This window comes from Ambystoma mexicanum, chromosome 7q, assembly GCF_040938575.1.
Source record: "Ambystoma mexicanum isolate Mex_15411 chromosome 7q, UKY_AmexF1_1, whole genome shotgun sequence".
Classification (NCBI taxonomy): domain Eukaryota; kingdom Metazoa; phylum Chordata; class Amphibia; order Caudata; family Ambystomatidae; genus Ambystoma; species Ambystoma mexicanum.
Genome location: NC_090941.1, coordinates 150,102,474 through 150,174,562, shown reverse-complemented (window position 1 = coordinate 150,174,562; position 72,089 = coordinate 150,102,474).

Genomic DNA, 72,089 nt, shown 5'->3' with positions numbered 1-72,089 from the left:
CTAAAAACCAGCTAGTCCGGCATGATAATTCTGTCTTAATACAACAAATACATTTAGGTGTGCTCCTATACCCCAACTTGCTTTTCAATTTATGGAGTGATCCTTTGACCCCTGATCCAGGAACCGCCATCTTTCAAAGGTTTTTCCAACATCAGAAGGGGCTTCAACTGGGCTGACAGGAACACAGCACAACACCACCAGAGGCACTCATTCAAGGTGTCTTGGCTGACTTCAGAGGTAAGGGAACCTACAAGAACCACACAGTGTCGAATTACAGACTGATCCCATGACCTGTGGCCCTTGAACTACCATGTTTAAAGGGTCTTTCCATCCTCCAAGGGGCTTCAACTAGGCTGAGAGGAGGACCTAGCTCAGCACACCGCCACCATACTTTCAGTAAACAAAGTGCAACCTTAAAATACAATCAGAGAGTACGAGGCCATACACAAGCAAAGCACAGCTTCTAAACAATGAGCTCAGCACAACACCACTGAATGCACTCATTCCAACTGCCAAGGGTTGCCTGCAGAGGTCAGGGGACTGACATGAACCACCCAGAGTCAATCTCCAGACTGCTCCTGTGGCCCCTGATGCAGGAACTACCATCTTTATAGGGTATTGCCATCCTCAGATGGGGCTTCAACTGGACTGAGGGGAAAACCGAGCTCAGCACACCACCAGCAGTCACACTCATTCCAGCGGCCTGGAGCTGCCCGCGGAGGTCAGGCAGCCAACAATAACTATGCAGGGTCAATCTATCGACTGATCCCATGACTTCTGACCAAAGAACTGCCTTCTTTGAAGGGTCTTTCCATCCTCTGAAGGGACCTCAACTGTGCTGAGAGGAACACCAAGCTCAGAACACCACCACAAGACACACTCATTCCAGCGGTCTGGAGCTGCCCCCAGAGGTCAGGCGGCCAACAATAACTATGCAGGGTCAATCTATCGACTGATCCCATGACTTCTGACCAAAGAACTGCCTTCTTTGAAGGGTCTTTCACTCCTCTGAAGGGACCTCAACTGTGCTGAGAGGAACACCAAGCTCAGAACACCACCAAAAGACGCACTCATTCCAGCTGCATGGGGCTCCTGGTAACCTTTGAGAAACCTATTTAAGGTCGTGCTGCTCTGGGGTGGCACGTTAAAGGCCAAAGGTAGGGTTGCCCCGCGAAACACCTTAGGGGTGCCAGTTTATAGCCTGAAGCTCCCCTTGTCGTCCTCCATCCAACTCCTTACCAGCATTCTGTCAGCCTGCAGCTGCTTCTTTCATTGTCACAAGTGGCCTGACTCCCTGTTTCCTGATTATGTCTGTCTCCTGCTGAAGTATGTCTGGATTACTTTGGGAATTTAAGCACTTTCCTTGTGGCATCCACTGGCCTGGGTGTCCAGAGCAAATGGCTGACAGAGCAAAGGATTCTTGCGATTATCTTTTTTCTTTTTCATTTGTAGTTCTCTGTTAGGCTCTGTTTGCCTCTGGTTGCCACTTTCTCTGTTCAAAATTTGATTAAAAGAGCATCTGCTTGCCAATTGATTTTTATTGTCATATCCTATTGTTATACCGCGCAGACCATTGTGAAGTGCTTAGGTGCTAAGTGCTGTATAACTAAAAACAAATAAAAATGCAAACGACGGAAACCGATCATTTAAGAAGAAAGAAAACAAAGCGGCCTGCAAGAACCACAAAGCACACCAGTTTCAACTGTGGTGGTATGATCTGATATGATAGGTTATTGGACCCGAGGATGAACCTGTGGTGCTCCACGTTGCCCCTGAGCTATCCTCCCGAGACGAATTGGTAACATCATTTAAGAAGGCAGATGCATTGCAAAGGCTCTAAGCCAACCTCTCTCAGAAGTAGTCTTGCCGCACCCCCTCAACCAAGTGATATAAATGCGAAATATTCAATGCACACATTTTTCAGTTGAGAGAAATCATTGGAAAGAAATTCACCTCCAATATATATTTGTACAAGGGTACAGACAGCATGTTTGGAAAAGGAAATAATGGTTTATTTGGGGGCGATCCGGTGTTTAATATTTTTGCCTCAAATAGCTGCTAAGTCTTACAGCCTATTTCAGTAAAGATAAGAGTGACTTTTCACAAATCCTCCCGAACTGTTGACGTCTCGTGTTTTGAATGAGAACAGGCCTGCGGGAGTCATTAACACGTTCGCCCTGTTCCAGCTTAGCAGTGAAGGGTGTGCGAGGAAGTGGCAGACTAAAAAGCACTGCTAGCCACATTCTCAACGAAGACATTACACCTGTGACTAATGAGTAGGTTTTTAGAAATAATCCGTATGCTAAATGCAAAGCCCCCAGTTTCAGGTCAGTTTACTGTTGTCTATTTCCATCTGTAGTTTTCCATGTTTACTTAACTAGCCCAGATGTGAACAATAACAGCATTATGTCCCAGCTCTTGTGATTGATCACTAACAGGAGACGCCCAGTCCCAGCTTTCCCTGTAGATCAACCAGTTATTCCATGCACCCGGAGGATTGTCTCTGGAGGATAGCTCAGGTGCAACGCACTCGCCTTGGAAGCAAGACCACACGGAGCAACACAGGTTCGATCCCCGGGTCTGCGCTTAGAAACCTCTGGGCATCAAGCACGTTATAAATAACCAATCATCATCATCACCCAGAATAAAATGTATGGCCCTTGGGGAGGCGGCCCAGTAATGAGCTTTGCTAGTCCCCAAACTTCCCGCTAAAAGACACTGCAAATGCTAAACTAGCCCAGTCACTGTTGCAGCCAGTCCCTGCATGTGCATTGACTTTCATGGCCTTCCCAACACTCCCAATAACAGATAGGGACTGCCCCATATTTCACCGTATCTGGCCTGCTTCTGCATGCTCAGTGACAGATATGGCTAGTTCCATTATCCATCATGCCCAGTAAAAGGGTGTAGCCAGTCCCAACATGCATAGTGTTAGACAAAGCCTATCTCTGTGTTCCCAGTAACAGGTGGGGTAAGTCCCAAAATGCCCAGTGATGGATTGGATTACTCGACATATGCTCAATATGAAGCATGGCTAGCCTAAGCATGCACAGCGATAGGCATGGCCAGTGCTTGCATGGAAGGAGGCATGTGGTAAGGTAAGTGGTGTTTTATAGCACTCTTCTGCCAATACTGTTGGCCTCGCTGCGCATGGCTCTGTAAAAACAGCGGGTGCGTGTGGTTAGTGGTATAGAAGGGAAGTCGGATGCTGAAGCCTGTGCTGTTGATAAGTGCAGGTCAGAAGTGCATGTTAACTGTGTGCCGGTAAGGAAACTCTGGGTTCTGGAGTGGAGGGGCGGATACGCGGGGATCCGTTAGCCGTGTGGGCAACCCACTGATTGAGGAAAATGTAATTGATGCAAAGAATCCGGTGGGGGTTTTCATTGCAAATGGACAGGGTAGGGATCTGTTTAGTGCACTACACCATGTTGGTCACATGATGGGGGTGGGCGTGCAAGGTGTTTGGTTGCAAGATTTAGTAGTGAGGAGTTATTGAGGTGTGAGTCAAGTCAGAAGAGGGGGTAGGAGTCAGAGTTCAACTACTTCCTCGTGTATTGGTTGATAAGTCCTTCCTTGGATTCAGGGGTGGATATCTGGCGTCTCACGGGGGAGGAGAATGACAACAAATTGTGATACTCAATGATTTTTCACTCGTTCAAGTGACAGGATGCAGGTAGATTACATTTCAAGTAGGATTTTGATTTGCCATCCACAGAGCTTATTCTATTAAGATAATGCTTTGCCAGTTATAGCACCTAATCCACCTTCTGGTGTGAGCAGATGAGGTGGGATTATGCAACCCATAGTGGGAGGTGCAGGCATCAGTTTGGCCATCAGTGTAGTATGATTTGACAGGAGGGCGCCATGTCCAAGTAGGAGGCATCACTCAAGGGATGGCTACTTTCGTGTTGATTAAGTCGTGGTTCATTGGCCGCTGTATCTCCAATTTGTTTCGTCGAAGAGCCATGTCATGGGCTGTTTTCTGAATGTTAGGTGGTTCTCTTCCAAGTGGAAGTGCCTAGGAAGGGTGTTCAAGAGTTTCGTAGCCAATAGATAGAATTAGGTCACCCCATCTTGTTTCCTGTTGAAAGCAGGAATTGGGTCAAGTGAAGCGTTACTGGACCTTAGTGTCCTGGATTGGGTTGAAAGCTGTATCTTCTTTATGAAGGAAGCTGCAACCTTCCCAAATAAGCATGATGGGTGATGCAAAGGTTTTTAAAATTCTTGAAGGGGAGCCAGTCTGCGTAGTGATGGGGTGATGTGTTCCGACCTTTTCCTCCTCAGAGGTCCTCTTGCTGCTGCATTTTGGACTCTGTAGTTTTTCCATGAGGTATTCTGGGAGTCTGTGTTAGAGTTTATTTTTTCGCCATGGGTGAACGATACATAAGCTATGATGAGTCAAAATGAGTTAGAAAAAGCAATTCCTGACAATGGCTTAAACTGTGGTTCCAGTGCAAAGGTGCTGTTCACTGTGGTTCTGAGGTTCCTTAGCATGGAGGCTGGTGCTCAGCACGGGCACAACTTATCAGGTCAAGGGGCTTGAGGTCCTGTTTGAAGGGGCTGGGCTGGTTAGCAGCAGTTCTATTTTGGCAGAGTTGAGTTTTAGACTGTTTGATGTCATCAAGTGGGTAAATATGTGCGAGGCATACTTTAATGTGTGGTGACTTCTTTGATGATCTGTTGTTGAGTTTTGTATATTATTTGTGTGTCATCTGTGTAGTTGCAGCAGGTAATGCTAGCCTGATTGATGAAGTCCAGCAAGGGTATCAGGAAGATGTTGAAAAGATTGATTGATTAATTGATTGATTGATATTTTATTTCTATCGTGCTCGTACACAAGTGTTTCAGAACGCGAAAACAACAGTGTGGATCTTGGGGTATTCCACATGTCAGTGGGCTTGACTGGGATTTGTAGGGGACTGTGAATGTGGTTTCAGAAAGAGGTGTTTCAGTGTAGTTTTGTTCCTTTGTATTCCAATGTCTTCCCGGCTCCTTAGACAAATATCTTGGCTGATAGTGTCAATAGAAGCCGAGATGTCTAGTAGGATGTGTGTGCTCTCTGAATTTTCGTTTGTGCTTTTTAGTGTGTCACGGATTGTGAATAGACATGATTTGGACCACCTGAAGATTTAAATTCCTGCTGTACCATTGAGTTGACTGTATACGCATTTTCCAGTACTTTCCCAGTGAAAGGACTGTTTGAGATGTGGCACTCAACATCTTTACATCTTTCAACAGTTGAGAATGCTGCCCCCCAGCTTTATACCAATGATGTCTCAAAAGGCATATAATCGATAAAAGCCGGCAAGAGCACAGGCGCTGATTTACTGTGTTTTCATCACATTCCAGGTTATTTGGGTTACCCTTTTGACAATGGTATTTAATGTATATGTAAAGGCAATGTCGCTATCCAGAATCTTAGAAAAGAGTGACATTCCTTTGTACAAGAAAGGCGATTAAAAAAAATCAGGAAAACTATAGACCAATATTGTTAATTGATAATTTAGTCAAAATCTTTAGGAAGATTGTCTTTGAGGGCTTTAAAATTGGTCCGACATCAATAACATATTGATCATGACACAGTTCGGCTTTAGAACTGTTCTGGGCACGGACTTGCAGTCTTTGAACCTGTGTCTCATTGCAGATGGATCCATGTACGCAAATAAAACGAATCTTATTGTTGCGTTCATGGATTTAGCGGCAGCTGTTGACTCTGTGATTGTGTTTGCCTCTGGAGAGCACTGTCTAACATGTCGGCTCCTAACGCTTTATTCTGTATTATTGTAAGTTTACATGACAGTGCTAGTCAGATTTGATTCTGCAGGTAGATAAATCAATCCTATTCCTTTCAGGGTAGGGAGGGGGGGGGGCTGAGACAATGCCCTGTCTGCTCCTATTTCTGGAGATGCAGCAGAAGTGCCGCACTCGAAGGGGGTTAAAATCCCTCTCCTCTCGTTTGTGGAAGAGAATGATCTTTTGGCATGATCTCCGATCTCCCTCCTACAGGTAAGAGACACCTGTGCAGCCTACATGAAAGACAGGGGTATGACAGTTCACCCAACTCAATCTGCAGTCCTGGTATTTGGGTGGAGGGTAACATATAAAGTGAGAAAACTTAAGGTTCAAGTCATACCAGTAAACAGAGTGAAATCATTTGAATATTTTGGAGTCCAGTTTACAGAGAATTTGTCCAACTCTGCTCATGTAATGAAACAGGCAATAGGCTGTATCTTTTCATTTGCAGCCAAGTTCAAATACCAGCCATTAAACAGTATGCTTTGCGTATATGAAGCCAAAGGTAGATCCGCAGCCCTGTACGTAGCCGTGGTTCTGATCTGACTAAGGGGTGCGCAGATGCAGTGTAGCGGGTGCAGGAATGGTTTACGGGGATTCGCATGGTGATTTTCTGAGTCAGTGGTCTGCATTGTGCTTTGGATATTTTGAAGAACAATTCTTACAATAATAAACGTCTCATTAACGAATATTGATGAAAGCCATTTGTGGCAGCTTACAGGTAAGCATGTTGATGCCACCTACTCTTCAAGGGCTTGATATCAGCTCACAAAATGGAGAACAACCGTTGCAAGAAAGGTTCTTACACAAATGTTGAATAATAGAGGGGAACAAACCCTGTTAATTTTTTAAAACTGCACGTCCCCTTTAATAACGACAGATGGGGTGGGAGGTTGTCATAAGAAAGGCATGACTTGCAGATTGTAATTAACAGATACATCCAAGGAATCAAAAAGCAAAGGAGAATACATAAGCAGGATAACTGGGCAAAAAGCACACTCAGAAACTAGGAATAGGAAAAACAAGGAGTGTCAAAATCACAGTTTGTACTTTGGTTATTGACATTGTATGATGTATGGTGTATGTGTAGCTTGCTTCTCATGTTGACACGGTCTCAGCGCTGCTTACTGCACCTTTTTATGTTTGTGTTCTGTCAGCGCTTTATACAAATTCTATAGAATAGAATACATAATGTGTGTGTTTATATGCCGGGTATGCCAGCATGTGCATATTCCTCTTGGCATCTATGGACAGAGGTCACAGAAAGCACCCACTGAATCCTGGTGGGGTACAGAAAGCCACCTGTACTCCCCCACCCCCTGAGAGCACAGGAAACAATGTATACCTCTGAGGGGTCACATGAAGCATACTGTGTATCCCTGGGGAACACAGGAATACCATTTCAACAGAAACTAGCACGGCGGCCCCAACTCTGCCAAAGAAATCATGGGGCCCCATTACGACTTTGGAGGTAGCCATGGCGCCATTAGCGTGTCTGGGTCCGGGTAGGCGGAGTGGGGACTTACCGGGGCATTCCGACCTAGGTGGACCCGCTAAGTCCCCATTCTAAATGCCATTCCCCATTCCCATTTGAGCCCCCTTAGGGCTCCATGGGAAGGCGCTAATAACGGGCCGGCTAATTGCAAGCCCGTTATTAGCTCCAAGGTCCCTTAACGGGTTCCCGCTAAGGGACCTCGGAATTGGGTGGTAAGGGATACCCGGCACCGGTCTCCTTAACGGTGCCCGGTATCCCTTACCGCCCACCCCGTAATGAGGCCCATGGTATAAGTTGCGGGGAGGACAGTTAAGCAAAGTTGTTCTGAACACCTACGTGTTCTTGCCGCGAGTTGGATGCACAGACAATTATGTTGTAAAATGGTTTACCAAATGGCACGACTTTTCATAGCCGCGCAGGCTTTATTGTGGGACGGCAGTATGGTAATGAGGCAGGTGTTATGTCCCTTTCTCTCATCCTCATGGTGACGGAACAATCCACGTGGGGAGCGTGGGTGGAGGTGGAGATTAAGGGTAGGGCAAGGCTATAGGGGAGGCACTCTAGAAAAGGGAAAGAAGGTTGCATTGTTATGCGACGGCAGGAAGGAAGAAATAAAGAATCCTACTTTTATGGACTGGCACCTCTCAGAGTTGCTCTCTTCTATAAATTATGCATATCTATGTCTGGTGCCTTTGTGGAACATTTGTGTGATAGAGGAAGAAGCCAGCATGCGTTTTAGAAGCGAGGCCACACAGTGGTTATCCTGCCATGAAGCATTGCTCGAACTACAAAAAAGACAGATTTTAAATTAAGAATTGAAAACATAAATACATTTCCTAATGGATGAAATTATCACAGGCGAACTTAAAACGGATTTAATGATGCACAGAGAAGGTCGACATTTACGTTTTGAAATGTATCAGTGGAAATGAACAATGGTCGACATTTAACGAAATGATAACATGGAAACTCGTCTACGGGGCCGGTGAAAGCTGAAAGGAGTTGACATCTGGGCGGCATATTGCTGACTAGCACAATACAGAATAATGCTTGGCAGAGAGAGCGGAATAGCTGATCTACATGGCAGATTACACGCAGGAGACATGCGTTGTGAACCAGACGTGTAGCTGAATTGAAAGTTAATCTGATGGGACGATGAGAGACAGGGAATGTCTCGAATGGGACAAAAAAAAATCTGTAGGTTTAAGAGAATTCCCAGAAACATGCAAACTGAGCCATTTTACCTGATACAACATGAGGCCATGTCACACAAACTTTGCACGAGTTCAAGTGTAATTCAGCAAAATATGAGTAATGCGGCACAAAAGCCTATTAGTCCAATGCATTGTTGCCTCAGGTCAAAGTCGGCCTTGGTGCTAGTCACACCGCATGAGCGCACCTCCTTCCTGGTGAGAGCCGATTCACCAGATGACTCAGCCATCCAGCAGTCTAGCGATGACTTGCGCTACTCAGCGCCTTTAAGTGCAGCATTGAAACCTCGCTGCAACATGCACACAAGCTCAAATGTCCATGAATTCACATAGTTGGAATGCTCCAACACGACTCAAGGCTCCTCTGGTCTACTTTTAAGACAGTATGATTCTCGCCAGGGAAATGTATATTCCCGAGATGCTAGCGCCTCTCCCGTAAGCTTGATACCACGCAGAAGACCCTCTTTCAGAGTCGTATCCTTATGACCCCGAAGAAGGCAGCCTCCACTGCCTGCCGAAACATCCTTGGACCAGCACCCCTTTTGCAGTCCATTCTATGCCACCAGAAAGTAATGTTCCGACGTTGACCTTGGATTGGTCTTTACGCACCCACTGTGACCATGCACTGGTCACTCCTGCATCCAGAACAATTTCCTTGAACTGTTTGAGAGTCAACAATGCAGCGCATAATAGTCAGAAATATACACCCTTTTGATCTGACCACATTAGGCTCTAATTCTGTGGGTTGCTCATTTTGTTACAAGTTCATGTAAGATAGTGCCTGGTTTTGCATTCTCTTGTATACCATGTATATGCAACACAGAGGTTGCTCTGCTCTATATGTATATTTATTTGTTTGTTGATTGTCCTAGAGAGCACTCAATAATGCAATGTGTGTCTTTCTCAGGTTATATGCTTTATCAATGACTGTTAACGATTTTGTTTGTCAGGAGTGTTCTGAAAATACAATAAATACATAGCGGCCACTAAGCCAACCGCTTTTCTGTCTTAACACATTTGAAATGGTCCTTATATGTGTCCTTACTGTTTGCTACTTATTCAATGTGGCACCACCCTGCCAATTGATTTGAACTTTCTGGGCTGAGGCAGGGCTCATTCATTCTGTAGGGTAATTTGGTTACAGCCACTCTTCATTGGAAACAATTCACACTGGAATCATAAGTGTGCCAACATTGTACACAGGAAGACCAGCCCCCCTTTGTTCTTTTGCCTTGGTGCTAACACCATTCCATATTAGCACTAAAGAAACACATAATTGAAAACTATCTTTTGCACTAGGGCAGTTTTGTTCCTGGTGCCAATAAAGTGCACAATTGTGCATGTACTTGTGAGGAAATGTTCCCCAGTACTGTCCCATGCATCCAATTCATTGGGCATTGAATCACATCTTACCAAAATCTTCCTCCCAAAAGACGATAGTGCAACATATTGAAACCTAACATTAATAGAAAACACTGTTATAAATGAAATGCAAAAACAAGAAAAGCAAAATGTGACTCCCTGCAAAAGTGACCATTGGGTTGTGCAAACATGTTTAAATTTTCCCTGTGTGCACCTGGCCCTACTTGTGGGATGTTTTCAGTGCCACTGTATCTTGGTGTTGCTGTTGGCTGTGGGGGATCCGGGGCTTCATGGGGTCTTCAGGGCACTTGGCTTGTTGGCTCGTGCTCATGGCTCTGTGCCAAGGGCTCCTCATGGACAATACTTGAAACACTGTGGTCCAGCCCAGGCTGGGCATAGTTGTGAATTTTTGAAGCCTGTTTCCGGACTCCTGGCTCTGTGACTAGCATCCTCTTGTTTATTGAGTATTTTTTAATATTTCCACTATCACAGTTGTGCTATTCTTGTTAGGGGTGGCTTGTTTTTTTGTCTTGCAGTTTTCATCATCGTGCTTGACTTGCAGCTTGACTATTTTCATGGACCACCAATTCAATTTTCGTTCATACTGGTGATCATTGTTATCTTTTTCTCTCTGTGTTTCTCCCTGTGTCTTTGTGTTTATTCTGCTATTTATAGTCACCTTTACAATTTTCGAACTCTTATGGCCAGATTCATGGCATATTTTTCATGGTGCAAAGTACTTTTCACTGGTGTAAAGTGACTTTGCACTGCCAACGAACACCGTGATTCATGGAACGGTGCAAAGTGTCTTTTTAACGTGCAAAGCCTGTGGGTGTCCCCCTATTTGTTGCGCTCAATTGCTTCCCAGCTATGTCTGTGTTTTGTGATTCCTGTAAACACATGCATGCATGCATGCATAGATGTGTAATTACAACAGAACACCTGTATCATAGCATATTACACAGAGTGTTCCATCTTCATTGCTTTAGAATAACAGTGTGTCTCTTGTGCTATGCAAACAATGAATAATACAATGCAGTACTCAGTCCCAACACCAGGCACCCTGAGAAAACCATGCTCGGGCCATAAATAGTAAACCCGTTTCCCTCAGCCCACGTAGGTACTTTTGACAAACCTATGTTCAAATAACAATGTCAGTTGTGGGAACCGAAAAGATAGTGGGCCTCATTAGGACCCTGGCGGTAGCCGTGCCCTTCTTAAGGGCATGGCTGCCTCCGGTAATAATTTTATTCCGGGGCCCAGAAAAGGGCAATAACCGGGTCATGCCAACATTGGCGGACTCGTTTATTGCCCTTTTCTGGGCTCTGGAAAAAAAAAATATTCCCCATTACCATTCGAGCCCCCTAGGGCTCATTGGGAATGGGGAGGATGCTAACAACGGGCCCGTTAATGACGGGCCCGTTGTTAGCATCCTGGACTGCTAGCGGGACCCGCTAAAGACGCCTGGTCCCTTAGTGGGTCCCGCAGTAGTCCTCATAATAGGGCAGCCCGTAATGAACAGTGCCGGTCCCGTACAGGCACTGTTCATTACGTGGCCGCCTGCCTCCTAATGAGGCCAAATGAGTTCAACGTTGCATCCAGAGGCTAGACTAAAATGAAGCCAGATTGCAACTGGCAAAGGACAACATGGAGAATCAAGTTCATGCCCACGGTGAGCTCTGGAACGGTTGGAACCGTTGGGACCGCCCAACTTTATCGCGTGCGAAAGCTTGTAGAGCATGCCACAATTCCCTAAGGCTACTCAAAGAACTGTAGCTGGAGGGCGGAGAGGTAAATGATCTCTGAGGGGAGGGAGTAGGAGAGAAGGAAGTAGGGACCAGGGACTCTAATATATCCAGAGAGCTCAAAATGTAGGAGAATATAGCCCAAACAAAAAGCCATAGAAGTGGAGAAAAACACAAGAGCGTGGTTATTTCCCTTGGCCCCCGCCCATGCCCTAAACTTACCCATTTCATCTACCAATGCTTTTACGCTGGTGGAAGGGGGCACATTGCTGATAGCTCTGAAGAGTTCCAAAGAGTCCTACAAAGGCAAAGATCTGATGACACCCTAATGCTCACCAAATGTGCGCTGAGGACAGCAGAAATCTTAAACTTTAGGCCTGGCATTCGCGGTTTCATGTGATAATGGGATAATTGACTGTGGTACTACATTTTCTCTTAGATCTTATTGCTGGACACTCTAATTTACTAAGTATAATGGATAAAAGGGGGTATCTGCGAGTCGGACAACACTGAAGTATAATGGGTGAAAAAAAGGTTCAGGTTGCCAAATAGGGGGCTGATCTTTTTCAGTTCAAGCTACGCAGCTCTGCAACTCACTGCCCTCTGTTCTGCATGGGAATTAAGATCTCTTAAACTTCAGACACAAATTGAAGACATTTTTGTTTTCACCTTGAACAGGTGGCTTAATTTCTTGGTCTGGTCTGCCTTGTACCCACTGTTTTCAGCACTGTGATATCTCTTAGGAGGTGAATGTTTGCGCTGAACAAGTGTTGTACTATACCGTACCAAAAAGCTTTGAAATAATTATAACTACTGGTAATTGCTTTTGCAGCAATCCATTCCATCGTTTTGCAGCTTGCGGTTTAATTGTGTATGTGCTATGGTGCCACCCTACAAGGAAAATAGAAAAATCTTCCTTTGACTTTCTAATGCCCCCAATTTAAACATTTAATAGGCAAATGCCGGAAAAAAGAGTGTCAATGAAAAATAAGAATGAAGAAAGTTGACAAGGAATATCTTAGAACTTCTCTCTGTTTCTTACATAATCAACTGTGGGAGGCAGATAACAGATCAGGGGGCATTTTGCAAATCATTCTAACGTTCTGTCCCCTTGCTGTGTTGAAGGAAGAACAGCATCATTATAAGTTTGCCCGATATCCTGGAATTTCCAGGATATTACAGGTGCCGGCAACAATAGGTAAATTCCCATTCCATTGAGTCTGCAGGACTCCATGGGGGGATTGCTGGTATTGCCGGTAATACCGGCTTTTTGTTGCCAGCATATAGGCTCTACTTCACTCACACTATGAGGGAATCCTGCAGGAGGGGCACATTGCCCTGTCTGCCCCAGGACCAATTCCTGCCCTCTCATCCTTGGAACATGCAGTCACAGCAGGAGACATAAATATGTAGCTCACCTTACTTTTTGAAAAAAATAATACGTATCATTTACCATACTGAGGAGCTAAGCTCACTGCGATATCTTTTTTCATCTCTAACCCATAAATCAAGTGCTGGCCGATAAGACCCGTTACGACCCCCATCCCCCATTCCCCCACTGGAATGCATCAATATGTGTTGGATAGTGCATACAACATGACAGCGCTGTTCATTCCGCTCCTCCCTTAAACATTTATTTTCTTTCTATCACTCCACCTCATGAGTTACAAGTGTAAAGTAGAAATCCATGGAACTCTGTTCTAGTGAGTTCCTGCATCGAAATTTGCCAGCTCCACTTCCAAAAACGTTTGGAAAAAATATGTAACATCTTGGTCTGTGTACTATTGATACCATCTTGTTATTATATTCACTCATTCCTTCACTCACTCACTCACTCACTCACTCACTCACTCACTCACTCACTCACTCACTCATTGTTTTCACATTTCCAGTTTTAGTCGCATGTGTTACAATAATAATGCGTTTAGACGCAATGATCCCGGTGTCAGTTTCCCATCTGCCGGTCAATCGTTTTTCATAAGTGACGGTGCTATTGCCCATAGCGACAAGTGCCCCTAGGGGCAATATGTGGAAATGCTCATATGTGTCAGTCCAAGTAGGCGCGTCCAAGTAGGCGCGCTTCTTCTGGTATTCCCATGAATCGTAAGTTAAAATGGCTGGATCCCACATTCTTATTGATGACGTTACTCTGAAGTCACATTTTAAAGTGCCTGTCAATGGAAGTACCTGCTTTGCCCATTGCAGCATGTGCCTTTATTTATTATCATCAGATGTTATTGTCAGTAATCTTCCCAACTTCCTAAGGGTATGTTACTGTATCAGGACCCAGGTAGATCAGGCATCGTCTAGCGAGGCATCAGCAAGACCCAAGTTCTACAGAGAGTTATATACATTAATTAGGGCGTGCCAGTTGCTTTTCCTAGTTTTGAGAATTGTTCCCTATCCAAAGGTGAGTGACAGAACGATGTTTATGTTTAGGTTTTTGGCCATTTGTATAGCGCAAAAACCCAGCCTTTGGTATTGGGCAGTAGGCATTGCATCTGGGCACAAATGAAATAAAATGTGCAGGAATCTGAATATGTATGACTGGAATGGACAAAAAAATAAACTAAGCAAATAGATAAGTGTTCACATTTTGTTGAAACATTAAATGGGAATTTAGAGAATGTAGGTGAGCTAGAAGTTCCTTCCAGGGCCGAGGAACTATCATGGAAAAATGCGGATCTTCTCTAGCAATACAACACAAGAGGTGTACTTGCGCTGAGCAAAGCGAGCGCGCTGGATGATGCAGTTGAATACATCCTTCAGAGAATTTTGTCTGACAGGGTGGTGTGGCAATCCAGAAGAAGGACTCAGACCAGAGGATATAGGTTTCACGTAACTTTATTCAACTTAAACGTTGAACCCTCTCACTAACCCTATTACCATAGGGGTGTTCCCTACCTATCAAATTACACTAAGGTGCTTGTCAATAATGAACAAAAAAATAGTCCTGCATCCAAACCTATTCACTGAACTGGCCCTACCCCTTAGACAAATGTAAAACAATATCTAGGCAGAGTGTCCTAGCTTCAGGTGTCCCAGGAATTTCCCCTGGTTCTGGATTCGGCAAATCCACAGTTCTCCTTATTTCACAGTTCTTGGCAGTCTATCAAAGTTCCTCAAGTAAATTCACCAAAAAAGTCTTAATTTACAGCAAAAACAAAATGTCCAACTTTCTTTAGATGGAGGGACATTTCCCTAATGCCTCTCCACCACTTGTGCTGGTCTCTCCCCACTTGGTTTAGATATTGGATGCCTCAGTGTTCTCCTTGTATCTGTTCTTCGCTTTGCTTATAGGACTCCTCAGGTTTCCTAGGGTTTCACAGTCCCAATAACTCACTTAGTTCTCTGCGGTACCAGTAACCCCACTCTTCTTGTGCCTCTCTTAGCTCTTGTGGGTTTCTGTGACCCTTCTGGAGGATTATTCTAGTTGGGTTTCGGGGACTTCGTAACCCTTCTGCATTCTCTCATTCAGTCTCTCTCTCTGGGCCTCTCTGACCTTGGTATGTAAGTGATTTCAATCCAGCACTCCAACTAAGTCAATGCCTAGTATGGGATGCCCAATGGAAACCCTTATTTATATATTTTTACATCAAAAGTTCTTTTAATTCTGGATGATGTACCCTTATATAACGTCCCTCTCTTTGAATTCCCCTGGTCTCACTGAACCAAGAAATAGGTTTGTTTTGCAAATTAAAAGATTTATTTGAAGAATTGAACAATATATATATATTATCACACTTTTATAAATATGGATAATATCAGAATATCACATTATGAATATGAACAATGATCAGCAATGAGTAATATTACAATATGAGCAATCTCTTTAATCAATTAGGAGTAGGAATAGGAAGAATAATGTAGCAGAGAATACTTTGTATGGGTTCAAGAAATTGCAATGATAGGAAAAATGCAACACAGAAATAAGACTTGATATGACTTCAATCAAAGACAAGGTGATCACTCTTTCCCCCTGTCACTACTCACTCCCCCCACTATGCAATATGAAGAGATGAATGAGGGCACACAGGTATCAGGAATAACAATCAACAATTGCAGTTTCAATCCCGATTCCCCCGAGCAAGCTTAGCGAGAACAGTAATGATTTTAAAACAGGTCAATTGCTTTTTGATGTGGTTTGAATTGGATGGGAAAAATGCTAAAATGATTTTAATTCGCTAAATGAGATTCAGAACTAGTGAGAGTTGCTTTGGATTGGTTCAGGTCAACACTAGCAATGATTGTTGAATGGTCAGCAGATGCAAAACGAAATTCAGAAGTTGAAATCAAGAAATAGCAGTTTTTACATGTGGTGAAATTTAGCCAAATGCAAATTCGCTGCAACTTTTCCGCGTGCGAGAAACGCGATTACGGAAAAACTATAAGGAATTGGAATGTCGTCTTGGGTTAGTTTGAAAGCTGAGGATGTTGCCCAAATGCCTATTTAGATCAGGCTTCAAGATCCGCTTCGGGGTAAAGGATGAAGTGGAGGAAGCCCCACCTCGTGCACACACAGTTCTTGCACGGTTGGTCAAAGCACGCTGAATACTTCCACCAGGGTCCAGATTTCCTCTAGAACACCACATGGCCAATGGAATATTGTCAAGCAAGACTAGTGCGAAACAGCCATAGTTAAGTAATAACACCTAGGCCAAAATGAGGAGTATTTGCTACCTTGGGAATCATCAATGGATCCAGACACACCCTATTGGTACTCATATTGGTGTCACACATTCAGTGAAAGTGTCCTTTTCAGGTAAAAGGCACAGCAACATCCTAGCTGAAGAGTGGCTGTGAACTGTTGAGTGTTATCATCCCTTCTTGCTTTGTAATTGTTCACTTCTTTTACCTTAAAAAAATCATTAAGCTAATTTGTCATGGTAAATTTATCTAAAGAATATGTACTGCCCCCATATTCTAACAACAGAACTGCCCAGTCCCAGAAAGGCACAGGAAGCAATGGTTGCTTTGGGAGGCATCCAAGCAATGCTCAAACAGGAAGTATGCAGAGGCTCCCTCTCAAAAATCGATCTGTCACCCATACATTAATTTATAATCAGTGTAATCAGTATAATCAGTATAATCAGCTCAGGCAAGTTCCAGGAAGAACTGACACTGGTGGTGGGACTCAAGACTTGGGACACAACATAACACTCATTCAACCAGATTATCTCACCTACTCATGGCATCACAAGCACAAAACAGGAGCAGATTTCTGCACCATTCTGACATCACCCTCAAAGGAACGCAACGTACAATTGGCTGAAGAACACATTACTTGTACAATTGTGTCTCAGCTGACTTCCTTTGTATCTCAGAGCTGAACGTATCTGTCAATCCCAACCTATGTATTAAGTTCATTAGCTGTCTAGCTCATACAGACATTGGCACGTGTGAAAGATTGCATTACTGGAAATATGTTTTTGGTGAAAGTACAATGTGGTATTTCAGTTAACAAGCCACATATACCACTGGACCACCTAGTAGTTATCCCTGGAGTTTACCTTCATTTCCGGCCAAAGAGCAAAGCACTATGGGTATGCAGTCACTAAGTGTGAATCCTTGCATTTTTTTCTGCAGATGTTATTAATTCCATTGCCTTATCGGGAAGTACTATTTCATACACACCATTATCTGTCCAATACCAACAGCTCTCCAGAATGTAAGAACCAGATTTTTATTTTATGTTCAATTACAGTTTGTGATCTGTACAATTGCAAAAGAGGACATGCTTAAAAAGGCAGAAAAGTGTCTTAGTATAATCTGTATCAAAGCAAGTGAGCTATCATATTCACAAGTATTCGACAGGAACAACTATAAGTACAACAGCGACAGAGGTGTCACAAGTAATAGTTTGAGAGATTGCTCAGTGAGGTTGGAGCCTCAACGTCTGACTGGATAACAACTCCTTGTGAATTCCTTGAACTTTTGTGGTGAGGTTCATCTTGGACCCAGATACTGCCAGAGTGAAGCCACCATGAGAGTTCCTTCTCATATTTGGGGTGGTTATTAGATTGATGTTAGCATATCTCAAGTTACGTCTAGGTCTGTATTTATTCACTGGATCCTGCGCAGTTAGGTATGAAGTTGGAACAGACTTTGTGGACAGTACGTATTGTCTTCAGGCATATTCCCTGTTCCACAGGGTGCTATCATAGGGCCCTAAGTACATGCGTCGATGTGTCGCGTCAGACACAATTCTGACGGCCTTATTTATTATAATTGCAATTTGTGAATGAAGTGTTCACTGAGGGCCGTTTTGGTAGAGTTGCAATAATCCGGTCTGCCGAGGATTAAGGGTCTGAGGACCTCATTTCCTTGTGGCAGCAGGAAGGAAAGCATGATTCTCCCAGCTGCATGTAATTGGAAATGAGCCTTCTGAGTGACCATAATAATCTGAGAGATGCAGCAGCGTTGACTGTCAAAAAGGATTCCCAAGTTGTTGGGTTTTGGGGAGGGTGAAGGCGGTGTACCCCAATATCTGGCCATCATAAAGGTCGGGCTCCAGAGGCGTAGCCGGGACTGTCTAACAAGTGAGGCCAGAAGCTAATGTAGTTGGGCCTGCCACAGTGACATGAACAACTGTAAATGCCCACACAATGCTACTGAGTGGGCATTTGCAGATTCTGGGCAGACCTTGCCCTCTCAGGCCCTACCCTGTCTACGCCTCTGTTGGGCTCTAGGACCAGTTGATCCAAAAGCTCCGTTTTTTCAGCATTGAGGCAGAAATGACTATTATATGTATTGAGGCAACATTAACCTACTTATGTAATGAAAACGCAACTGCAGTACAGCTGGCTATAATTTCCATGAAGTAATCTAAGCCTGGTGTTTGCTTCCACGCACAGATATGCTGTCAAAGGGGGAGGGCAATTGAGCTACAGTTGTGCGGAATGACAATGAGAAATCTAGTTTATAAGATTCTGAGATGCCATGTGTGACAAGTCCCAGCTTTCTCCCGGCTTTGCATTTAATGAGTAGATTCTGTTCTGGGAAATTGAAATTCATAATAATAGAACTATTACTGATGTGAATATAAATGAAGCACCTTTAAAAATAAAGAGTTATTCTATACCTAATACAGATTGGACAAGTTCAAAGTAAAAGCCCAGATACTCCTGGTTTCAATTGTTTTTATCAAATCTAGTAAATCTTTAAATAGGAGAAAAAATACCTCCATGAACTTATATGCAAGTCCAAATGTTGGACTCCTCCGTGATTTACACAGAAAAAAAACAACACAATACTTCTCATGATGTAAAGGATGTACCTTAAAAAACCTGAAATGGCCCAATGGATGTGTAGCTCTATCAGCATAGTATATCTCACAAGGACAACTTATTTCCCTTATTATTTACTAGTGTAAAAGACTCTGTACACGGGCCAAAGTGCAGGTTTACATTAACACAGTTGGACCACTACATATCCTAAGGCAACAGCTCCCTCTAGCGACAACAACAGGCAAAGCTACTGCATTGGACAAGCATACAGGGACAAACACAGAACTGGCCTTTTATTATATTGTTATATTTCATTTGTGATGTGTAAATGCCCCCCAATGTGGAACAGGGGATTATTTAACGTGCTGAAATCATTGCCCATGGATGGTGCATGTATATGTGGTGACCGGGTGGGGATCTAGGAGGCTGGTGTGCTGCATTAGCACAAAAGAAAATAACATTTATCTTCCACCCCTATCTCGTTAATGAGAACAACCTGCAGAATGTCTCACTGTAACCTCAACTGAAACTTATAGTTCCGTTTTTTTGTATTTTAACTGTGGACCTTAAAGGTCCTGCATCCAACATGCTCCTGGCTAAAAAGCAATAATGGATGATGGTGAACATCAAGGAATGTAGCCACTTAACATTTTCCTTTTAACAATGTTCAAATTTAAGTTTGCATTTCTCTGTTTTCACAACATCACACATCACAATTTTTCCTGTGTTCCACTATGGGGCAATTCCCCTTTTCTATCACTTTCCTTTTTCCAATGTATTGGGTGCCAGTATATCTAACAGCTAGGCATGTTCTTAGCATGGCTGAGGACGAGGTGAAAGAGACAGGTCCTCTTATTCTAGTGTGACACACCAGCATTCCTACCGTTCCACCAGAACCCCCAGGTCTACTATCCATGAATCCACAAAACCAAATCCAACACTATGGCCCTCATTATTAGTTTCTCAGTATCCCACTGGTAACGGCACATGATGTCCCAGAATTTCCAGGATAGTACAGATACAGGCAATGACAGTCATTCCCCAAGGGACTCCATGGGGGGAATTTCCGGTATTACGGGCACTGGTAATACTGGTGCCAGTAATACAGGCCTTTTTTTGCCAGTGAGGTCTGAGTGACATCCAGCTGCTGGTTGCAGGTAAATCAGGTAAGCCCACTGGCAAACTCGTACTTTGGGGGTGCACGAAAAGTGCCAGTCACGAAATTACCACCAATTTCTTTCCCACACCGCCAAACTTAGAATGAGACCCTGGCCAGAATGAAACATAGATGCTAAAACTAAAAACAAGGGGATGTCAGCATTTGTCCAGCATGGACAATCACACTGGGTACATTTGCAAAATGGTTTACATCCTGCCAGTCACTCCGTTTTGCTATAATGTATCAAATGAAATGGAATGGGACTGACAGAGCAATTATTCTTAATGCCTCCTGCTTGTGATGCATGTTCACAGGCTGGGAATAAACTTGCTATACTCCTGCATGTTTGGACTACTTCAATTTAGCAAATGTTTAACAGATGGTTACGACGTGATTTAAGGACGCCTCTAACGCTTTGCTGCTTTATCTCTCCTCTCATTGCTTAAGTAAAAGTGCATGATGTGGTTGTTTAACAAGAAACGTTGACACACGAAGGCCATGGGCCGCAGTTAGAAGACGCTCCAATCAAAGCGTTTAATGAACAGCAACACACCCATCTTTTCAATGGGAAAGGACTGACAGGAAGACACGGTCAACTGGTGTTCATTAAAGGAAGTTCCACGAAGAAGTAGCCAAGGGTAAGTTGAGGGCTAAAACGCACTAATGTATAAGAGAAAGGCATGTACTAGGGAAGTCATGCCATGGTAAAACCTGTTCTACTGACTTTTAAAAAAAAATCTACTAATACACAACATGGAAATCGCCAGTGGCTTCAAAGCATCAGTGGATCAAAACAACTGTCCACTCCTGTGACACAGCAGCAGCATTCATGACACTGCTACCCATTCAAACTAGTACCACGATTCCTCCTCTTAGTCTTCAAGGATACAAGGGAAAGGGAGGACGAGTGGGTAGTATTGCCATTACATTTGACTATATATTCCTTCTCTTTCACATCTATTTCCCTAAAGGCCTGAAGCGGAAGTAGAGGACTGTGTTCTGCAACAAAAAGTGTGCGCGTCTTTCACGACGTCCCATTGACAATTACAGGCTTGAGAGAAATAGTTTCGGTCGGCCTGCTGTGGGACAGCATCACCCACATAAACCCCCACCACAGTGTTAGATGCCGATTTTTAAATTGTTTTTTTATTTGGAGGGCTGTAAAAATGTCCCATAAATATGTGTCCGTAACTGAGCCTAGTGAAGAAACACACCCAAGCAAACCCACCCAAAGGGATTCGGAGTTGCACCCCGTCCATGAACACTTAAAAAACCAAGGGTTTAAATGGTGATTTAACAGCACATTTTATTTCAAAAAGTCGGTAAAAAGCCACACAGGTTACCTACCATCTGTTGGTCAGGGCAATTTATGGAAAAGAAACAATGGATGCCAAGTCCACAACAGTACAAAGGAGCATTTTCCAAAAATGTACATGCTGGCTGAAATATATTTCAGTGTCCTCAAGCAAGAATATTATCCTGTTTTCTTTTCTGAGTAAGCCAATAAGGACACTGCAGGAAAACATGCCCATGCTGGTTGTGCCAATATGTGCCAGTATCCCCACATATGAATAGAACTCTGTTGGCTTTGGGTATAATGGTAGTACAAATGCATGCAGCACTAATAAAACATTTTCATACTGGCTGCACCAGTGTGGGCCAGTATGCCCATGCACACCACTCATGTTGGCTTTTCTCAAAATGCCAGTAAATCATGTCATGCCATTGTAAGAACACATCTCCATACTGGCTACACCAAAGTAGGCCAGTGGTTCCATGTAAGGAAACTCATCATATTGGCTTTGCCCATTATGCCAGTACAATGCCATTCCACTGAAAGAATGTCCATTCTGGCTGAAACAAGAGCAATCTTCTTGTTGGCTTTGCCTATAATGCCAGTAGAACATATCATGCTGCAATAAAAAAAAATGTGTTCCTACTGGCTGTGGCAATGTAGGCCAGTATGCCTGCATTAGAACGTATCATGTTAGCCAGTATGGTGATGGAGGAATACTTGGCTTGCCCATAATGTCAGTAGATAAATCATGCCATTACTGGCAGCACTAATTTAGGCCAGCATGTCCATGTTACAATGCTCTAAAAGCGCTAGCATAGCTTACACAATTTCAGAACATGCAATAATCATGAGATGGGCATTGAGCCAGTGGGCAATTTTCCAGTAAATTGAATGTCACTTACTAAGAGAAATGCTGCTTTTAATTTTACGTATTGTAAAATCCAGATTGTTTTTCAAAATTACAAAAAATGCACAAATTGCACTGTCAAAACCATTATATGAAAATGTTTCTCACACGTATTCATTTTTACTTTTAGTTCTATAATGTGCTACATTGCAAACAAACATCACTTCAACTTGTGGAGAACGCAAATAAGTGATGTTTAATTCACAATAAAGTTCAGAGGTTACATTCCAGAAGATGTGAGGAGAGGAAAAGGATATCAAAGAGGACAAAGGATAGTACAGGGAGAGTTCATTTACAGCTGAGCCTGGAATTTGCATCCCATAGACTGACAGGAGAGGCATTGACAGCTAAAAGGGGCACATAGGGTTTAAGTGAGGGTGAAAGGTAATTGACAGCTAAGCCTTGAGGATACATTCTAGATCCGGAGGGTAAGGGCAGCGAAGAGGACCAAGCGAATTAGACCAAAGGGTCAAGTGTCAATGATAGTTTAGCCTAGGAGCTGCATTCCAGATCCTAACAGGAGTGGGTAAGGGCAGCAGAAGGAAACAGAGGAATAGGGGCAGGGATCAAGGTCTGTCACAGTTTCAGGGTCAGTCACAATTACTTTATTGTGTATATGCTGAAAACTTGAAATGATTGTGCTTTTCATCAGCCGGCAAGCCCTGCTTTGCTTTGAGCACTATTTTCATGCATTGTTAATCCAGCTATTATGATTATTTTGACTGCCCTCGGGTGGTACTGGTGCACGGTATAAATCAACATAACATAACATTACATAACACAATTGGAGCTTGACTTTCTAATGCAATTGTCTGTGTGTCACAACACTATTTAAAAAGTAAGTGTTTCCATATGCACACAAGCACATTTTACCAATTCAAAATGTCCAGTGAAATACTGTGGAAGTTTCCAGATACCCAGTAACCGTTTTTGCTAGTTTCCACATCCCCAGAATTCAAATATTGCCAAGTGTTCACGTGGCCACTTTGCACAAGCCTGTTTGGTATTTTCCGTTCCCAAATGATCAGCAATTGGTATTTCCAGTTTCCACAAGTTCATTAAAAGCGATCACTATTTTCCACATGATCATAATCTATAATTGGCAGTTTTTAAGTGTCTAGTGTGCAGATGCTGCTAGTTTCACGTACCCACTAACACATAGTGCCATTTGCAACATGCCCAATTGCAGGTATTTCCAGTATGGACCGATCTAGTAAAAGGTCTGTTCACAGGCCTTGTCTGTTTTTACATGTCCAATCACAGTTGTTTTCAGTTACTTCTTGTCTAGTTTCATATTCGGACGTTTCCTCGTGCGCTTTAAAAAGTAATACCCATCTATCCAGGCCCAATAATGGTTATTACCAGTTTGCCCCTTCTGCCGATTTTGTCCGTTTGAACACGCTCAATGACATGCATTACGAATTTCTACATTCCTGGTAGTAGAAGTTATGTTCAGTTTCCAAATGCCTGGTATGCGAATATTATTAATGGCTGATATTTAGTGCACACCGTAAACACAATTGTCTCTATGCACTTGGCTAATGGGCACTATAACAACCACTACCAAACTGTGCCCATTATATCAACCTCAGAAGACATAAATGCTACCCATGTCCAACTGTGAGTGAAACATTTTACATGCAACTGTGCAAACGGTGTTATTGTGACTGAGATATCTTATTGACCAATGTCAGTTCCATGGGTGTACACATATTGTCAGTTTCCACAAGCAAGTGACATATTTTGCCAGTTTCCCTGGGCCTAGAATACAAATATGGTTCGCCCTCAAATGTTTGCTGACAATCATATCATGTTATCACATGCCCGCTAACAGATAATGCCCATTAACAGGCTACGCCTATATCAGGTGTTCAGTAACATGCATTGGAGTTTCCAGATTCCCATAAATATGTATTGGCGCATTCACCTGCACAACAATACATATGGCTACTTTGCATGTGTCGGAAACAGGTATGGTTAGTTTCCATGCGCAGAGTGCCAGGCCAGTCCCAGTGCCCTGAAGTCGTGGGCATGTTTACCAGGCATTGGCATGCCCATATTAATCTAACTGCTGGCCCAAGCTTCACATTGTATGATGCTCAAAAATAAACAGATGTTATGCAAGTATCCCCCAGGACAAGATCTAGAGATATTGGACTCACATGTAATAACATCAAAAGAAAATGTTTTGAAGGTGCACACATTGAATGTGATTACTGAAGGAGGGCAAACTATCTCCATGTGAGGATTTGCCATCTGGCAAGGGTGTAGAAGCCCAGTCTTTTTTGATTTTATATTGAATTAATAACATGATGGAGGTAAATGCATCTCTAAAAGGGTAATCTGCTGATCAGATTCCCCTTTCATAAGCTCCATGCCAAAAGCATAGTGTGTACATGTGCCCTGCTGCATCAGTATCCTGATTTACGTTGCCTGCTCTACCAGGGGCACATAACAGATTCAGAGGTCACAGGTGCCCACAAAGCAGCTGAAGTGACAGTGCAGGGGCTGCATTTAAGATATGTTCCCCTGTACCAAAACTAGGATGATTAGAAGTAGCCCATTCTGGCAGTAGGGTAGGCTCTAAATATAAGCCATGCCTGAGTTAGGTGCATAACACTGTTCATAAGCACTGCAGCCACATCCAGTTTGATATCACACATGTGTCAGCTCCTGTGACCCAGTTCAGCTGTGGAAGGTGATGTGTCTTCTAGCCAGACAGGCTGATCCTCCTAAGTGACAGGAAAGGAACCTAATTTGCCATGCCTCTTCTTTGATTTCTTTGTGAGGGTAGGTAACATAATCCCCCAGTGATAGCTACACAACAGGCTGCACGATCCTGGACCCCAGCGTCAAAGGAGCACAACCATTCAAAGTGAGTAACCTCACAACAGGCGCTGAATATCTAAAGGACCTCGATCCTATTGAAAAGGGAAGGGGGTGGGTTTAGTGTAGGTAGGGAAAGCTCTGTATTATTGATTAAGGATTCCACCATTTTGTTTCTATCTTGCTCACTCTTACCTACCTGTCCCCTCCACTTCCTCCAGAGCAAAGCACTTTGAGTGTGATGTCAGAAGGGCAAAATCTACTTCTTTTAAGAACAGAGACTGGACCACTAAGGCAGGGTATCTCTCGCCTAATGAGCTGTGGACTTTTACCTTTAAAAGGGGGGTCTCACACCACTTCTCAGATCCTCCTCTGGACCTCAAACCTTGAAGAAGATGTCATTTGACCTATTTTGGAAGAGTTGAATTTTCAGTGCCCTCCCCCAGTGACGTGGGACTGAGTGTCCAAGACAGAGGCAAGCGCTGTTCCCTACCCATCCCCAAATAGAGGTGAACCTGCCCCTGGAACAAGACGGGTACTCTGCCAGTCCCACTGCTGCTAGAACTTTGACTTGATGGGAGATCCCTGAAAGTGTTCACAAGCACCCCTTCCTGGGAGCCAGAGACAAAGGACCCTGAAAGTGTGCACAAGCACCCCTTCCTGGGAGTCAGAGACAAAGGACTCAACTTGCCTGTGAGACCCCTGAGTGTGACTCACAGCATCCAGAGAGCTAAGACAACCAAGAGTCCTGTGTTTCCTCACATCAAAGTGCTAGAACTGCCATTAAACAGGTTCACTGTATTTCAAGGCACTAGGACACTCCAGAGGTGTTTTTGGCACTCACCAAGTTTTTTGAACTTGAACTGCTTGTTCGAACCTGTACATTTCTGCACCATGATAGCTGAGCATGTCAGTGCTTCAGCACAAGCTAAAAGCACCTTCGTTCCATCTTCCACCACTGAACCGTCACTTGCTCCGACAGCATCTTCACTGCTGATCATGATCACCAGTCGAGCCAATCCTGGTGGATGCTCGAATCCCAGCTATCGGATGCAGCCTTCGGACAGCTCCAACCAAACCAGCACATCCAGTCTCCAGAGTCTCTGCCATCTACTTAACCATCAACCCAACCCTGGTGGCCCTCACAATCTGTACCTCCTCGAGCACTTCATTAAACTGGTCTGGCCTACCTGTGCATCCAGTTAGTTATCAGCTTCTTCAAGCTGACCGTCGAAATGACCATGGTGGCCCTCACAATCGACCATCTCCCCGCATCAACTTTGAACCACAACGAGCTCTGTTCGACCCATGCTCGACACTGCTTAGCTAGGATACTGCAACCACTGCAGTCAAACCCCCACAAACAGCATTGAACAGCTGGGTTTGCCGAGGTCAAACTGAAAAAAGGTACTATTGATTCTGGAATGTTGGTGAACAAGGCAGCAGCTTAAACCAACTGCTCCTGCTCCCTCCCAGCCTATGGATAATAATAATATTGGAAATTGAGAAAAATGAATCCTGCGCTGATATCAAAGAAGAAGATTGAGATCCCTGACAACCCCATCTCCAAAAAAGCTAAACAAGGGGAGAAGATGGGTGAGAGTTCAGAGAATGGTGACATGTATGCACTGCTTCTCCAGATTGCCCAGGATGTGAAGGAAATGAAGTTTACCCTCAGTGAATTGTCCTCTCAAGACGGTCACCTGGAGAATAGAGTCACCAAAGTGGAAGCAGAAAATACAACATTGGCCACGGAGGTTGCAGGGAGTTATAAGGCCTTCATGGAGTTGAGATATGAAGTTTCTGATTTGAAGAGTAGGAACCTGATGTTGGAGGCTGATCAAAGGAACTTGAACTTGCGCTTGCTGGGTGTGAGTGAAGACCCTGCTTTGGACAAAAACCTCGATCACAGAGTCAGAGGAGTACTGGAGGCAACTTTGGGTAACAACATCCTAAAAGAAATGGACATGGATTACTCCTTTAGAGCTGGTAAACTGGTCCAGGCCGGAAAACCAAGACAGATCATCATGGTGATGTCCAGAGTGAGTGCAAAGGAAAGGATTTTAAAGGCTGCGAGAGAAAAAGGAAAACTTCTGCTAAATGGAGATCAATTGGCGATCTATCCAGATTTCCCTAAGGAAATAGTGGAAATGAGGAAGGCGTTCAAAAGTGCAAAAGCTTTGGCACAAGAAAAGGGGATTAAAACTCTGCTGGTGAAACCAGCGACACTGAAGATATTTTTTGGATCAGGTGTCAAAACCACAGAGGATCCAGTTGAAGCTGAAAAGTGGCTGAGGGCTGGGGGCTTAAACTTGGATAATAGTATTGCAGATTGATGTGATGCATGATGTATGAAGCTGTGAAGATGTAAGGTTACTTTTCTTTATTGATTCATTTTTTCCTGAATTTGTTAGATGGGAATTGGTTTGTTTAGGTATCAGAGCGTTATTAATGTTTCAAATATGCTGTAACGGTTTTTCGCTCGAGCGTAGGCTTGATGTGGGCTCGGATAATGGGTGCTTTACTCTACGGCAGTACGCGCTCTATAGATTTTTTATAGGTGATGGTGCTTGTTTTTGTTTGGACGGAGTGCGGGAGGTGTCGTGCTGTCCGGAAATGTCGGCCGTGCGACACCCTTCGGAGTCTTGCCGGCAGTGGTGTGTTGGATTGGTGGATACGTGTGACCGGCCACTGTTGACGCACATTTGAGATGAGGCGTAGTGGCGCGTTCTCCTTTGGGGCCGCAGCACGCGTGTTCCGGGCAATGTGCCTTGCTGCATACTCAGGTGTTTGGGGGGCACAGTGGGTGTAGAGGCTGGGGTGCATGTGTTGTGGCTGAGGGGAGGGGAATGCTCTTTGCACGGCTTTATCCCGGACTGCTGTGGTACGTTGATCACATTGTAATGTGTTTCCATAGCCAGAATTAGATGAAGGAATGCCACGTTTTGCGAGTATGCTGCCCAATGCTAATCCCCTGCATATGTAACAGTTGTTCTTGTCCTGGTTGCACACACCTGACATGCTGAGTGGGGTATATTTGACATGTACTTGTACTGTAATAACGAAGCCAACTGTATGCCATTACCATCACTGCATAAAGAAGGTGAGAGTTGTCACTATTGGGTACCTGGGGTTCCACTGTAGTCTACACCTTTTACTTTGCATGGGTACATTTCCTTTCGTACAGTAACGAAATCAGCTGTGAGAATGTAATAGTGCTGTCATCTAATGTGAACACTGACGAGGCCTATGGTTAAGATATGATTGTGCACCTCTGTCTACTTACCAAATCACAGACAGAATTTTCTATTAGGTTTTTTTTTGCAGTAATGCTTACGTTGGAGAGGGTTTGATTCCATTCTCAAAGCGCAATGAGTGATGTGCCAACACGTTATATCTGGAGTGCCCAGTTATACAGTACATTTGGATTAACACGGTGGGGGTTGCAGTTTTGTGCCATGGAAGTCACATGGGGGAATGTAGTGTCCAGGAAATACCGGAGATTTTGATTTTTATGCTTGGCAAGGTTAGTGGTAAGGCCACCGTGATAGTCATGGATTGGTGTGTGAATGCCATGGAAAAGTTTAATGCTGTATCTGGCTTCTAATCTCATTTGGTAGGGTGCAGGGACACAGGTATTTTGCAACTCTCTGTACACTTGCTCACACTTTCTAGTGATGATTTACGCTCAATTGCTCAGCATGCCCGCAGTAGTTGGGATTTGTGATGTTTACACTGATGGTTGTGACGGTAGGTGGATTAGTGTGATTCGTTGATGGTTATAATAAGAGAATTCAGGTTTTGTCTAGGCATGTGATTGACACATGGTGTGGTATTTAGCATTTTTGAGTAGGGGATGTTGCATCTATTCAGGAATGCTCTTATTTGTGCTTTCATTTGCTGGAGAGTTGTAGGAATTCCTTTAGACCAAATTGTATTTTCAACTTCATTTGAATTTGACCAAATGTGGTCTGTGACACCCTTTATGGGCTTTCTATAGGCTGACCTAAGGGAGGGAGGAGGGTAGTCCCTTTCAGCGTGTAGCTGGAAGGGATGTTCTGGATGGTTGGGTGGTTCAAGCCCAGGAGTGTGTTTTTTTTATTTTTTATTTTATTTCTTTACTTGACTATAGGTTTAGGTAGTATTGTGTCTTGTGAATTAATTGCAAGGATTGGGAAACGGGTTCTAGCAATGTCTTACACTTATCAGAGGAATTTCAGAGTGGTATCTTGGAATGTGAATGGTGCACATTGTGCTGTCAAGAGGAAGGTGATTTTGAGTAAACTAGGGAGATGGGGGTGGATGTCGCGATGCTTCAGGAGACTCATTTGTTAGATGCGGATATAGATAAGTGGAAAAAGGAGTGGGTTGGTGATGTTTATGGTTCATCGTTCACTACTGGTTCTAGGTGTGTGTGTATTCTTTTAAGGAAGAATCTCCAGATCACTGGGGCGAAGTGTGTGAAGGATGGGGATGGAAGGATAGTATGTGTCACTGCACATATTCAGGATGCTCAGTATTGTTTCTGCAATATATATGCTCCGAATGGGGGTGATGGTAGTTTTTTTGTAGCTTTAACGCAAATGTTGCAGAATGTAAATGCGATTAATGTGATTTTGGGAGGGGACTTCAATGTGGTTTTAGAACCTGGACTTGATAAAAGTGTGGGGGGTGTGGACAATGCCAACGCTCTGAAAAGAACAGCATTAAAGAGACTAATTGATGAATGGAACCTCACAGATGTTTGGAGATTGCAAAACCCTTCTACGAGACAATATACTTTCTTCTCTGCAAGGCATAATGCTTATTCGAGAATTGACCTCTTTATGACCTCTGGCCTCTGTACACAATCATTCCAAAGGGGTAACATTGGATCACTACTTGTTTCGGACCATGCTCCAATCTCCATAGACTTGCGATTGACCTTCCCGGTTCCTAGGTCTAACACCTGGCGGATGAATGTCTCCCTCTTGGACAACGATGAAATTGTGGACAAAATTGTTCAAGAAGCGAGATTCTTTATATCTGTGAATTGGACTGGTGAAGTCAGGGTGGAGTTTGTGTGGGAAGCCTTCAAATCATATATGCGAGGATTGTTGATTGGTTTGTCCAGCAAAAAGAAAAAAATGAGAGATGCAGAAGTGAAAAAGCTTATTGTGGACATTCAGGATTTTGAGAGAAATAATATGCAAAACTTTTCAGGTGAGACTATTAAAATATTGAAGCAGAAAAGGAGACGATTGGAAGATTTCTATTCTTCGAAGGCTGAGTGGTTGCTTTTTAGAACCAAAAGCAACTACTATGAAAAAGGAGAAAAATGTGATCGACTTCTGGCACATCGGTTGAGGGTTATGGACAGTGGCAGATCTGTCAATGCAGTGGAAAGACAGGATGGGTTGGTGACTTTTGATCCTGTGGAGATTAATGCAGCATTTCTGTCGTATTATAAAACCCTGTACTTTTCAGAGATAAACTTATCTGAGCGTACAATTGGTCAATTCATTGATGACTGCCATCTGAAGAAAGTGAGTTTGGAATCCTTGGAGTGTATGGAAAGAGATTTGAACATGGAGGATCTCAGGTTGGCTGCTTATGCGCTGAATTCTGGGAAGTGTCCAGGCCCGGATGGGCTACCAGCTGAACTTTTCAAAATTTTCCCAGAAGAGGTGTTTGCTTTGATGCTAGAGATGCTGCGTGCCTCTTTGAGGAATGGGTGCCTTCCAAGTTCAACAAGACATGCTTCAATCTCTGTTTTTCTGAAGGAGGGACGATCACCAGTGAAAACTGGCAGCTGTAGGCCGATCAGTTTATTGAACACGGACAACAAGATTTTCGCCAAGGCGTTAGCTTTGAGGATTGAGAATGCGCTGATGGATATCATAGATGTAGGCCAATCTGGATTTGTAAAAGGCAGACATGTTTCAGAAAATGTGAGAAGATTGTTGCTGACACTGTATGAAAGCAAAGAACACCATAATGATGTGGTGACGTTGTCCTTGGATGCTGAGAAAGCTTTCGACCGTATTGAATGGACATATCTTTTAAGTACATTGAAAGGCTTTGGTTTTGGAGATACCATGATCGGATGGATAAGACTGCTGTATTCCCGGCCGACTGCTTGTGTTCGGACTAATGGCATGGACTCGGGCATTTTTGAACTTGGTAGAGGGACGAGGCAAGGCTGTCCACTGTCGCCAATTCTGTTTGTGATCGCCATGGAATTGCTGGCTGTGAGGATAAGAGAAGAGGATAGAATTGAGGGCGTACGCTTTGGAGCAGCCTCCCAGAAAGTTTGGTTGTATGCGGATGACATGCTGGTGGTGGTTCAGAATGTGGAGAGCTCCATTCCTGTGCTGATGGAGTTGATCGATTTGTTCAACAAGGTTTCTGGATACAAGATCAATTGGACCAAGTCGGAAGCGCTGCCGGCATCAACCACTTGCACTGTTTTGAAGATGCAGGGTTTTCCCTTTAAGTGGTGTCCGAATAAGATGAGATACCTTGGGATTTGGCTAACGAATGATGTCTCGAAAATAATGGATGTCAATATTACACATGTGATTCAATCTTTGGAGGTGGACCTGAAGAGATGGAATGCACTTAAATTGAGTCTCTGGGGGAGAGTGAATGCCATCAAAATGACATCAACACCGCAAATCAACTATGTGCTCAGTGTGCTTCCCCTGGACGTAAAGAAGGGCCATTGGCGGAAAATTGAGAGTTTAATCCAGTCTTTTCTCTGGGAGAACAAACAGCCACGCCTCAGCTTGTGGAATTTGCAGCTGCCCCAAGACTGTGGAGGTTTGGGGGTTCCTGACTTTGAGAATTATCATTTGGCCTTTGGAGCCAGGCATCTGGTTCCATTTATTGAAGATTCGGAGGATGTTTGGACGCTGGCGGAATCAAGTAGTTCTTCTCCGTTGCCGCCTAGGGCCATACTGTCCACGGTGGATGGATCTGGTTATCGCTCATTTCCGCCGACAAGATTCCTGAGAACTTGTTGGAGGGAACTATGGAAGAAAAGTAAGCGTAAGCTATGTGATAATGATTACATCCCTATCTGGTTGAATCCAGGTATTTTGCTGAATGGGAGGCCGCTATTGTGGTTGAACTGGCTCCTGAGTGGTGTACTATGGTTGAGTGATCTGATGGAAGACGGCAAATGGATCAGCTATAGAAGACTTTCACAAATTAAAGATCTCAGAGACTGTACAGTGGGTGAATACAGAAAATTGAGAGGTTTGCTGTGGAACCAGAGAACTGCTGATGGCGGTGGTTGGCAGTTATGGCTACCTGAATATAAGACATTAGGTGGTATGGCGTCCAAAGTATATAGAAATCTGAGCCAACAGTACACGCCAGCAGAGGGGTTGTTAACTAAGTGGTCTGAGGTCCTTGGCTCTGATATGACTGTGGAGAGGTGGAGGTTTCTTTGTAAAAACGTAACTCTGACATCCATTAATCTTGGAGAACAATGCCGCCTAATCAAAATTCTTAATAGAGTGTTTTGGACTCCCCAGAGACTTTATGCGAGAGGGATGATTGACTCAGAGTCCTGTTGGAGGTGTAAGCATGATGTTGGCTCCTTTGAACACTTGATCTGGGACTGTTATGAACTGAGGACATTTTGGAGGAGTGTCACTGAAAAGATTAATGAGGTTCTATTACTGCAAGAGGATTTTGATTATAACACTATCATCTTGGGTGAGGATGATAAAGTGGAAGATCTCACTTATCCACAGAAATGCTGGTTTTTTAGGGCTACAAATTCTGCGAAAAAAATTGTTTTGAGAAAATGGAAATGTGATGAGAGACCGACCTGTTCAGAATGGGTGGAGGACTTGAGGCAAGTGGCCAGAATTGAGAAGGTTATCCTTCGCAGGAACAAAAAGTTGAAATTGTTTGATGATATGTGGGGTGGGTTTTTGGATGACATGTGATATAATAAGTTGGCCTGTTTTGCTTTTTAGATTCTGTGAAGGTTGGGGATGGATATGGGGTGTGGATTCTATGCAATGAGTTCTACGATTACAATGCTGATAAGTTTGTTGCTTGTATGTTTTCTATAAAATTCAATAAACTTAATAATAATAAAAAAAAAAAAGGTACTATTGCACCATAACTGCGCCCTTGCTCCATTTTCGGCACTAAAGACTGGTTAGGACATCTGTCCACATATTACCAAGACATATCCTTTTCCAGGAACATTGTGGTTGTTGAAATTGCGTTTTCCAACCCTGCATTCTCATTCAGAGTGTTGCACTCCTCATTTTCTGCACATTTGCTGTTCTTTTCGCTCAGCTGGGTGTTGGTACAGTTGTTCTATTTAGTTTTCTTTCAGATGGTTGTGTTTAATTAAAGTATATATTTGGAGAACTTTGATTGGACATTCCCGTTTATTTTGAGCTGTGATACTTTGCTGTTTGGAGCATTACTAAATCATATACTCTACTCTCTAATAGCGCCTCGATGCATGTGGGCTGTAGTGGGCTCTACAAATCCAAAAAATTAAATAAATATACAAACCCCTCTTAAGACTGAAGCCTCCCCTCAGCCTGCGTTAAATGAAAAGGTGAAGGAGGTGCCTCATGACTGCGACGGTTTCACCTTTATGATTGGTATCACTGTTGGCACGTAGAAGTGTGGGGGTTTGAGCAGGTGGTTTGTTCACTACTCACTCCGATACTCCTGCAGAGTGGAGGTCATTTCGTCATACACAATTCAATGGATGCACATCTGGAAGAGACTTGCCTTTGAAATAAAGATGCACCAACTCCAGACTTTCAAACATCTGTCCTCCACGTATACAACAATTCTCAAACTTTTGAATTGTGGGCTGTATTAACCCATTTATGCTCTGCCCTGCGGCATCCCTGTGTGCTGATGGTGCCAGAATTATCAAAATGGCCGCAAAACCCCTACACGCACCAAAACCTATGGAAGTCACGCTTTGCAACATGAAAAGATGGCTGCCAAATCTACCATGCATGTTGTCAGTGGTGGAACAGAGAGCGCACTCCTGAAACATGTCACTGGGCTGCCCAACAAGTAAAAATATAGACTGCATGAAAATCAGTGCTTTGCTGAATGAAATCCAGAATGTTGCGTTTAAATCCTTTTTCTTGGTTGCTGAAACTACAGAATGGCAGTCCAAAACACCATAAAACATCCAATATTCTTGCTAGGTGTTACAAGTCACTTAATTCAAGAAATCATTATGAACATACAATGTCATGAAAAGCGGAATTTGTCATCAAAACATTCACAGCAAATGTGCATGCCTGTGAAATCTGTCAAAATCTGGGCTCAGTACCAGCGGCCGCCTGTGGACAGCTGTCAGTAGCTTGCATCAGAAGATTTAAACTTGTGCAACTGAAATCTAATGTCTGAAAACTAAGTGACCTGTTATTGAGAGTAACCTAGGTTGAAACTATTTAAATACCATGGTTTAGAAGCTGGAATAAGTGTTCTAGCTGCTTGTCTGAAAATTGCAAGTTTGTTTTAAACCAAGAAAAAAATGTAACAAAATGACATTGAATTTAAGCTGCCTCAAAGCCACTCAACCAGTATGATAGCTTCCTCCCATGAAGGCCAGGAAATCACAGTTCGGTGATGATTAGATCAGGGGAGGAGAACTTGGGCTGCAGCAGAAGAGGACAATGGACTTCCTCTGGCTGAAAGGATATGCAGAGTGTGAAGAGTCATAAACGGCCTCTCCCAGAAGGAAGGGGGCGGAGATGGCTTCTGAGCTGCCAGAAGGAGAAGGAGGCGGGCACAGACAACCATTTGTTGATTCACAAGGACAAAAAGCACATTTTTAAAAAGACTGATGATTTACTGTGTAAAATTGTGAAAAATATGTTCACCCCAGACTTGTGAACTTAATTTTAGGCTGCACATTTTAAGAGGCGCGAGAACTCTGTGCTAGGTTCTGGGAAGTAACAGTGGAAATTATGGTTTTATACCAAATGTATTTATGTCAAAAGCATGAAACTTCACACGCTTATGCCCATATACAATGCACACATTTGTGGAAATTTTCTCCGAAATTGGACCATTTGGATTTTATGTTCAAAGGGACCAGGGGAGGATTCTCTGACTCATAATCCCACATCATCATGGTGACACCCTGTTTTCTTCTCCAATCAAGGGGGAGAAGAGGTTCTAACCTATAGCCTGCATAGGGGGTGCGCTTAGGATAATTCAGCAAACACACCTCTTTACCATATGCATAAATAGAGAAAGCTGAGGACATAGAAACACACACAGATTCACCCACTATCCTGATCCTGGCGAAGCACCCTGAAACAGAACCATCCATATTCTTTGCTCCAGACTCCAGAAACTTGGCAAGCAGAAAGGCCCATTCCATTAGTTAACCATTTTCAACTAGGCCTTGAATTTCAAAAACCAGAAAGAATCCCACAAAATTTAAGGGGAACAAAGTAAACAGCTGCGCTCTGCTGCAACTGTTTTCCTTGTAAAAGAATTATAACCAGAATCAAAAGACCCAATCCAGTTGTGCCATGCTGTGCTGAGCTGTGACCAGAGAGCCATTGCAGACCCAGTCAGTCATGCTGTGCCGTGCAGACCAGAGCGCCTTGCTGATTGCAGACCCAGTCCAGTCCGGTGTGCCCAGCTGTCTGTCTCTGACCAGAATCCCTGACGGTTCCGTTTGAAACCCATATAGTATCTATGGATAGGACTATGTCACTAGCATATGTACTGTCCATAGCAATCCCCATCTAAATCCATCCTATCTTCAGAACCTGCATTGTTATAAATATTTTTGAATTGCCTGAACTCTCTATATTATCCCTACTATCTCCTTCCGTACTAATATTGTTAAATATCTTTGCGCTCATATATTTCATCTGAAGAAGGCAAGCTCCTCGGCAGGCAGTCGCCCAGATCCAGTAGCGCCCTGGTCCAGTGGCTGTACTTCCGTGTGGTATTTGCTTCTTCATAGTCATCCCCTAGTGTAAAGAAATCCTGTTTGTCTTTTGAAAGCGCATGCCTGTTTTCCCATTCTTGTGCCTATCTCAGAAAAACGACCTCCATTAAAACGTCCATAACTTCCTCAATTTGTACGCTAGAAACGAAATTTCAATTTTGGTTGGTAGCTAACATCCACAGCTTTCCATGGAACTGGATCTCAAATCCGTATACTTTTCCCGCAATCATGATTACCGCGCATGGAAAAGTTTGCCACAAATTTTGTTTTAGGAAATTCTATAACGTGTAAAACAGCTTTTGATTGCATCCAATCTTAATTTTAAGTTTTCACATTGCTTATTAGTGTCAAACCATTGCTAGTGTTTGCCTGTAACGATCTAAAGCGGCTCCCATTAGAATTTAAACAATTTCAGCAATTTAAACCATATTTAGTGTTTTACCCAATCCATTCCGAGATAACTTTAAAACCATTTTGACAGTTTGCCAATCAGTACTGTTTCTCTCTTGTGTTTGCTGGGGGGGCATTGGGATTTACATTTTGTTGAATTCTGCATTCCTGAAACCTGTTCTCTCTCCTCCTATCTCGTTACATTGCTTATTGGGGGTTGAAGGGTGTGCAGGGGGAAATAGTAACCACATTGCTACTTGATTTCGACACTCACAAAAGTATTAATTCTGTGCTGCATTGTTTTTGCTCATTATTACTCTTTGTGATTAAAGAGATTGCTTAGTGTTACCTCACCCCATTGGTTATTATTGTATAAACCAGCCTGATTCCTGGTTCAGTGTAACTGGGAGGGGGAGGGTTCTAAGAGAGATATAAGTGGTACATCGTTCAGAATAAAACAACTTTTAGACACAAATAAATAAATAAATAAATAAGTATTTCAGTTGTGCATTACACGCTAGGCGTTGACTTAGGTGAAGTGCCGGATTAAAATCACTTACAGAATGTTCTTCACCGCAGCTCACCACAGTACATTTCAGTGTAACCCGTTGTTTTATCCTGTTGGTTGAACCCCTACCACCCAAATTAAAAGTTTTTTTTTTTTTTAAAGGAATTACATTGAAGTAAATTACTTTGAAGTCATTCCTGGTGGCAAAACGACATGGAACCCATTTTGGATGCAATAGATTCAAGAGGACAGCTTCACAAGTTGTGTAAGGCCATTGTGTACACAATGAAGATAATGCAAAAGTTCAGAGGTTTGCAATCTATGGGCCTTCAGATGCTTAGGACTACCACTCCCATAATCACTCTCCATTGGCTATGCTCTTAGGGCTGATCAGAGTTATATCCCAAACATCTGTGGAGCCGAAGGTAGCAGACCCTCGCTTTAGTTGGTACTAGCCTGGTAAATAATAGAATACATCTGATTGGTCCATTATGCATGCACATTGTTTTAAAGCTGTTATTTTTCATGCACGTTTCACAGTTTTCTGTGTATTTTACACATTGTCTGCACCCATGTTGGGCGTGCAGGATTCGGCTCTTGTCATCTGACTATATGTATGCCTCCCAACAACAGTCATGCAGACGCACCCTGCTTGGGATGGGACCCTGATGACTCTCGAGCATTCTAACGAACGCGATTTGTGAGTGAGTTGCAACATGTCTAGGAACAGAAGTTACTCTCAACCTTTGACTTAAATATGATTCTTTTGTCTTTTTTTTCTCCTGCTTTATTTTTGTTTTTAACTCTTAATGTTAATTGTTTCTGCATGGTTTTATTATGCATCTAGATGTATTTTCTTTTTTGTTCTTATTCATGTTTTATCTTCTGTATCTAATGAATTTGTAAAGGTTTAATTTAAACCATATACAATAATAAAAAAATAAAAAAGAATGTGATATGTGTTTTGCATATCAAATATATTAAAAGGGATATTCATTGAACACAGAGGCAGTGGAATGTGAGTATAGGATAGTATAAGAAAGTATCAGCAAATCATATACACTATGATCTACAGAAGTGTGTTGTATGCCAACATGGAAATTGTGTATCCGTGCACTTTCCACTTCTGCTCTCTTCCTACTGCATTTACCCCTGCTGGGCCCAGGTTTCCACGGCCTTACAGGTACCTGATGTACTGAGATCCATTTGCCCTACATTGTGCCCACCCTAGTGCCGCTGTAGGCAGGCACACACACTACGGTCTGTTTGGTTTAAAAGACGAGCTGTGTGTACTAGCTATGTACTACATTAGCCATGCAAGCAGCAGTGAGCGATTTCTTGACCGACCGGAATCACCATGGGGAATATTTGCTATTATTGTATGTAATTGGTTTTCAAAAAACATACTAATAAGCAGAATCCTTTGCAGTTGTGTACCGTTCACTGTCAGAAAGTAGTTGGAAAACCAACAGGATGTAGCTGGAAAACAAACAGCACATGTAATATGTGGTAGTCCCTGCAACAGGTTGTTCACGTCTGCCTTAATGAAGGACCAGTGAGCTTCTGTGGGCCGTGCTGCCATTTGTAGCAAAGATGTCAACACCATCAAAATGGTGGGATGGTGCTTTGTACACAGCCATTATTTGGTGACCAGGAGAGATGGATATCACTCTTTTATGGACTCCCTGCCGTGTTCTATCATTCTCCCTGTCACCCGGGCACCCTTCAACTTCAATTGCGGACCATGAGAGTTCCAAGTTGCAGTAGAAAACCAGCGCAAAAGCCTACCATAGTCAAACCAAAACAAATCAAAATCATAAAGCCACGCGGTCTGACTGCAAAAGAGTCTGGGGGAATAATGAAGGGGGCAATCTGGCAAATAGCTCTGCGCAAAAGCCCCCATAACCGTCAGGATCAATATGGCCAAGTGATGGCGTATTTCACACTATCTTTTAGATGCAATGTATCAAGGAACACCCTCAGGCTGGCAGTATATGAGAAGAATGCATTCCTTCAAATTTCCTCTCTTTAGGGTTGACAAGCGGACAACTAATGTGGTCTAGAACCACCGGCTCATGTTGTATTTTATGTCGCTCTTCCCAATAATTCCTCATTCAAACCATTGACTAGCAACAGCCCATTGGGCATTAAAGCCTGCCCTCTTTCCGACACACAGGCCCTGATTTACAAATGCCTTTTACAAAGGTGCAATCCCAATGAAACACGCATTGTAAATCAGGCCCCCAATGACCTCCTTTTCGATTTGCAATATTTAGAAGTGCAAAATAGGAATGCAGAAAACCAATGGTCCACCTTCACTGAACATTTTCCTCACTTGCGAGTAATGGAAAAAAAAACAGAGTTTGTGTCTGGCAATATTTACAAAAGTAAACATCCCTGTTTAAATGCCTTTGTGCAGGCAGGCTCCTGCCACCTGCGCAGCTCAGGCTGAGGGAATTCACGCTTGGATGCCATCTGTCTTCAGCACCATTGCCATGCCCCATGCCAGGTGCAGGGGAATATTCAATGCACACTTGGGTCTTTGGAGTCCCTTGGATACATTTTAGTGACGCCCAAAGTTATCGTTCACCTTTGAAACAGGACCGGCAATGTACAAATGGCATTTAGAGTGATAGGCCCTTTTAAGACCTATCAGAGTGAAAGCACACCCAGAACCCGAGTGTTTGCAGGGTTCCTCCAAGGTCTCTTCCCACATGTGTGCTGGTGTGCTAGAGTGCAATATATGCGCCAGTGACAGTGACGTGCACGAGATATACATGTTTATGCAGCGATGGGATGCTTGCCAGCTGCACTCACTGCCACACCTTTCTAATGCGTGCACATTCCTCAGTGAAAGAGGGGACTTGCATGCCGAAGAAAAGGGAGCAAAATGCAAAGGGCACTTGACCACTTACAATCTGCTCCTGATTTTTTATTTTTTTTAAATTGGTTCAATGCATTTTAACGGCGTAACATTTCATATTGTATTGCTTGGAATTGGATTCGTGCTTTTATCACATATCCTGCCAAGCAGGGGTGGACTGGCCTATAGGGAACTCTGGAGATTTCCCGGTGGGCCTCTGCTCCCTGGGCCTCTTTTGTGTGGTTTTTTCAATTTCTCTCATAGGAAAAGCATTGGGCTTGCTGAAAATGTGTCATATGGGGCCCCTTTGAACTTTGTTTCCAGGGCCTCTTTTGGTCCCCAGTAATTATTTCCAGGGCCTGTTTTAGTTCCCAGTCCAGCCCTGCTGCCAAGGCTTTCAAAGTGTGTGTGATGCAAAGTTGAATCCAAGTGAGACCTACTTATTTTAGGAAACATTCAGGCAACACTTACCTTTAATTTCCATATATGGAGCTAGTTCATGTCTTCTGCAGTAAAATGTCTGCCTCGTGGAACAAAATGGCAGCTTATGGGGCACCTTGATGGATCAGTTTATTACATTTAAGCAATAGGCCCTGAGCGGGGGGGGGGGCATTACCAATTTAGGCAATGCCTCGGGGCCCCGGGCATTTCCTGAAGTGGTAATGCTCCCCCTCCGAGGGGCCTATTGCTATTAGTACCCCGGCCTGTAAGACCGGGCTACAGAAAGCATTTTTTTTTGTGTTCTTAAACGGTCCGGCGATTCGCAACAGAAACATAAAAAATGTCAAAAAATGGCCGCCGGAGAAGGGGAAAATGAAGTCCGTTTTCGCTTTCCATGGCAGCAATTCAAAAGATGAGGAAAAATGTTTTTAAAAAAATGGCCACCATGGAAAGGACAGAAGGGACTACGTGTAGTCCCTTCTTCCTTACTGTGATGGCCCGTCAAGGTTCAAGAGCAGACACTCTGGGGACAGAAGTGTTCCCAGCATGTCTGCTGCTGAAATGGACAACAAAGAAGGTAAATGGGGTTGGGAGGGTGGGGAGGGAATTCAGTGGAAGGGGAGGTGGGGGCTAGGGAGTGAGGGGAACAACACATACCACGATCCCCGGCGGGGGAAGATGGCAGCCTCCAGCAGTGTGGTGGCTCAGAGCGGGAAATTAGCCCGTTTCCGAGCCTCCTCATTGGCTGAGTGGCTCCCACACCCCTACCACCAGGCACAGAAGGGAAGGAACTTTGTGGGGGTGAGGGATTCCCAGGCGGTTAACGTCTGCACTGCAGTGAATGAAATGCGTGTTTACAAAGCATGTGACCGTGTGCTGGGTACTAATAAAGCATAGGGGCCTATTGCGGTCCACGGTGCTCTTTATTTTATTTTTATTTTATTGTGCATTTGTAAGGCGCTTATACATCAAGTAAATTGTGCTTCAAAGTGCACACAGGGCAATGGGGAGGGAACATGGGAATATTAGTCAAATATAATAACAGTGAAGAGAAAGAAGAAGTGGTACTACTAGGCATTGTGCGCATTCAGAATGTGCAAGTGCAGAGAGAGAGAAGGGATGAGGGAGGGGGGTAAGCGCTAGGAGTTCCACGGAGGGAAGTGCTAGGGAGTAAGTTTGTAAGCAGCTGTTAAGTGCCTGGCAGAGATCGCTTGGTAAGAGTGGTCAACTGCCAATGCAATAAGTGCAGGTCTGTGAGAAGAACAGGCCAGTGGGCTCCCAAAGGCAAGTGCTGGGAGTGGGCAGAGGGGGAAGGTGATTGGAGGGTAATGCCAGGACCCAGAAGGATACATAAGGGCCCTAGTCATCAATCTCAGTGACTGTGGGGTTTAGCATGGGAGGGAGATGGGGAAGGAGGAGTTCAAAAGGAAAGTCTTGAGGAGCTTCTGGAATTTGAGGAGATCCGGCTTAAGACAAGAGGAAGAGGGAGTCTGTTCTAGAGGAGGGAGTCAGCCGAGGAAATAAATTGTCAGAACCAATTTCTGCTATGATCTTTCAAACAATTATCATGCACTTGTCTTTCTTGAAGTGGGTTCAGGCAGAAAGGTGTGCTTATAGTAATAGCATTCCTTCATAGCGTTTTATTGTGCTCAAATTGTTACAATGTACGTAAACTAGACATATATTTATGTAGTGACACTGTCATGATGCCTACCTCCAAGGAGCCAGGTCCGACCCAGCAACCCCAGAGGCAGGCATCATTTCCCCCAGGGGAGTGCCAGCGGGCCCAAGCTGGGGCCCTTTGGATGCAGTCCTGGCGCCTTAGGCGCCAGGCTCATGTTGGACCCCTGTCCTGGCGCCTTAGGCGCCAGGCTCATAAAGCTAGACATGTGTTCAAGTGTTTTAATGTGCACTTACCTGATGCAGACCATGCTGCTACATCCAGGCCCTCTTGAGGCCTGAATGGGACTACTTTCCACCCGGGTGTGGTCGGGGAAGGATACATACCTGATTGGTGGAAGGATACACACTGGGAACTTCTCCCAGAGCTATTTAAACCACACCCGATCAGCAACTCACGCTTCGCGTTGTTCTGCTCCTCGCAGCTGGACGCTCACCGTGTCAGCTCCTGCATCTGGACCTCAGCCACGCCTGTCAGTATCCTGGGTCACCTGCAAAGGGAGACAAAAGACCTTACCTGCTAAATCAGCACCACGGAGACATCACACCGACGATCCTGAAAAGGAAGACATCATTTTTAAAAGCATTTCGCTACGATCGCTGCAGCGCTGCATTTCATTTCACTCACCTATCCTGGATGCCTCCAACTTCAGCAGCGATCATCCGGATCCACAGCCACTTCCCTGAGCCTAGAGAGAAAAAGACAAGAACAAGGTGAGAGAAGGAAAGGAATAGGAAAAGCTCAGTTTCCTTCTAAGACTTACCTGTTGGGTCATTCCCATTTCATTTCGGGTCTTGCCGCTTCCAGGCATTTTCCGGACCCCGGCCCCTATGGGGAAAAAAGACAAAGACATTGAATGAGCGAATGCAAAGACATTACCCGAGCGCTCATCCAGAACTTACCTGTCATTTACTGGAACTGCACGTTTCACTTCGGGTCGGCGCCATATCTCCGGCATTCCGAACCCCGGCCCCTAAGGGGAAAAAGACATAAGCATTAGGGCTTGCCGCAACAAGACAATGAACATTATTATTAAGCTTGGACTTTTGAACTTGCAGCAGAACTTTTACAGCGCCTTACCTGAATAGTCAAGCTTACCTGAACTCCCATCAATCCTCAATCCAGTGAAGTAACTGGGTTTCAACGCGCCCCTGCATCAGAAGCAGGATGGAGAGCTCATCCTTCCTGACCCTAAGGTGAGACTTCACGGGGAATCGTGGAAGGGTATCATGGAGGGTTGGAGGAGAGTGGGAGGCTTGAGCATAACTCAGTCAGTAGGTATGTAAGAGGATTCAATTCAGCACTACAGCTAAGTTAACGCCCAGTCTAGAATACTGAATGAAAACCCTTATTGATATATCTTTATGTCCAGTTCATGCGTTCTGGATGACTACCCCTATATAACACCCCTCTCTTGGAATCCCCCTGACCCCACTGAGCCAAGAAGTAGTTCTGTTTTGCAAGTTTAAAAGGTTTATTTGATAATTTAAAATATATATATATATCACACTTTATAATAAATTAATAATTGAATAGCACACTTAATCTGATATGATAAAGATCAACAACGGAGAATCTGGCACTAGCACACTTCTTATAATCACTAATGAGTTGACATGAAATGGATAAGGTAGCACACTGGTAAATAGGAACAAAAGTATAATGTGGTAGAGGATGCTTTAGGTAAGCTCAGGTGGATGCAATATTCAATGAATGCAGTACAGAAAATACTCAATATGATTTCAACCAAACAATGTAATCACTTTTCTCTGGCAATCCCCTCCCCCCCTTGATGCAAGGCAAGGAAATGGAAGGAAAACACACAGTTCTCAGAAATGCAATCAATGTAAATCAGTTCACCCCAGCAAGCTTACACTACAGAAAACAGATAGGAGTTTTGAAAACACAGGCAAAATGCTTTGATATGTGCTAGCAATGGATGAGAAATATGCTAGAAATGCTTTTAATTCCCTTTCAGAGGTTCAGGGTGAGTGGTATCTAGTTAATATTAGTCCAGGCTCACACTAGCAATGATGCAGGGATAGTTAGCAGGTTAAACGAATTTCTGGCAAATGGAAGGCAAGCAGCAGCAGTTTTTACATGTGAAGAAATTTGCAGATCGCGGTAAAATTCGCGAATGCGTGTTCCGCGATTGCGGTAAAACTATAAGGGGCGGTTCTAGGTTCATAGGAAAGCCACGATCCTAAGCTTTCAGATAAAAGTTACTGCAAGTCTCTAGCCCAAACGGTTACAGAGTTATGACCGATTTAATAGAGGTCGTTTTTGGTTTTGCAAATTTTAAAAGCTCAAAATGACAAGTGACAAATTTTGCAGCTAGAATGACAGGTGACAGATTTGGATCTATCAGGCAGTTCTACTTAGGTTAAATAGATTGAATTATATTATTTTAACTAGGAGATTGGTTCTGCACAGTTTTCTAGGTACTCACACTATATTCTTGAGTGAAATGGGCCTCATCACGGATCTGGTCAGGGTTTTAGACTGGCCTCTGGTCTCTGCACTTCACAGTGATCTGGGTCAGCTCTCTCTGGTTCTGCTAACAGGTCAGCTCTACTCTGCTTCTGGTCTGGCCTGATGGATTTGAAGTCTCTATGTTGCTCTCTGAAGGTTGATGGAGGTAAGTATGGATTTTCCCGGCAGAGCTTCCAGCTGCAAATGGATTTGAAAGTCTCTATCTGGCCTGACTCTCTGCTTTTATGTGTTTTTAGAGTGGGGGTGTATGCAGCATCACCAGCCCCTACCCCTCTCCACTTGCCATTGGTCAAGCTTCCATTTCTCACTTGATTGGCGAAGGAGCTGTGAGTTAGAGTGATGTCATCCATTTATGATCTCTTGAAACAACTCCCCTATCATCTGTGCACCCAAATCTATATATGATCAAAATCCATATTTCACAGTTACACAGTTGTTTGAAATTACACATACATGGTGTGGCTGAATTTAGCCATGTCTCTGTCCAAATCTGCTCTTTCTAGGAGCTTGCATTCAAAAATGGCAACTTCTAGCACTTTTTCATGTGCTGAACAACATTGGATCTTCATTAAATTTTATACAACTGTTCCTCACATATCTACCCACATACCAATGCATTTTCGTTTGTCTAGCTGAAACAGGGAGTCTGTAATATTAATAAACAATGGGGTTTTGCCCCAGAACATCACACAAATTGGAGTTTGGGCTTGAATTAAAGGTACATTTTTTAAATTAAAGCTCTCAAAGTTATACATTTCTGTCATTTGATTACAAAGAGTTATCAGTGTTTTTGTAAAATATATATTTTACTTTCAATTCAGTCCTCAGAGTGTTGAAGTCCGCCTCCAAGACTTGGGTGGGTCAGTCACAGATCTCTGCTGGCTGGCAGATCTTTGTTGACAGCAAACATCCAGAATTAACATATTCCTTTCAGAGGAAAGGGTCCTTTGTGTGGTGTCTGGCAAGCTCACATCAGGAGGCCAGGGGGCCACTTTGCATTTAATTAACAGAACCCTGTTATTTCCTGGCTTCTTGTGTTGAGTTCTGAAGTGTCAAGAGTTCTCAGGACAGGCAACCCCTTTGAACCTTTGATGAAATAAGACCCCTTTCTTTGCACTCATGCAGTTTGCAAGACAGCTCTCCTGTCAGAGTTTAGACCGCTAGCGCCACCATCAGGATTTTGTGGTTACTGCATCCATCCTTGGGATTTTTTTTTTTTAGATTGATTCCTTTCAGCAAGTGATATTATATGGAGTAGATTGTCCATGTTCAGGACATGGCATTGGTGTGTTTCTGCAGTAAAGTAATTCTGTGCCCATGATTTTGCCATATTTGACATTCAAGAAAAATGAATTCCCAACAGTATGGGTTTGCTTTTGGCAATCAGCATTGCATCTCTGAACTCACAATATAGGCAAAATGGGATTTTCCTGTGCATTTTCTGGGGAGCTCTGGCCATTATGATGTTTTCAATGCCAGTACTGCAGAGTTTTGAGGTAGGGCCCGGATGCATGGGTAAATACATCCCACAGGTAATACTCCCTTTTCACGCACAGGGGAATATTCCTGCAAGCCAGAGAAGCCTGAGTAGAGGGGCCCTTCCTGTCCATCTTCAGGGTCCTGCGCTTCACCATTGAAGAAGCACCAGCACTCGAAGCCAGACCTGCGCCTCCGTGGGAATCAGGTGAGCGTTACAGAACGCGAAGCCTACCCACAATTTCCCACCCGGGCGCTATGGAGACTTCCGAGACTGAATTTTGGGGGAATTGCGGGCAGAGGTGCACTCAGCCCGCCAGGAGACTAACACTCTCAAAAGAGAACTGATCCTATCCAAGGAAAGAACAGATGACCTAGCCAAAAGGTTATTACAGGCCCAGGCAGGGCACACTCCTTTACCTAATTCCGGAGACATTTCCACATCAATGGGTTTGAATAACCCGGTACAAATCAATCTACCTGGACACATGCCTTTGGCCCCGCCTGAACATTTTGCGGGGGATCCCAAGAAATATGCCGTCTTTATGAACCAATGTCGTTTACAATTTCTATGCAGACCCGGAGCCTTCCCTAACGACCAGACCAAGGTAGCCTTTATTCTATCTTACCTCAATGGCAGTGCTACCGATTGGTCTATTCCATTGGTAAATCAGGATGATCCCATTCTCCAGAATTTTCAGGGCTTCCAGGCCAGCATGGAAAGATTGTTCGCTCGACACTCTCAAGGACAGGCCCTTGATAACGAACTGCTATCCTTACGACAAGGTAATCAGGATCTTCTGCCCTACATTGCCACCTTTAACAGACTGGTTGTGGAAACTGGATGGCCAGAAAACAAAAGGATCACATTGTTTCATCGAGGCCTGCGCGGAGAGCTTAAGGATGTTCTAGCTCAGATAGTAAACCCACCCCAGGTCTGCGCAGACTACATAGACTTGGTGGTTCAACTTGATCACAGACTTCAAAACAGAAAAGCAGATCGGTTCAAGTACGAAACCCGAATACCGATCAAAACCCACGCTAACTCCAAGAGTACCGACGTATCCAAACCTATGCAAATCGGTGGTGTTAAAGGACCATTAACGCAGAAAGAACGAGAGAGAAGGCGGCAAATGCACCTTTGTCTGTATTGCGGGACTTCCGGTCACTTTCTTCAAAATTGTCCAGTTAAACCACCTAAGAAGGCGGTTGGAGCTACTGATAACGAATTATGGACACCTGATTCGGGAAACGACCTAGCCCGACAAGCGTAGGGGTCCGCTTGCCGAGCTTGAAAACTAACTCTTTGACCTCGCATTTTGTCATGCCAATGGTGCTCGTGGACCCAAAACAGCCTCAGCAGTTGCATGCTATAAAAGCATACATCGACAATGGAGCTATTGGAAATTACATAGACCGTGAATTGGCTTCCAGGATTAAGCTTCCTCTCCGCCCGAAAGTAACCCAAGATGTCATTACTACAGTAGATGGAACCGAAATAGCCTCAGGGCCTGTAACGCATTCCACTGTTGAAGTGACACTGGTGGGTCAGGACGGACATCGGGAAGCAATCGTGTTTGATGTGATCAAGGCCCCACAATTTCAAGTAATTCTTGGAATTCCTTGGTTAGAAACACATAATCCCAGAATTGACTGGCGAGTAAAGAAGATAAGTTTTCCTGATTGTGAACCAACATGTTATCCAAGAAATCCAGCTATGGGTCTAGCCTCAGCAACTTCCACCCCTGCACAGTTACCGTCAGAATACCAAGAATTCGAAGACGTTTTTCAGAAAGAACAGGCTAACACGTTACCTCCCCGTCGGTCTTATCATTGCCAAATCGATCTGGTACCCAATGCTCAACTACCCTGTAGTAGGATTTATGCTCTTACGGAACCTGAGAACCTGCATTTGTGTCAGTAGTTAGATCAGTACCTAGCCAATGGTTTTATTCGCCCGTCCAAGTCTCCTGTCTCTTCAGCTCTGTTCTTCGTGCCAAAAAAGAGGGCGACCTTAGAACGTGTATAGACTATCGTGCCCTAAATCAAATAACGATTAAGAATCGTTATCCTCTGCCCTTGATCCCTGAGCTTATCGACCAGGTGAAAGACGCTTGTGTGTACACCAAGTTAGATCTCCGAGGAGCTTATCACCTGGTGCGTATAAAAGAAGGCGACGAATGGAAGACTGCATTCCGCACCAAGTTTGGGCTCTTCGAATATCAGGTGATGCCCTTCGGTTTGTGCAATGCACCTGCCGCCTTTCAGTACTTTATGAATGATGTTCTTCGGGAACGTATCGATGTCTGTGTCATTGTTTACATTGACGACATCCTGGTGTACTCTTCTTCAGAATCGGATCACAGAAAACATGTTAGGGCAGTTCTTGAGAAATTGCGCCAGCACAGACTATTTGCAAAACTCGAAAAATGCGTTTTTCATACCACAGATGTTGAGTTTCTCGGATTCATCCTGACACCTCAAGGAATCCGAATGGACTCGCGAAAGGTGGACGCCATCCTCAAATGGCCATCTCCTAGCTCGGTGAAGGGAGTTCAGAGCATGCTCGGCTTTGCCAATTTCTATCGAAGATTCATCCCGGAATTTTCCCGAACAGTCCAACCCATCACAGCTCTCCTAAAGAAAAACAAACGCTTCGAATGGACTCTTGAGGCTGAACAAGCCTTTCAGGACCTGAAAACCAAATTCACCTCTGCACCTGTATTGAAGCACCCGCACCCAGATCTCCCGTACATTGTGGAAACCGACGCATCCAGTTCGGCCATGGGAGCTGTTCTGTCGCAAAGAGACCCAAAAACTAACCAACTACACCCAGTGGCCTTTTGGTCCAGAAAATTTTCTCCTCCTGAAATCAACTACGCAATTACCTATAAAGAGTTACTGGCCATCAAATCTGCTTTCAAGGATTGGCGTCACTACCTTCTCGGGGCAAGACACACCATCACCGTAATTACGGACGACAGAAACTTACAGTATTTAAAGACGGTCAAAGTTCAATCTTCACGACAACTCCGATGGGCTCTATTCTTCGCGGAATTTGATTTTGTAATTACCTATCGCCCTGGCTGCAAGAATGGAAAAGCGGACACCTTATCCCGGATTGGCATGGAAGAACCTAATTCGAGCTTAGAACCTGTACCCATCATACCTGAGCAAAGAATCTTAGGCTTAACTTCATTGCAAACTATTGAGGACATCCAACCGCAAGTAAAACAACTTCTAGACTCTTCAAACTTACTGGAATGGAGTCAAAAGGGTCCTCATTACACCGTTAAGCATGTCTTACCCTACTTCCAGGAGCGGTTGTTTCTGCCAAGTAAAGAATTGCAAGAACTTGTTATTGCCCATCATCATGAATCTTTAATGGAAGGACACCCTGGTATCGCTAAAACGGAGGAAAAAATCAAACGCCACTTCTGGTGGCCTTCTTGGAGAAAAGACATAAAGTCTTTTGTTCTGTCTCGCGGAATTTGCGCCCAAAACAAAGCTCAAAAGAAAAGGCCAGCCGGCCTACTTCAACCCTTGGATATTCCACCAGCACCATGGCACACTCTGTCAATGGACTTTATAACCGACCTGCCTCCTTGTGCTGGTTACAGCACAATCCTTGTAATTGTGGACCTATTCTCCAAAATGGCCCACTTTATCCCTTTAAAAGGTTTGCCTTCAGCTTCCACCCTGGCCAAGGAATTCCTGGAGAATATAGTTCGCATACATGGTTTCCCTTCTGTATTAGTCTCGGATCGTGGAAGTCAATTTATCTCCCATTTTTGGAAGAAGTGTTGCCGATTAGCACAAATAGATGTGCGGTTATCCACCAGCCACCACCCCCAGACCGACGGACAAACCAAGAGAACCAATCAGACTCTCGAGCAATATCTTCGGTGCATGTTACACCAATCTGAGTTGAATTGGAAAGACATTCTTTGGATCGCAGAATATGCATACAACAACTCAGTGCATTCTGGAACCGGACAAACCCCTTTTTATACTTTGTATGGTCACCATCCTCGGACCTCTGACCTAGATCCACCCCTGACCCTGGAAATGCCCGCAGTAAATCATCTGCATTCCACAATAACCCGAGCCCTCAAAGAAGCTGCAAGTCATTTACAGCAAGCCAAGAAAAAGTATAAAGAAAACGCTGATTTGCACCGAAGTAAAACTCCTCCTTACCAAGTAGGAGACCAGGTATGGCTAGCAACTAAACATTTACCCCTCAAGGGCCCGCGAACCTTCAATCCCAGATTCATAGGACCTTACCCCATCAAGGCTATAATCAACCCAGTGGCCTTTAAACTGGATCTACCGTCCAACATGCATAGTCATCCAGTTTTTCATGCATCACTTTTGAAGCCAGTACAACCAGGAACCCGATTGTCCAAGCCTCCAGATCCAGTTCAAATTGAAGGGGAATTAGAATTCGAAGTTAAAGACATTTTAGACTCCAAGGTGGTAAAGTCGAAACTCTTCTATCTTGTTGACTGGAAGGGATATGGACCTCAGGAGAGATCGTGGGAGCCTAGTAACCATGTCCACGCACCTCGATTAGTACAAAGGTTTCACTGGAGATTTCTGAACAAGCCAAAACCCCTGGAGGAAAGAACCTTGGGAGGGGCCTTGAGGGGGGGTACTGTCATGATGCCTACCTCCAAGGAGCCAGGTCCGGCACAGCAACCCCAGAGGCAGCCATCATTTCCCCCAGGGGAGTGCCAGCGGGCCCAAGCTGGGGCCCTTTGGACGCAGTCCTGGCGCCTTAGGCGCCAGGCTCATGTTGGACCCCTGACTTGGCGCCTTAGGCGCCAGGCTCATAAAGCTAGACATGTGTTCAAGTGTTTTAATGTGCACTTACCTGATGCAGACCATGCTGCTACATCCAGGCCCTCTTGAGGCCTGAATGGGACTACTTTCCACCCGGGTGTGGTCGGGGAAGGATACATACCTGATCGGTTGAAGAATACACACTGGGAACTTCTCCCAAAGCTATTTAAACCACACCGGATCAGCAACTCACGCTTCGCGTTGTTCTGCTCCTCGCAGCTGGACGCTCATGGTGTCAGCTCCTGCATCTGGACCTCAGCCACGCCTGTCAGTATCCTGGGTCACCTGCAAAGGGAGACAAAAGACCTTACCTGCTAAATCAGCACCACAGAGACATCACACCGACGATCCTGAAAAGGAAGACATCATTTTTAAAAGCATTTCGCTATGATCGCAGCAGCGCTGCTGCATTTCATTTCACTCACCTATCCTGGACGCCTCCATCTTCAGCAGCGATCATCCGGATCCACAGCCACTTCCCTGAGCCTAGAGAGAAAAAGACAAGAACAAGGTGAGAGAAGGAAAGGAATAGGAAAAGCTCAGTTTCCTTCTAAGACTTACCTGTTGGGTCATTCCCATTTCATTTCGGGTCTTGCCGCTTCCAGGCATTTTCCGGACCCCGGCCCCTATGGGGAAAAAAGACAAAGACATTGAATGAGCGAATGCAAAGACATTACCCGAGCGCTCATCCAGAACTTACCTGTCATTTACTGGAACTGCACGTTTCACTTCGAGTCGGCGCCATATCTCCGGCATTCCGAACCCCGGCCCCTAAGGGGAAAAAGACATAAACATTAGCGCTTGCTGCAACAAGACAATGAACATTATTATTAAGCTTGGACTTTTGAACTTGCAGCAGAACTTTTACAGCGCCTTACCTGAATAGTCAAGCTTACCTGAACTCCCATCAATCCTCATTCCAGTGAAGTAACTGGGTTTCAACGCGCCCCTGCATCAGAAGCAGGATGGAGAGCTCATCCTTCCTGACCCTAAGGTGAGACTTCACGGGGAATCGTGGAAGGGTATCGTGGAGGGTTGGAGGAGAGTGGGAGGCTTGAGCATAACTCAGTCAGTTAGTAATACTCCCTTTTCACGCACAGGGGAATATTCCTGCGAGCCAGAGAAGCCTGAGTAGAGGGGCCCTTCCTGTCCATCTTCAGGGTCCTGCGCTTCACCATTGAAGAAGCACCAGCACTCGAAGCCAGACCTGCGCCTCGGTGGGAATAAGGTGAGCGTAACAGACACTGTTGCAATATGAACTGCAGGCATTGTTTTAACACTTCAGGAGCATGCTGTCCTCGCTTCATGACTCAGCAAACTAGGCATAGGGAATTAGTAGGATAAGAACGAACAAGTATGACTCATGAAAATATCACAATACATTGCATTTAAAAGTTTGTGATTTGTTTTAAATGTATCTTAAAATAGAAAACAGTTATAAAAAATAACACCAATAAAGAACAAGCTACAGTAATATTACTTATAAACACCTTCCTTACAATTTCCTGTATATTGCTTTCTTTTCCAATCAGTGTAGACTTACCACCTTCCTCATAGTGTGTTTGCTATAAAAAAAAACAGCAATGCTTTTTCTTTACAGCCATTTTCTCCTGATATGTTACATTTATAGATCTAGTGATGGTGAAGGGCTAGCCCTTGCAACCACACAACCTGTCTTTGAGTCCCAATCTGTTTTTTTCTGGTGCATAAATATTGTTTTTAAAACTAAACGTGAGGCACTACAAAAAGAGACAGGTTGGCATTATGGAGATGGCACTGGTCGGGCTGAGCTCCTTCCTATCTAATCATCCTTCCCAGGTGCAACTGGGTGCTTTCCTTTTTTCCACCTCACTCTCTACCTGCAGTGTTCCTCAGGGCTCTATTCTATTGCTGTGGTTCTTCAACATCTACCTTGCTCCTCTTGCTCAATTGATCTCCTTCTTCTCTCCTCATTTCCATTGTTATGCTGATGACACACAGCTCTTCTTCAAGCTTCCCACCTCTGCCTCCTCTTCTTCCTCTTTCATTCCTGACTGTCTGACTGCTATTCAGGCATGGGGCACGGCTAACGATCTCTGTCTCAATGCCAGTAAGACAAAGATCCTTCTCAATGGGTGTCCTGCTCCCCGTTCCCCCCCCCCCACTCTCTGGCCGCCCTCCTTGGGTCCTCTCCCTTCACCATCTTGTGAGGCCAAAAACCTTGGTGTCATCTTTGACCCCTCTCTCTCCTTTGCCCCTCACATCAAGGACCTTGCCAAGAAATCCCACTTTCAGCTTCATCTCCTTAGAGGCATCCTCACCTTCCCCCAGAAACTTAATAGCTCTAGAGCTCTGGTCCTTTCTAGGCTAGACTACTGTAATAGCCCCTTCCTCAATCTGCCTCTTTCCTCCCTTCGTCCCTTCAACTAAGCCAGAATAGGAATGTGGGACTTATCCACTGGTTTCCGTTGGGAGTGAGGATGAAATGCAAGACCCTGTGGATCACCCACAAGGCTTTCTGGGGCCTGGGAGCCTGCTATATCCAACACTGTATCCCTAAATACCTCCCTGCTAGCATCCTTCGGTCCTCTGGCTCTAACTCTCTGCAGATTAAAAGTTTTTTCCAAAATATCATATCATGTTTCTCTATATCGCAAGGATCCTCCAATTGCCTCACAGCCAACATAGAAACCCAAACCACCGGAACTCAGAAAAACAGTAAAAATTGAAGGCGTGCCTAGAAAGCAAAGATATCAGTCTCACCCCATGCTGCACACCCCTAATTCTAAAGGTATGCCTTTAATACTGAGTACATATAACATGTACCACCCCCCATATAGGTATCTGCAATAGAAGCAATCAAAAACATCATTTAGAGAGAACTCAAGAGAAGGGAACATGTCACCACAGATACCTAAACATCCCACTACGCCAGCCAAACCCAGCACCACAAGCATCCGAAACTTCAGTGGGATCACTGGTCACGGCAAACCAGAAGAGCGTAGATTGCATCAAAGGCACTAATAGATGCTCAAGGAATGATCATTAACTTCCGATCTGGACCCAAACGCACTGCCACATTATATAGAATACAAGAGCCAGGGACCCGATAATCCACAAGCCAGCACCCCTATAGCCTATCAGAATGAGTAGTACTGCTCTTAAACATATTGGTCTACTTTTTCCCAGAACAGCATGATCAGAAATGTATGACGTGAATTCTACCTGTGAGAAACACATGGCACGTCACAAAGTGCTACAATAAAAGGAGCAGGCACACCAATATGTATCTGTGAGCATTTATTTTTTAAAAGCGTCTGAATTAGTGCGGGATCAAAACATCAACTCTAGAAAATAGCCTAATAGATCCATTCTCCTCGGACACCCTGCCCACCCACCCCCAATTGGAATATGCCACCTCAACCTGTTACTCTAATACTTGACATCCACAACATGACCATGCTGCACAGAAGTTGCCATTAACTCTATATGCATAACAGTGAATTGTTCTAGCTCTACTGGCACACCTCCTTGCTCGAACACATAGTATATGACTTCATGAATAAATGTATAAGAAACAGTTACGTTACACTCTCAGGCTAGCTCTGTGGCAATGTGCCGGTCTTGGAAGCAAGACCATGCTGAGCAAACACAGGTTTGAATCCCAGACCTGCGCTTGAAAAACAAAAAAAAAATATGTTATAAATAACCTGCCCTTCCACAATGAAACTAGCGCCTAGACACCTACGTGTTATGTGCGCTTAAATAAATACATGTAAGAGTGAGTGAATGATAGAATTATGGACTATCTATAGCACCAATGCCAAATGAATGGCCAATGGGTGCTACGCTTGAGCCAGGGAGTAGAGCATTCCTGTTAAAGAAGAAACTTAGAAAGGAGAGGATTATTCAAGTCACTCTCAGAAATGAGCTCAAGATGTGTCACCTATTTCTATTGGCAACTTGTTTCAAGTGCTGAGGCCCCAGACGCCCTGAATCTGCTATCGGTTCTTCTGATGCATGTTGATCAGGGAGTGTGAAGCAGCCACTGCTTCCCTGATCTGAGCTCCAATGTTTTTAAACCAGTCTGTGAGGCATTCCTGAACTCCTTTGTTTAAATGTGTATATAATAAATGCAGTCACATTTAAATTGTATTCCTTTTTGCACAGTATGTATTTATTTATTTGTATAGCGATTAAACCCGTAGGCGTCAACGCGCCGTGGCACAGAACAAATACAATGAAATATTACGAACAAGAGGTGGCCTGCCATAAGGTGAAAGGTGAAGAGACTGACCAGCACCGAGTGAGAGGACTGCTACGTGAAGAATTCAGAGAAGAGAGAGAGTCTTTAATTTTTCCTAAAAGAGAAGAGGTTAGGGGGTGAGATCTCATGCAGGAGGCTATCTTGTTCCCTAGGGTAGGTGCAAGAAATTGAATAGCTCTACCACGCACTTGGATGCCTGTGATGCGTATACTGGATAGTAGTTGCTGGGAACATAAGGGCAGTGCATGAGAGCATGTGCCATTTACGGCGTTCCTTAAGATAATCAGGTGCATCACCATATGAGGATTTGTGGGTGATAGTGAATGTTTTGAATTTGACCCTCTGCGCAATTGGCAGCCAATTCTGTTTTTTCAACACAGGCGAGATATGAGAATGCCTGTCGGCATTAGACACTATTCTAGCGGCTGCAGTTTGTACCACTTGAAGATGCTCTATACCATATGCAGTGGCCCCAAACAGTAAGGCATTTCCATAATACAGCAACAGAGGTAAGTGAATATTAAGCAGTGTGCCTACCCTACATAGAAGGTCTTTCCTTTGTACAGTCCTGTTATAAAGTTAAAGTGCTGAGGCTGCAGACACTTGACTCTGACTGTTATCCACCAGACACTCCAATATATGATATGATATGATATGGCATTTATAACGTGCCTATACACAAGTGTTTTAAGGTGCAGCGAGGCAAGGGAGGGGGAACAAAGGGAGGACAGACAGCAATCCTACTAGGCCAGGTGTCATTCAGATGGTGCAAGTGCATAGGATGGGGGAAGGAAAAGTGCAGGGGTAGAGGGATGGGACAGTGCAGTAATCAGCGAAAGGTAATCCCAAGTAAGTAACGGCCAGCAGCTGGCAAGTGCAAAGGTAAGTGCAGGAATCAGGTGTCAAGTGCTGGTGGTGGGACTATTGGGATACAGGTACAGTCCCAAGTGCGGGGGTTGCCATGCAGGCAGTGCAGGTGCGTGTGACTGGCGGGTAATGGTCCTGGGCCCGAGATCATCAGAGGGTGGCAGGGAGCCAGTACAGCAACAGCCATGAGGTCAGCAGGGGAGAGGGGAGAAAAAGCAGAAGCGAAGAGGAAGGTCTTGAGGTGCTTCTGGAACCGGAGATGGTTCTCCTCAAGTTTCAGGGAGGCAGGAAGGCTGTTCCAGAGAGACGCCCCTGCCGCGGAGAGAGATCTACCCCCAGCTTGTTGCTTCGAGAAGCGGCTGACCCTGAGGGAGTTGGAGACGGATGAGCGTAGGGCTCGGGAAGGAAGATATTTAGGAAGAGAGAGTTGAAGGTATTGAGGCCCCAGGCCTCAGAAGGCCTTGTGGACAATGTAGAGGGTTTTGAACTTAATCCTCGCTGCCACTGGGAGCCAGTCCAGTGCAGTGCAGTTTAATCTATTTAACAGGTAGTTGGGTAGTCTGCACCACTGCCTATTTATTTAGAAAACCATTAGTCAATTGACCAATAACCTTGTCTCAAGTATTTATTTGATCTTGTTTTGTGTATTTTTGTGTATTGGTCCCAACATTATCCATTTGGGGCACGTGCATGTGTTTCTTCCAAATCTCGGCTTTCTCAATGCACAACAGCTTTTAACACAGAGGGCCTCATTCCGAGTATGGAGGTAATCATGGTGCTATTAGCGCCATGGCTACCTCCCATACCGGTACTGAGTCTGCCCAGGTTCAATGGAGACTTTCCGGTCTATTCCGACCTTTGCGGGACCGGTAAGTCCTCATTGAAAAAGCCATTCCCATTGCCATTTGAGTCCCCATAGGGCTCAATGGGAAGGCGCTAATAACGGTAACGCAAATTGCGGTACCCTTATTGGCTCTGATTTCCCTTAGCCGTCCTGTCCTTAATGCCTGGTAAAAACAGGTGTTGAGGAAGGGACCCGCTAAGGGAACTCGTAGTAGGGCACAAAGGGATTTCCGGCACCGATGTCCTTAACGGTGCCCGGTATCCCTTTGCGCCCAACTCATAATGAGGCCCAGAGTCTTTTTTCCAAATATGTTGTGTCAGTGCAGAAATAATATATGTTTACAATACTTAGTGTCTCTTTTCCTGATTAGTTATATCAGCACAAAACAACTCGTTGTCAAATTTGGTTATATCAGAACAAAGGGACTCCTTTCAATACACAAATGTCTTGTTCCTTGTTGGTTATATAGGTCCATAAAAAGTATAAATCTTTAATACATACTCAATCTTATATAAACCTTATTGCATCACATTTGTACAAATGTCATCATTGTTTCATCACAAATGTTTATACAAATGTCTACCCATTATTACAGCTTTTGTCAATTTTTATTCACAATAAGTGCATTTACTAAATATTATCTAACTGTGAGGGAGATAATACAAGAGAAAAGGAATTGATCAAAGGTCTGACATGATTCCTGTGTTAATAGTCTGGTAGGTTTATAATTCAATTTGATGTAAGTGGTCTTACCTATAGTTATCATATAATTTATATTGTACATGGAAGATGGTATGTTATGACCATAAATATATAGTCCTCTTTTCCATTTATTTCTGAATAATCATTGATTATAACGGTCAAATGAATATTAAAACCTTACATGAGCTATTAGTCAGGATGCAATTTCGGGGGAATATACCTGCTATTGAATAGTTCAGTCCACCAATTTATACATAAGTCTTCGTTGAGTCTTAGGGCCTCATTACACGGATGGCGGTGGACCAAGGTGCTACTAGCACCTTGGTCCATGCCGGTAAAATACCGGCACCGCCTTGGTGGAAAGGGGAATTACTGCCCTATTCCAAGGTTGGTGGGGCGGTAATTCCCCCTTCGCCCATTGCCCTTCCCCATTCCCATTTTTGCCCCATAGGGCATAATGGGAATGGGGAAGGTGCTAATTACGCAATTTGCGGTACCGTAATTAGCAACATGGTCCCTTTGCGGGTTGGTTTTTAACGCCTGCAAAAAGCAGGTGTTAAATTCCCCAACCCGCAAAGGGACCTCGTAGTAAGACGGTAAGGGTTTACCGGTACCGGTAAAATACTGGTACCGGTAAACCCTTACCGCCTACCGTGTAATGAGGCCCTTAGTCTACTTATTCTTCCAATTTTATAAAAGAAACAAAAGAAACGTAATAGCTTATTTAGTCCCTTCACTTTTTAATCTAGCATCTGTGAATGTGCAGAAACAAAAATGTATTTGTCATGAAGTACCTGGTGAATGTGATTTCCCTGTTCTCTTAGCATGAGGGATATAGTATGGAGATTTCTTGGAGTTGTACTTTGGATAATTATCCTCTAAAATCAGCGCTTTGGTGTAAAGCACTATATAAACAAAATAAATGCAAATAAATATAAATAAGTAGTTATATATATGGTGTAATATGAGGAGGGCAATAAGGGTTTGAAGTTACTTTCATTTATATAAGAATTCTAATTTCTCAGTTTGGCCTTTAACCTACCTAATATTCCTTTCAGGATAGCGTGGCTCTGCGTGTGTGTTGGTGCACTGCCATCTTGAAATCCATTTTATTTTGTTTTAGCGTGATGACATCATAATGTAAACAAAGCCCACATTCGGGCGACCATTCCTTGCACGGTGAGCTAAATATTCCATTACTTGATATTAGTATGCTATTAGTATTTTACTGAACATCCTAGACAGGGCAGTGTATTTGCAGTTAAAAACACACATTGAAAAATATAATGTGTTGAGTATCCCACAATCTGTTTCAGATCCCCTCAAGAGATGGAAACTGCTATGTTGAATCTGAAAGTAAATCTTGCAAAGGTTTTAAATGAATGCTGAATTGCACTACTGATGCTCCTCGACCTCTCTGCAGCATTTGACCTTATTGATCACAAACTGCTGCTGGAGAGGTTGAAGGATCTGGCAAATTTATCTGAAACTACCATTTCCTGGAAGGCCTTTTTCTTGGACCACGACCAGCTAGAGTGGCCTCAGAGGGTTTTCAGGGATCCCCGGAGCAACTCTCATGTGATGTACCTCAAGTTGCATTACTCTCCCCAACTTCTTCAATGTGTATACAAAACCACTCTTTGACCTCCTGGATAGCGTCGGCATTGGTTATACTAAGGTGTTCTTATGGGAATTATTATGAGGATGCAGAAAAAATAAATGGAGTGTACGATTTGATCCATCTGAAGAGATCTGTAAATACATGCCTCGTTTGATCGAATACACATGGAAACTAATGGTACCACGTGTCAATCTGCAAACATTTGGAGGTGCTTGCTTTGATATTTGTGCACCCAGCCAATGAAATTCTATCCAGCCAGAGCTAAAGAACATTCCAAAACCTACGGCTTTTAATAAAGCAATAAACACCTTCCTGTTTAACTCCAAGGACTAGATACACATCTATATGTTAATCACCAGTTACTGAGTTTGCCTTCATACTGACCTGTCTTTTCTTACCCTTTCTCTTCTGTTGCTTGTGCACACTGAAGCCTATGGGCATGCTATAAAAACCAAATAATAATAATAATAATAATAATAATAATAATAATAATAATAATAATAATAATAGTAACTCGAGTTTACAGTCGTGTATTCTTCAAAGTGCAACTATTGTCATCAGTGGGTTTTTCCCAGTACTGTTCTTCACATGACACAATCAATTTTGCATTGATTAAAATTATTGCATCAAATATTTTGATATGTGAGCTTTCAATTGCAAAGTCTCGGTAATGCATTATAATAGCATATCATATTTGTCTGATCAATTAAACAAGGCGCCTCCTTGAACTATGTTAAATAATCTGTTTTATCATTAGGATTTTCATCTTTGATGTGTTTACTGCAGCATAATATATTCTTGATATATATGGTTGAATCCAATATAAATGATTTATTTTCTTATTTTATAATTATGGGCTGTCATAATCAGTGGGTCTATCCCATATTCTAAACTCAGCTATCTTTTCTTTATAACTAATCTTATCTTTCCATTTTATGGTCTTGAGCAACCAGCAAGTAACACAATCATTACATATCCTACAACACAGTCTAATTTTTATTCTACACAAGTCATTGCGTAGGGATCAAAAGTTCTCATTTGTCTTTGGTCTTGATTTTCTACCACACATCCCTGGTTTTCCCTCATACGTATCTTTATTTTACAAAAAAATGGTGCATCTCATTGTCAGTGCATAGTGTTAGGAAAGATTTTCTTTTCATGTGTAATTTTCCCTCCAGTTGTGTACCCCTCAACTTTTCACTTTGTTTGAACACCATAGTCTGACTTTACTAGAGGAGCACAGCCTTCTGCTGCACTCCCTTGGGCTTTTCACTCACTTTATTATGGGGAAACTGACATGCCCTTAAAAACAGTCAGTACTGGGAGACTTTGCTTCCCTTAGTCCTTGTGTATGTTGCAACCTTTCTGCAACATGTTGCAAGTGCACAATGTACTTTACATTACAGTGCACTTGGGTCTTGCTGTCATTTCTAAAGGCCCTAGATGCTCTCGAAGGATTATTTGGGGGAAGTGCAGATGTGTCTTGGACAGGGCGGTGGCAGCTTATGTTTTCATCTATTTTTAACCCTTTCCTGCCAGGTACACTGTGGTTACCGTGTTCGGCACAAATAGGTGGGCTGGCTCCAAAATTGACATGCCAAGAGGTTCTTTGTCCTGTCCTTTGGCCATCTTGCCCCTTCACCTTCCCCACGTCAAGCCGACCCGGGTCAGTCCTTATATGGGCATGCATTCTCTGGCGAAATGCTAAGCTTTGGTGGGCTTCTGCATCCCTTGTGTGTGTGCGTCCAGGATGTGGGCTGGACTGTCTGGTTCCAATACACATCCTGGGTGCCAGAGTGTCTGGTGTGCTGTGAATGCCTGGGACCATGTGGTTCATGATTGGTCCATGTTTGGTATGCCTGCATGTGAGTAGATTTCCCATTGGGTCCTCTTCGTTTTGACGCGAACAAGATTTTGGATAAGAGAAGGCTCCAAACACCCATACCATGTCAATCTCTGGAGTTCTCACTGAATGAAGGATAGGATCGAAGTATCCTGAAACTAAGAATCTCAGTCGATGAACCACTGGTGACCCACTGGAAGGTTTGGCACCCTGAACCCGCTGTCGTCCCGCTGGGCCCCTCTGCTTTCGGTCATCCTAGAAGGTCTGCAAAAATGCTTCGACCCATTGGAATAGTGGGGCCAATTATTCTCGGCACCTTCATCAAACCCAGCAAGTAAGCCTTCTCAGAAGTGTCTCTGGGCCAACCAGTGGGCTGACCAGCTTGCGCAGGACCTTTTCTCTTAAACCATGCACATTTTGAGGAGGCCTCAAAACTTGGTAAATCGCAAGCTCTGTGTTCATGGCACTCACACTGAATTTCAACCACTTGGCATTCCCAGGTCTGGAGTAAAGTGAGAGCACCCAAACCAGGGTACACGCGGTTACCGTGTCGCCCAGCCGTGGTGACTAACTTGGCAAACTCATTGCAGCTCTGCTCCTCTGCAGAACTGGCCTGATCCATCCACCAGGAGTGGAGAAATCGCCACTGTCCCGTTTGGGAATCAACATTGTAACTTTGTCGCTGAAAGCCGTAGAGCCGCGATACTGCTGCATTTGAACCTGCAACCGAAATGGACTCGACTGCCGAAATTTGGTCCGGCGTGTGCCTGGGGTTGGTGAGTCATTGCAACCCTAACTTGTGGCTCCTAGTGCCTCCATCCATTTTTACACACGAGTGGCCCCTGAGGGACCCTCTCCTTTCCACTGTTAGTGCGAACTAGCAAACTATTTCCAAGTCTTAGAACCTGCTCAGCCCTCACGGGGAGACCTTCCATGAATAGCAGGAACTTATTCTGCATCACCTCACCCACCTTCGTGAGCTGCTACAGCCCCTAAAAAAGACCCTGTTTCGCCCATCTGCACAACCGCATGCACCAGCATCGCAAGTACCTTTGAGCACTAGGCTCTCCTCATTTTAGGGATTGGACTGCCTTTCAGTTAGGATTGTGATTGATGCAGAAGGGCCTAAAGACTATTTGCACTACCTGCTTCCTTCACTTTTTAGGTTGTGGACCCGTTTTGTGCATTAACCCCTTAGACCCCATTGGTCTTGTATATATGTATATTGATGGGATTGTGTTGGCTTAGAAGTATTACTGTGATTCTATTTGTGTGTTGAATCTCAAAGGCCTTGAAATAAATGTATTTGTATTTTTAATATATCTACACCTGACTGGGAGTGATTTGTAAGTGTCCTTTACTCTGTGTGCTCATTGAGGTCTTTCAGTCACCCTCACCCCTCCTGAGACCTAGCCTTGACCGCTGCCAAGCTACCTTGATTGGTCTGGCTTGTCCAGAAGGTTACCTTGTCCCAAGAAACTAGGCTGGCCTTCTGAACATCTGCCTACCAGGTCAGAGTTCGGAAATGTGTCTTAACATATAATCCCTCAGTGATGGTCCTTAGAGTGCAAATTGCTTTGGCCTCCTCCTATTGCAGTATTTTTTCCCGGTCTCCCATTCTTGGATCCCTTCTGCTATGCTTGAAGTTCCTGTCAATAGTATGTTCTTTGTGTCAGTGTTCCACCAATGAAGTCTTTCAATCTGGTGTAGTTAGGCTGCTGAGATGCTCCCTGATCCTCACTCCTCACTCTCAGCTCCCGACAATTAATGAATTCACGGATGTGGATCACTCTTCCATTTATTGCAGTCTTTGTTTGAATATTGTTCAAGGCATGTTTGCACATGCTGCAATTCGTGCATTTATAGAATCCTTTAATCGGACTCCCAGCTATGATGCTTGTCTGGCACACTGTTTTTTTAATTTCCATAAAACTAGGACTGAATTTGGTTCCCAATGTATATTGAAAGATTGGTCGTTCAGAAATATACTTCCATAAGTCTGAATCTAGGTGTAAAAGGCTCCAATGTTTTGGAAAAATCTTTTTGATCATTTGATTATTATTCAAATGTCGTGTTATCATTCTAACCTTGTCTCAGTTAAGGTCCCATTTTTGTCTTTTTGGTGTTATCAGTTCTGTTTGTTCTTTATCCCTGATTTTGTCTCTGGCTTTTGTCACACATTGCTTCAGATAGCCTCGGGCTAGGACCTTGTCTTGTTTGAGCTCACATTCTGGACTGAACCCAGCATCCTTACTGCAATGTCTCCTTGATCTGGTGAACTCGCCAATCGGTATGTTGTTAATTGTACTTTTAAGATGGAAACTGTCAGCATGTAATGTGGCATTCACTTCTGTTTTTTTACAGAATGTTTTAGTATGGATTTCAATATTTTCAATGGAAATACATACGTTTAGAAAGTTAATTTGTTCTTTGCTTTTCTCAAGTGTGAATTTTAAGCCAAATGAATTCTCATTTAAATATTTACAATACTCATCTAGTTCCATTTCACTTCCATTCCATATGATAATCCAGTTTGCTTCCAATACTTTCTCTAGCGATGGCAGCCGCGTTAGCGTCCGTTATAAAGGGCTTGATCTGTCAGAGCAAATTGATATGGTAGTGACATGTACTGACAGTGGCCCAGATCTGAGCATTTATGCTGAAGTCTGAATTTAAGATGATGCCCAAAGGGCCTCATTACGAATCAGGCGTTAAGGGGTTAACGGCACCGTAAACAGCGCCGACCCTTAACGCCTGATTACAAGGTCCGTTAGCGCCATGGTGATATTAACGCCTGCTTTTTGCAGGCGTTAAAATCCATGGCGCTAAGGGACCATGGTGCTAATTTACGGTGGCGTAATTAGCGCCTTCCCCAGTCCCATTATGCCCTATGGGAATGGGTAGGGTAAAATGGGAAATGGGGATTTACCGCCCCACTCACCTTGGAATAGTGCGGTAAATCTGCCATCCACCATGGTGTAAACATAGTTTACACCATGGTGGTAAGGGTATGACCCAGGCGGTAACTTACCGCCTGGGTCGTAATGAGGCCCTTTGCCTTTTTTAGAAGGCGGGTGGAATAAGTGCCAAGTACCAGTGAGTCATCAATACTTCCCAATTTCTTCGACATAGTCAGAGAGGCCAGTAGGATTGACTCTGTTTTCTGATCATTGAGACAGAGCCAGCTGTCCTTCATCCAGCCGCTGACCACGTTGAATGCATTATTAATCAGGCAGGTGTCATCATACTTTTTGGCAGACAATGTGGTCAGCAGCTGGGTATCATCAACATAGCTTTTGAAAGGTGAAGTCAATGCAGGCCTCTCCTCCCCTCAGATATGTGATGCCAGCATTTAAGGGCAGAATCGAGATGGGGGGGGCAGAATTATGGACTAGCTGTAGGTTACGGATTGACCCTGTCTTTGCACCTCAATAATAAACCTTCATATAGTCCAACGGGGGTATTCACTGTCACTCCCAACACAAAAGCAACATTTTCCATAGGATTACACTGGAGAATCTTATTGGTTGTATAGTTCGAAAAAACAGTATTTTAAAAAAAAATGTGATTTGTGGACAAGAATAACCAGTATACCCAGTTTAACACCAAGACTCTTAACATTTTATTTGGCCCTAATTAATCAACCAAATACAGGAAGCAGGATTGACAAATAGAAACACTCAAATAAGTGGCCATAACCTTCTTGTATACTGATATATGTATTTTATGTGTGTGTCTCATGTCATCAATGTCCTGTGTGTATGTGCCTGTATTTTTGGTTGGGATATGTAGCTTAGTGGGCAGTATATGGCAGTGACCGAGTTATGTTTTTTAACTCGGTCACATACATTATGGAAGGGACGATCTTTAGATACAAGGGGAATTGAATGGGTTTCATGGGATGTTGTCCTCCTTTGAGGAGCACTCTGCACAATTAAACTGCCTGTTGATACTTCACACCTACTGGCCACATTCATTCTTTGATCCAGTTCAACTATGTTGTGTAATCTTGAGAAACCTGCATGTTAGGCTTCATGTGTTCATGAATCTGGATATCATTTATGAATTAAACAATGATGGTAGTTGCCGAGGTATGATTGCTTTAGAAATGATCACGGGTGAATCTGCTGCATTTTGTTGTTTTTCGCGGCAATCACAATGCCCGCTGGCATGATTTTTCACTGAATCAAACTCTTTTTTAAAGAAAAGCAAACCATCATGTCCCATTTTAGTTTTTTAACAGATTTGTGGCCTCATTATGCGTTTGCCGGTCTGTAAACTACGTTACGTGTAAGCTTACCGGTACCGTAGTTCCCGGACCGGCAAACTACGCCTTTCTGCCTGCCAAGTCGGACCTGGCGGTCAGAGCAGCACCCACGACAACAGCATGTCGGATGCACCGGCACCGTTATAAACGGTGTCGGTGCATCCGACCTCCCCATTCCCATTCGCCCCTATTGGACCGAATGGGAATGGGGAGCATCTTTTTTCCGGCACCTGCGAATGGGCAAATACCGGGCCCAGCGGATCCGGAATTCCCCGGTAATTGCCCATTCGCGGGCCAGAAATTTTCAGAACTTTGGCAGCAGCCTGCCGGTTTTACCAGCAAGGCTACCGCCAAAACTATAATGAGGCCCCTGGTATTTTCGAATGGATGTTTCTGTGCATTGTGAATGTAAACATTAGCAAGATAATAGCAGACAGGTTCTGCGTCTCTCCCATAGACAAGTTGCCTGTATTTGTGTGGGATACTCCGGGTGACGACCCAAGCATTCAAAGCTACTCAAAGCCACTTTTAATTTTGATGTATTGTTTTAAATAAAACTGAATATCCAAGTTAAAAACAGCCTTTTTCTTGACCCAAATGTTTGCAGCGTGATTGTCGTGGCAAGATCTGCAAAAAAAATAACACAACTGAGATGTATTCTAGAGATCAAAGTCATTGCACTTATTTTACGCTAAATTTACTGGAATGAGGGAAGCAGATTCTTTAAAAATCATTTGATTTTATTGTTATTCGTTGCATTTCTTGGATGGATTACTTTCTGGTGCATTGCACATGAGTGGAATCGCAATGTTAAAGATGCAGCTTGAAGTTTATACATAATATGCGAAAATGAACAATACATATTTATAAAGTAGCCTGGCAGATAACATATCTTAATGTCTATGTACATATATATGCGCTATTATTAAAATAAAAATGGGCCTTGGGGACCATGCTTTTCAGAGCATTTAGAGAAAACAAGCAGAAAGAAAAGCTGCATTACTGAGGCGAGTGACACATGCCATTCCAGAGATGGGACTTCTTTCCTAAGAAGAATGCAAAATATGCATCTTCACAGCCTTGAATTATAAATAGTGAGGTGCCTGGGCCTAAAATGTTTCTTGGAATGCAGTCTGAACATTAGAGAGCGTTGCCATGGCTGCTGGTCCAGAAGTCTGCCAACAACCACCCTGTGTCTAGCTCTTGTTAAGTACTATTTCAGGAACAAAATTAACAAAAAAGCGATTTTTTTGAGCTGATACAGACATAATTAAGAAAAAAAATAATTATTAAGGGGTACTCCCCGTAAGGAGTTTTGCAAAACAAATGAGAACAGTGCAATCAAAAAGTGCTTTAAAGTAGACATCACTTTATTACAAATCGTAATTTCTAGTGTGAAGTTTATTAGCACAGAAATATTTTAAAAACTATCATGGTGCATGATACAGGCCAAGCCCATGTCGAGAAGTGGCAAATGATTGAGTGTCCTGCTTGGAGAGCAGTCTGTCTTACCCTGCAGGACCCATCAAACTTTTTCAGGCAGACACTTTGCACACGCACAGTGAAAATCGCCTGGAGTGTAGGTATTTCACCTTTACGATATTTGAGCAGGACTGGTACTTTTTTCCTGAGTTGGTTAAGCAGGAGTTTGATGGGCCATTGCATTTTATGTAAGTAGTTTGGAAGAAAGGCTGGTCAAGTTCCGGGTTATCCGTTCTTGTGGGGCGTACTGAATTCCAGGGCTGTGGCCTGTAAAGTCTTGGGGGTTTTGCCGACAGCCCAAACAAAGTTTTTCGACCCGTGTGCAAGTTTTGTAGAAGGGCCAATCAGAGCCCTGGATTCTATTATGAGGTTTGGCAGCCTCAATGGCCCAACTCACTTTCACTTTCCTTTAGCCGATTTTGTTTGGTTGTAAGAGTAAGATTGTACAGGACAGATACACAGCATGTGGTTTAGAGGAGTTTTGGTGGGTGTTGGTCAATTTCATAGTCATTTGTAGATTCTAAATCTGCTCACTTTTGTCCGTTTTTGTGGTTATCAGGCCCCCTTTGTTATCTTTCCTTTTGTACTTTACCTCCTAAAAAGTTCAAAATCACAGAATATGCGTTTCTTCTTTATTTTCCTCTTTGTCTCACCCCAAAAATATAAAGGGGCCGATTCATGGAACAAACGTGTGCCGAAAATCCCAGCACAAGCAGGCGCAAGGAGGCGCAAACGTGAGAAAGCAAGCGCACACGTGCGATTCAAGGAAGGCGCTGCGCTTGTTTCCCTCTGGTTGTGCGCCAAATCGGTGCATGTCGCACGCAAGCACACACGTCATCAAACGGCGTGCGCTATGCGCACAGAAAAAGCGCACATAGCGCAGCGCACACAACAAAAGTAGGCGGAACAGTGTGTGTAACATGCGAAATGGGGAATAACGCGTGAAAAAGAAGGTGTAACTGGGGAAGTACTGCAGGGAACTACACGGAATGCCCACACGCACGCGAACAACGCGTATTCATGGATTCGAATACGGGAAACCCGCGCACGGCAAAAGACGCACACAGGTGTGAATGCGTCCGCCACACGAAGGCAGGCGGAAGCGTCCCCGCGCACAGTATAAAAGTGCGCGCAAACAACAAACACGTATATACAGCTACGATGAATGCCCCATTTGTCGCAGCACTGATCGTGAGACACCGCAGGAAGAGAATAGCCAGGGCACGCATTTTTTCACCACGGACAAGCCTTTTTGGGATGCCTGACGACCAGGTCTACGGCAGGTATAGGTTTCCACCCCGTATCATCCTAGACCTGGTCAGGGAGTGGGAAGATGACCTTACAGCCCCCACCCTTTGCTCCCAAGCATTGAGCCCCTTGCAGAAGGTGCTCAATTTCCTGCATTTTTTGGCCACTGGGTCATTTCAGCGGACTACTGCCATAGTGGGGGGGGTCTCACAGGCCACGCAGTCACGCTGCCTACACCAGGTCTTGGCAATCATGACAGCACGCCCCTCAAACCGCAGGCACATATACATGCCCAGAACACCCGCAGAAAGGCAGGCCGTTGTCCTGGACTTTTACAGGGTGGCACACTTCCCCAAAGTGCTTGGTGCCATAGATTGCACCCACGTCCACCTAGGGCCACTGAGCACATCTACCGAAACCGCAAGCACTGGCATTCCATTAATGTACAGTTGGTATGCGATGCAAAGGTAATTATCACCTCTGTCTACGCAAACTACCCTGGCTCCACCCATGACAGTTTCATATACAGAATGTCCGCCCTGAGCCGGGCCCTGGAAGCTGGGCAGCATGGCGACACATGGCTCCTAGGTGAGTACAAATGCCCTTGCACATACATGCATGTCACACACACAAATACACAAACCGCAATAATCACAATCATTATCACCTCTCCAGGGGACAGTGCCTACCCTCTGAGCAACCACATGGTGACGGCAATCCGGAACCCCACCACACCACCCCAGGTATGATACAACGCGGCCCATATTGCAACCAGGGCCATAGTGGAGTGCACATTCAGAGTGCTCAAGTAACGCTTCCGCTCCCTTGACCGCTCTGGTGGGCAGCTACTCTATGCACCCCCAGTAGTGTGCAGGATCATTGTGGCAGCATGTGTCCTGCACAATGTTGCAACACGGCAGGGCGTACGGGTGGACATGGTGGTGCCCCGACATCCCCAACCACAGGCTCAGCCGCTGCCCATGGGTGGGGATAGGGCATGTGGCGAGGAAACCCAGACCCAGCTTGTGGACACATTTTTCACCTAAACTCCCACCCCTGCGGAGTGCACACAGGCCTGGCACATACCAGGTGACAATCGATGATGACAAAGAGACAGTCAACTGTCACAACCTTACCACCCTGAGATTGTTGCCATGGAAGTGCCACATTGTGTGCATCCCTAGCTACTTAAACACAAGCAATCCTGTGGGACCAAAAGGCACACATGCAAGGTGTGAATCACACACACCTGCAAACCAGGCCATGACTAGCACTGGTATGTCTCTCAAACCTCCCAAACCACAACTTGACATGGCAAGCAATAGCCATACACCAACACAGTACCAATAAGGTACACATTGCCATGTGAAAAATGTAAATTGGCATCAGACAATGATGCCTAATATGGAATCAGATGAAATGACTGACCAACAACCTCCCACCCAAAATAAGTCATACCCAAATGCATTCCAAAAATTGTAGTTGTAACATAACAATGAATGCCTGTCTACATGCACATTGTGCATTGCAAAATCAACACTGCAGCTTCTGTATGCCGTGTCCACCTCCTGCAACACACTACTCAGTGCACAGCACAGTTAACAGCCATTGCGTGTGATGCACACCCTGAGCATCACATCTAAGCGACAAACCACATCAAAAAGCAAATTAGGCATGTACAGGATCCACAATTGGTCATATGACATGTGCTGCAGGGACACAGTGGGCACCAGAAGGAAAACAGAGTGTACACGTGGACATGGAAGCGTGGTTGTACATGTAGTGCATTATAGTGCAAGTGTGTGGGTCAGTAGGGACATGCACTCAACATATGCATGTGCAATCAAGTGACCATCAGTGTCCTCTACACATCACATGTAAACATTCACCATGTGTACACCCCAGCATGTCAAACCACAACTATCCCCTCACACCTGAAAGGTAAACACAACACATGAACAGGCATTGATCAGCAGAACACATCATGTGCATAGGATACCACAATTACAATGTCAGGGTGCCCATCACACTGGAGGGCAAGGCAACTATCAACAACAAAGCACCCCTCCTCCCTCACAAATCACCATGACCCACTGAACAGCTGCACCGGGGTTATGGAGCCTTCATCCTGGAATTTCACCTGGCCACAGGATCACCCTTCCCCTTTGTCACCATCTCCCACCTTGTGTGTAAAAAGTTGCCTGCACCCTCAGAGTCCACCTTGATTTGCAAAAACACTAATCCAAGAGAACTCAAAGCAGGCCAACACAGAAGCCAAGCAAAAAGCCTGCAGACAGAAAAACTAACCAGAACAGCCTCCAGTAGATGACTTGAAGTAGCAGTACCTCACAAAGGCCAGGTACTACCACAATGACGTAACAACCAAGGTAGCACAGTAAAACAATGTCACAACAGGATGTGTACCATGTGTGGTACATAACATAGAATGATGCACCACAAACGGATGTGTACTGTCACTGCTCCCGTGTACAGGCGCAGAAGTGGCACGAACCAACAACCCCCACTGTGGTCTGGGTGGCTGCAAGGTCAAACTCACACAGGTCTCTGAGACCCTGGTGGGGAAGGAGGGTCAGGTATATGCAGTCGGGACAGGCGTTGGCATACTGGATAACCGGAATGAGGGGCAGGAGAGGGGAGTAGGATTGACAGGGGAAAGTAGGGAATGCCCAAAAATGCCATACCCACATTAACACATACACAATCATACCAAACTTGTTCATCATGCACATAGCAGCAATTCACTGAAATGGAAGTCAAAGAGAAACTTATCTCTGGGGTGAGTGCTGGCCTCCTGCCTGCGCACTCTCAGTACGGTAAAAGGAGCACTTCAATGCTGCAAAGAGAGCCACAGTTAGAAATCTGTGCGTGCCCATAACACACAAACACACCACCAAATATTCCCCAAAGTAACAAACTTCTCTACAAACAGACAATCTGGTGTGAATGCTTCGTATCCATACGTAACATTACCCCTGTGATGGTTCATACACAGTCAATGCAGTAAGTCAGGCGCCGGTGGGTGCGTGGCAAATGGAACACCAATGTGTCACGATTCACACAGCATGCAATGTTCCCTGGGTAAGCAGACAGACGCATATAGCAAGATATGACTTCAGAACAAGTCGTGTTCCACCATGACCGAAATAAAGTAGGCAGTGCATGTTTCAAATTCTACATGGAAATGAAATGCACTGCACCCGAGTCTGTCCCTTGCTGTCTGTCCCTGTGAGCTGCTTCTTTCCATGTCTCGGAACGCTACATGGGTGATACAAGTGCCTCAATGGACCGTGGTGGACCGGAGGGTATGTGCCACTGCCCCTGCAGGTGCCCCAGACAACCTTACAATCAACTAGCCATGAGTCCACCAACACATCTGAGCTGTATTGTGCGCTTCAACACCAATATTCGTCCAAGCTCACCCTCAGTGCTACTACTGAGCATGCATGTGAAACTGGCCTGGTGGAAGGTTTGCTGTGTTGTGGCCCCCCTGTGCTGCTCACCTTGCCTGGAGTCCCTTGAAACACGTCAGCAGGTTTAGGATGTATGATTGTAATCCCTGTGCCTCTGCTTGCGCACACATGTGCATGCGGGCACCACCAAACGTGTCCAGTTTCCAGACGTCCAATGGCCCATGTCTGCTGGCAAAGGTTGTCTATAGGCTCATCCCCCTGCAGGGCATGAAACACATGATTAATGCATTATATTCATCTATGTGTGTCTCTTCAGGCATCACATCACTGGACCATGTCAGAGAAGTACATCAGAAATCACACCATCAGTCCGTCTTTCACAGCCAAAGTGTGGAACACACTATCTACGGCATGAATTGCAACAAGCACATCTACAGTAAAGATAAGAAACATACTACACAATGCTTAGCAAGGAATGTACACATGAATCATGAAACACCCCATCTAGCAAAAGCAGAACAGTGGTCAATAACACCCCAATCATCCCCACTAGGGGTGTTAACACAAGTTCCACAGCAGCAGACATGCCACAGATATGACAGTCCAAAGCCCTTGTGTAATAGGCTGTTACACCGAACCATCCTTGCGAGCCCATGGATAAGGGAAGCAGGAGTGGCATATGTGAGTCAAGGACCCCAAGCAGCAAACACATACACAAGACAAGCCTGAAGGGCCCAGCTGGAACAGACAGTGGATGCTTTCAAAAGCCACAAAGCACCACACAGTCACATGAAAGTACAATAGACAAGCAATTTTAAACTATATTAAGTAATTACACTAACTATGAAAAACCTACATTACCTAATTAA